This window comes from Sminthopsis crassicaudata, chromosome 5 (genome assembly GCF_048593235.1).
Source record: "Sminthopsis crassicaudata isolate SCR6 chromosome 5, ASM4859323v1, whole genome shotgun sequence".
Classification (NCBI taxonomy): Eukaryota; Metazoa; Chordata; class Mammalia; order Dasyuromorphia; family Dasyuridae; genus Sminthopsis; species Sminthopsis crassicaudata.
In genome coordinates, this window is record NC_133621.1 from 227,984,652 (window position 1) to 228,045,599 (window position 60,948).

The 60,948-nt window shown below is 38.6% G+C and overlaps 1 protein-coding gene and 1 pseudogene across 1 annotated transcript; one reads left to right on the forward strand and one right to left on the reverse strand.

Annotated features, from left to right (window-relative positions):
- Window positions 1-44,020: 44,020 nt before the first annotated feature.
- Window positions 44,021-44,118, reverse strand: LOC141545314 (U6 spliceosomal RNA; annotated as a pseudogene).
- Window positions 44,119-48,735: 4,617 nt separating this feature from the next.
- KRT8 (keratin 8) lies at window positions 48,736-57,457 on the forward strand. Its single transcript, XM_074270290.1, has 9 exons — window positions 48,736-49,193; window positions 52,342-52,550; window positions 53,051-53,111; window positions 53,785-53,880; window positions 54,306-54,470; window positions 55,012-55,137; window positions 55,882-56,102; window positions 56,266-56,327; window positions 57,084-57,457. Exons 1-9 carry the CDS (start codon window positions 48,843-48,845, stop codon window positions 57,257-57,259), a joined length of 1,467 nt encoding a protein of 488 aa, XP_074126391.1. The 5' UTR covers window positions 48,736-48,842; the 3' UTR covers window positions 57,260-57,457.
- The last annotated feature ends 3,491 nt before the right edge of the window (window positions 57,458-60,948 follow it).

A 60,948-nucleotide genomic window follows, 5' to 3' on the forward strand; every position in this document is an offset into this window, starting at 1 on the left:
GAAATCCTAGGAATGAGGTAAGGTAGATGGAAATGTTACTGGGCTGCTGGGGACCCCGTATTTCAGGTTATCCAGGAAATGCTGGGTAGTTACACAACTGAGTCACAATTGAGTGCTTGTTTGCTCTCCCCAGACTCTGAACTCAACACGGGGTAGTGGAAAGTGCTGGATTTGGAATCCTGGAATATAGCTTTGGGTAAGTTATTTCATTTCTCTGGGCCTCAGTTTCCTCATCTATAAAATGGGGAGGTTGAAAGATCCTACTAGGTAATAAGACCCCTTTCAGCTCTCCATGTCTTTCCTATTCCCTAAAGAGCATGAGCTGGTAGAGGATAGACTCTGATGGAAGAAGGGAAGATGCTGGTGGCAGCTGGAAGGGTATTCAGGGGAAAGAAGCCACAGAGAGTGATTGCAATGAAAAGGACATACAAAAGAGCTTGCAAATAAGTGTCCAGTCTTTTGCATTAGCAACAAAGTACCAGCTGCAGGCTAGCAAAGCTAAGCTTTTTTTTCTTACCTTACCTGGGAACAGATATTGTCTCCTTATCTTAGGACTAGTTATTGGTATAGCATACAATATAGTTGTAAATGTACTGTCTTAGTGCTATACATTGCTTTATGTATTCAGCTTGTCCTCTCCAGCGAGGCTGTAATTTCCTTCTTCAGAATGAGTTGTCTGGGTTGAGATTTAGATCACAACTGAGACCTGTCCGTGTTGTGACCAACTTGTTTCAGGATTCCAGCCTCAGTTTCTCTAGCTATAAAATGTGAGTGAAAACATTGATAATCTCCAAACCCTGCAGAATTTTTGTGAGAAAAGCCCTTTGTAAATCTTAAAGAATTACAGAAATGTGAGCTATTATAGTGGGTGTTCAACAAATATTTGTTGGTTCACTCATTCATTACCTATCTATTTGGTCAATAAACATTTACTGAGAACTTGCTATGCACAGTGAATACAAAGGTAAGTCAGACAATGTGTCTGACCTCTTAAGAGCTCACAGTATAGTTGAGGAGAGAGGGGATATACACAGGCACTTAATATATAAGGTGGAATGTGATTCTTAATAAATTCTTTATCTAACGATTTGTGCAATGCTTAAATGCTTTACAAAATATTTTCCCCACATGCTTTCTCTGAGGCCAGGAGTGAATATGTTATTAATCCCCATTTTGCCGAGAAAACTAAGGCTCAAGAGAGTTAAACTAAATTACTCAAGGTTAAACTTTAGAGTCAAGGTTCAAACCCAAGTTTCTCCACTCCTGGCTCAGGACTCTTTTCACTCTGCCATCCTGAAGAGGGAGGAGGCACATTTAGTTGGATCACTTAAGCAAAGCTTCATGGAATTGGTAGTATTTAAGTTAGTTGATTGGCCACAAGTCCTCTCCCACAAGAAGGACAGGGCCATAGTCTTTGGTTTTATATCACTTACCCAAAGTATCCAGTCATATAAAGCAGATTCAGCCTTACCCTGACTAGCACAGCGCTCAATGTTTAGCAGAGGTCTTGTTACGGCAGACCTAAAAATTAGTGTGTGTTGGTTTAATTGATTTTAATGTGGGAGAGTTTACAATGGCTCTCCTGTTTCAAGGAACACAACTAGTCTCTTACCTTTCAAGACAAAGAAGTCCTTGAGCCTAGGCTATCATAAAGAACCAACTACCAAAATGGGCAAATCGGAAGTAGACTCTTCTTCCTGGTGGGAATCCCTTTTGAGCCTCCTTTTTTCTACATGGATGTCTTGTAAATATATTAAGCTCATTATGTCCAGAACACAACTTATCTTTTTCCCCTAAATCCCCCTTCCCTCTCATCTTTTTTATTTTATTTTATCTCTCACTCCCATATTCAATCTATGGCCAATGCCTATTGATTTCATTTTTGCCATATCTCTTCAATATGAGTACATCACCTTTACTCTGCTACTGCTATGCCCTCATTACCTCATGCCTAGACTATTTCAATTGTCTGCTGGGGGGTCTGCCTGGCTTAGATGGCTCCCTACTCTAGTCCCATTCTCCATTTAATCAGCAAAGAGATTGTCCAGGTTTGATCATATCAACTCCTATTCAGTAAACTCCAGGGAGTTCCGGGATCAAATACAAAATACTCTGTTTAGCCTTCAGATTTCTTTATCTCCTAGCCCCCACCACTTTTCTAGTCTTTTTGCACCTTATTCTCCAACATGTTCTCTTTGATCTAGTGACACTGGCCCCCTGGCTCTTTCACAAAACAAGAAACTCCATATTTCTGCTCTAGGAATTTTCTCTGACTCTTCTTCCTGAATGGAACACTCCTTCCTTTGTCTTCTGACCTCCTGAGGTTTCTTTTAAGTCCCAAATAAAATTTTCCCTTCTACAAGAGAGTAAATTACTCTTCTAATCTCTCTTAATTCTAGTGCTTTCCTTCTTTGAATTATTTCCTATGTATCTGCATAAAACTTGCTTTGTATCTATTTGTTTGCACTTTGTCTTCCCTATTAAACTGTAAACTTCTTGAGCCAGGGATTGTATATTGCCTCTTTTTCTATCCCCAGCATTTAGCTCAGGGCCTGGCACACAATAAAGGCTTAATAAATGTTGCTTCATTGAATTATACTTTGTCCAAATAATAAACAAAATAAAACACCTTATGAATCACCTCATCCAAATTCCTGATTTTTAAAAAGTACATTAATTTTTATTCTGAACTTAAACATTAAACATTAACCAATGTCTATACATAGAACACAGAAATGAGAATTATTAATTAAATTGAAAATCTCTATAATACTCACTTTTAATTTTACTTCTTTTTTAATAGTTACTTAAAAAAAAAAAAGGTATGTAATGAATTTTACTTTTTTTTTTTAAACTGTCCTGCCTGTCTGTGTTTCTTTCTGTTTTCTTCTGTACATTAAAAAAATGTTTAAATGACTCTTTTTGGGGGGCATTATTGCTGCTACTCCCTTAAATTTTCTACTCCCAAGTGAAATGTAAAGGATATGTTTTTTTAATTCCCAAAACAAACTTTTAATCCCCAAAACAAAAGTCTAGCCAAGACTATAGACCCACATGATGGCCATAGACAAAAATGTATGTCTTCTTTTTCATCCTGGATCTATCAACTTGTAGTCAGGAGATGAGTAATATGCTTTATCATAGTTTCCCTGGAGATGTAGTTGGTCATTGAGTTCTAGCTTTTTCTTTACAGTGTTGTTGCCCATTTAAAAATTGTTCTCCTGGCACTGCTTCCCTCCTTCCCTCCTTCCCTCCCTCCCTCCCTCCCTCCCTCCCTCCCTCCTTCCTTCCTTCTTTCCTTCCTTCCTTCCTTCCTTCCTTCCTTCCTTCCTTCCTTCCTTCCTTCCTTCCTTCCTTCCTTCCTTCCTTCCTTCCTTCCTTCCTTCCTTCCTTCCTTCCTTCCTTCCTTCCTTCCTTCCTTCCTCCCTCCCTCCCTTCCTTCCTCCCTTCCTCCCTCCCTTCCTTCCTTCTTTCCTTCCTTCTTTCCTTCCTTCCTTCCATTCTCCTTTTCTTTTCTGGCCTTTTTTCTGTCTTTCCCCATTTCTTTCATTTTTCCCCCTTCATTTTTTTTCTCTTTCTCTTTCTTTTTCTTTCTTTCTTTCTTTCTTTTTTTTTTTTTTTTTTTTTTTTTGGCTAGGCAATTGGGGTTAAGTGATTTGCCCAAGGTCCCGGGCTAAATGTCTTAAGTCACAGGTCCTCCTGTCTGGTGCTCTATTCTCCGAGCCATCTAGCTACCTCCTGCATTTCTTTTTTTATTTTAATCACTTTCCCTGCTTCAGAATCAGGCTATTTGTTTATCTCACCATTTATCCTCTCTCTTAAGGGCCCCTCAGTTCCCCTCCAGGCCTTCATTTTTCAGATGAAGAAGCTGAGTCATAGAGGCACACAGGTAATAAGCCTCAGGTCTGAGATTTAGAACCTGCATTTCCTGTATCACTAGACCTGTGTTGTCGCCACTGTATTGTACTGACTGATTTTGAGGGTCATTTAAGGGAGTCTTTAAATGCGAAACACAGACTAAAGGAAACCAAACTCTGAGTCAATTTCCAATTCAGGGTCAAATTGGTGTTTATATTCAAACAACTATCCTGGGCTCCAATATCTATAACCCTGGCAAGTTTTTTTGATGCTGTCCCAGCACTCTCTATTTAAAGATTACTGTGCCCATTCCAAGGGACAGCTAGATGGGACAGTGGGTTAGAGTGCAGGGCCAGAATCAGGAAAACCTGAATTCAAATCTGACCTTAGACTCTTACTAGCTGTTTGACCCTGGGCAAGTTACTTATCTTTATTTACCTCAATTTCCTCATCTGTCAAATGAGAATGGAATGGCAAACCACTCCAATATCTCTGGCAAGGAAACCTCCCCCACCCCTCAAGGAGTCCCGGTGAGTCAGACTGGACTGAAATGACTATGCAACAAGAGCATAGGCCTAGTCCTTCCCCCAAGTTTCCCAGGCCTTCTTTGGGAACTGTTTGAGATTGTTGCTGGGTGGGATAGGTCAAAGAGGAGAGAGGGGTGAGCCAGACTTTATCTCCAATGTCTGCATTCCTGACCTGCTAGAACAGTGACACAGGAAGCCTTTCTGCACACTCATCCAACCTCTGAAAATTGGTCCCTAAGCTCCTGTGCGATTCAGGCTCATTTTTACCCTTGAGAGAATTTAGAGGGAGCCAGAAAAGATATAGACTCTGAGTCTTAGCAACATTCAGGTGGAATTGGGGGAGGTGGAAGATGAGGGGAAAGGAGTAGGAATTAATCTGAGATTTGTCCTGAGAGGAAAGGGATGGGGCAGAACTTCTACAGGCACCTCTTCAAAGGTGTACTGCCCACAGGGGCACTTCTTCAATGCCATTTCTTCAGGGAGATTTGATATATTCACCCTCCAGGGAAGCTGGATGCGAAGATATTTATGCTCCTCAAAAGGGAACAAACACCAATTCTCTGAGAGAGAATAGACAAATAAATCCCTTATGAAGGACTGACACAGACTCCTTTCCTCAGACCCCTAGATCAGCCTGGAGAGGTCCACACAGACAGCATCCCCACCATAGTACCCCAAGAGTTGGCTACAAAAACCTTTCTACCACACCCTGTCAAACAGACTTCTCTGGTGGGATCCAAGCACACAGCTACTTCCAGAATGTTTGAATACACAGTTTCCAGCGCAAAAAGTTTCTGTGGCTAAAGAGGCCTGGACATATTGATACATTAAGTGCAACTTGGGATAGAATACTGGGCTTGGAGCTAAGGAGACCTGAATTCAAATTTGACATTTATTACTTGTATGATCATTTAACTTTTGTCTGCCTTAGTTCTTCAGCTGTAAAATAGAAATAACACAAACCTTCCCCGGGTTTTTGTGAAGATCAAATGAAACATTATTTGTAAAGAGCTTAATACAGTTCCTTGCACATAGTTGACACTTAATAAATGCTTGTTCCCTTCCTCTTTTCCCCTTCTCCACCAAGATACTCAGACACCCAGATACCCCATAGAAGGGATAGACATACAGACTTCATAGAGGTAACATCATGAGATCAAGGTTAGGGTAGGGCAGCTGAATAACATAACTTTCCTAAATTCCCAGGTCCCAGCTGAGAGGGGTACAGGGTACTGTCTCAGAAGTGACCCTGATAAGGGATGGACTTCCATGAAATTTGGAACTCTTCCCAGACCCCCCCCTTTTTTTTTTCAATTCCTCCATGAAATCTCATTCTTAAGGGCCAAGGTAAAAGTCTGAGGGTATCTAACTAACTTTGGTTTCCAAGTGTCCAGGAGTGAGGGGAGTGGGGGGAAAAAGGAATTATGAAGGATTAGGAGATTTATGGCTTTGAATTTAATAAAATTTTTAATTTAATAAAAATTAAAAAAAATAAAATTTTAATTTAATAAAATTTTTCCCTTAATTCTTTATCATTACCTGGAGGTCCTACGCATTTATAAAGGCTTGGTGGTTGGAAAGAATTCTAAAATGGAAATTTATTAAAGAGGATTCAGCACATAGAGGAAAGTGAAGAGGAATGACTGATTGGAAGAATTTGGAGAAAAAATTTGCCTTCTGGGAGGCAGAAGGATGAAGGAGACTACATTTTTAACTCTTTCCTCATGCACCATTCTGTGAATCAGTTACCCAGGTTTTTGGATTTTGATTTTGATGTGGATATCATGCCTTTTTTTTTTTTTTTTTTTTTTTAATCCCAGCTGAAATGCTCAAGTGTCATAGGCCAGGATGAAAAGGAGCAATTCTTGGTTGAAGAAAGCTCAGGGCTGATGGGTGCGTAGAAGGGAAGGAAAGAAGGGTAAGGGGATAGAAGGCTGAAGGATAATGAGAGCCAGAGAAGTGGTGAGTCTGGGAAGCATGAGGTTAAAGGAGAGAAGGAGTTTGTTTTGTTTTGAGGATAGACCGCCTAAAGACAGAGAAATTGAAAAGAAAGGAGTAGAGCATCAGAAAAACATTTTAGAAAGCACACAGAGAAGAGCAGAAGGAAATTCAGAAGGGGACATAGACAAATGGAACAGTATTAATCCTACTGCGTTAAAATTAATAGACATGTAGTCTTTTAACCAAGGGGCTGGAATACAGCTGGGATGGAAGTCTAGGATGGGGCACACCTCAACCAACACATTCTAATCCAAGGATCCTAAATTTTAATTCCTTCTTTTCTCTGATCTTGAAGGAAATGGAGAGCAAAGATCTTGTGAAGAATGGGAGTTGAGTAGTGTGCTCAGAAGATATGACTGCTTTGTGATAATGAATGAGATAAACTGCAACCTTGCTGTAGTGTGAAGTTAAATCAAACTGCCATTGTGACCCCACTCCTCTAACAGTCTGCATGCAGCGAATCAGAGGAAAAGAAGAGAGATGGAGAGAGAGAGATGAGGAGAGAAAGAGTGAGAGACAAGGAAAGAGAGAAGGGAATGAGAGAAAAAAGGAAGGAGAAAGAGATACCTAGAGGGACACACACAGAGACAGATAGAGACAGAGACAGAAGGAGAGAGAGAGAATAGGAGAGAGAAAGGAAGATGGGGAGAGAGAGAGAGACAAAGAAGAGGAGAAAGAAGAGAAGAGAGCTTCTGAATTTGTGGAATCAGAGTTGAATGCTAGTACTGCTGTTGTTACCTCCACTGCAGTTGCTACAATGGCAACTAGTATGCAGAATTACCTGAACACACAGTTGAAAAGCCTGTATCTGGCTTCTCCTGCTGGAAACTACTAGTGATGAAACTTCCTTCTCTCCTCCAGGGAGAATATATTTTCCTTATCTGACTTCACATGACTAGTCTCTGGAATCCATTATTTTAAAAAAAAAAAATTGCAGTTATTCTAATTATGTGGTATTGTTTCATTTGTTTAAGAACAGTTGAGAGGGAGATTGCATTACTCACATAAAGATGGAGATTATTAGGGTTCTTGGTGCTAAAAATGATCCAAAGAAATTTTAATAAAGATACCATATAAATAAAAATAATACAGTTGTTCCTTTGACACTGCTGATAATCCTCTCCTTAATACTCTCTCCTCAAGTTTTTGGGACACCACTTTCTCCCAGTTTTCTTACCTAACTAATCTGAGTGCTCCTTCTCTGTCTCTTTTGCTAGATCCTCCTTCACTTCACCCCCTCTAATTGCTACATTGGACGATCTCATCAGCTCCTATGGATTTAATCACCAACTAGATGCTGATGATTCTCAAATCTATCTTTCCTGACCCAACTCTCTTCTGACTTCCAGTTTTGCAGCTCCAAGTTGCCATTCAGACATTTCAAATTGGGTATGCAGTACAAATCAAAATTATATCCCCTAAATCCTCCTCAATTCTTCTCTTCCACTTAACCTTAGAAGACAATGGTATCCTCTCTGTTTCACAGGCTTGCCAGTGAGTCATCCTGGACTCACTATTTCTCTTTTTTATTTTATTTTATTATTATAGCTTTTTATTCACAAAACATATTCATGGGTAAGTTTTCAACATTGAACCTTGAAAAACCTGTTCCAACTTTTCCCCTCCTTCCCCCCACTCCCTCCCCTAGATGGTAGGTAGTACAATACATATCAAATATGTTAAAATCTTTGTTAAATCTAATATATGTATACATATTTATACAGTTATCTTGCTGCACAAGAAAAATCGGATCTAGAAAGAAAGGAAAAAACCTGCAAAAATGCAAGCAAACAATAATAGAAAGAGTAGAAATGCTATGTCGTGGGTATAGCTAATTTTCTTCTTTACTGAACAATTGGAACTGGTTTGAATCAACTCATTGTTGAAGAGAGCTATGTCTGTCAGAATTGATCATCATATATTCTTGTTGCCGTGTATAATGATCTCCTGGATCTGCTTATTTCCCTTAGCATCAATTCATGTAAGTCTCTCCAGGCCGCTCTCAAATCATCCTGATGGTCACTTACAGAACAATAATATTCCATAATATTCATATACCACAAGTTATTCAGCCATTCTCCAATTGATAGACATCCACTCAATTTCCAGTTTCTGGCCAATCCCAGAAAAGGCTGCCACAAACATTACTGCACATACCTGTCCCTTGCCCTTCTTTAAAATCTCTTTGGGATATAAACCTAGTAGTAACACTGCTGGATTAAAGGGTATGCACAGTTTGCTGTTCTCACTATTTCTCCCACCTCTTATACAATGTGTTGCCAAAGTCTGTCAATCTCACCTTTACAACATCTTTCAAATACATCCCCTTCTCTCTGATCCTGCCCTGTGTAGTGCAGGATCCCATCACCTCATACCTGGACCCAATAGCTAGTGGGTCAATCTGCCTCAAGTCTCTCCCCACTCCAGTTCATCCTTCATTCTGCTACTAAAGGGATTTTGTTAAAGCTAAGGTCTAATCACGTTTCTCTCCTATTCAAAAAATTCTAGTGGCTCCCTATTGCCTCTAGGATAAATACAAAATGCTTCATTTGAATATTTAAAATCCTTGATAATCTACTGCCCTTCCCCACCCCCCACCCCCACCCCGCTCAGCTTTTCCAGTCTTATACCTTGCTCTCCAGCCTGTACTCTTTGATCTAGAGACACAGGCCTCCTGGCTGTTCCAAAAGATAATTCATCTCTCATTTCTGGACATCTTCTCTTGACAGTGCACCACTGCCTATCTCCCTCCCACTGATCTCCCTGGCTTCCTTTAAGTCCCAGCCTTCTACAGGAAGGTAAATTCCTTCTTAATTCCAATGCTTTCCCTCTATTAATGATACATTTATCTTGTACATAGCTCCCAAAAGTTTGGGGGCCAGCTAAAAGGAGTAGTTACTTTTCCTCTTCAGCTAAACAAATTCCATACCCATAATCAGTGTTATATACTTTTAAAAGTTTAAGTAATAGAACTTTGGGTTTCATCTACTCTTTTTTAAAAAACAGAAATATTTATATTTGTCAAATTCATAATAAGAGAAAAGAAAGAAATTAATGGGAAAGCTGATAAGAAGAGTGTTTGTAGGCAAGAGAATACCTGATGGTAACTAGATAGGTTGGGAAGAAAGAAAGAGCTGGGCTTGGGGAGGTGTAGAGTGCCATGCAATCTCTTCTAAGTTTGAGTCCCAGAAGCCAGGGAGTTTCCCATTTGCTATTCAAGCTGGCCATGGCTTGTAACTTCTTCCTGAGTCTCAGTCTGATGCTGCCCATACTGGTAATCCCCCTAGGATCTGGCTTGTTGCCTAGCCTTCCAGAAACTTGCTGTTCCTCTGGAGGCCCCTGTGAATTGTTTTGGCAGAATGGTATATTTTTTCCCTTGGGGGATTGTTCTGTACACAAAGGAAGAGGTAGGGTTGCAGAAGTAGGAGGAAAGGAGGAGACCTAGGCTGAGCTTTTGGCTTCCCACTTCTGAGCTGGGGGATGAGCAGAAACCTGGATGCAATGGATACCATAGAATGTTAATAGATTTCTGGAGCAAGAAGATGCTGCTCCCTAATAGCAGCATAATTCCATCCTCCTTCCCTCTGCCTCCAACTCTCCCTCCAGGAGGATGTCTCCTAAATATTCTGGCCTTAGAGTCATAGAACTTTAGGGTTGAAGGTACCTCAGAAATTATCTAATCCAATTTGAAGACCTCCAATGATGGGAAAAGCCTTCTGTAAATCTCTTTCAGATTTAACCCTTTTCAGATCTTATATTGCCAAAGTTTGTAAAGGGTGTGAAGCTCTGGGTGGCCTCATTTGTATATGAAAAGCTCAGGAGGGGCTCTGAGCAGCTGGAGATGATGAGCTTGCCCTGTAGAGTTTAAAAATTGAGGAAACCACAGTTCTTTGGGTGGCTATTAGGAAAATACATTTAGCCTGCTGAGCTACAAATCTTGAAAGTGATTTGGATAGTCTTTATAAATTAGGGTGACATTTTTTAATCATGGCACTCCTGAGAACCTCATATCAGAAAGTTGTCAAAAGAAGTGTATAAAACTGAGAACATTTGTTCTTTATTTTTGTTTGTTTTTATTTATTTTTAGATTATATACATTTTCTTTTTTTAGAAAAAAAAATGAGAAAGAAAACAAAATGCAAGTAAACAACAACAAAAAAAGTGAAAATACTATGTTGTGATCCACACTCATATGAATCAGGCTAGGAGAGAAAAATCAGAACAATAGGGGAAAACCATGAGCAAGAAAAAAAAAAGAAGAAATAAGGTGAAAATAATGTGCATTGATTCACATTCAGTTTCCATAGGTCTCTCTCTGGGGAAGACTGTTTCCTTCTAAAGTTTATTGAGATTGCCTTGGATCAATGAATTGCTGAGGAGATAGTTGATCTTTACATAATCTTATTGTTGCTTATTGTACAATGTTTCTTGCTTCATTCAGCATCAGTTCAGGTAAGTCTTGCCAGGCTTTTCTAAAATCAACCTGTTTCATATATCATAACTTATTCAGCCATTCCCCAATTGATAGACATTTACTCATTTTCCAAGAGAGAATAGAATGTTTAGTAAATGTCTGTCAAACTGAATATTTCAGCTAAGCTAGAAGCTGGAGGTAGCAGAGACTATAGCCAGCAAACCAGTGGGACCTTATGAGCTATAGTTTGAAGAGTATGGACCCACTGAGTATATTGAGTTTGAGGGAGTTGCTTCAAGGTGAATCCAGTTTGCAAGTGACCATTACATTCTACTTGGGCAGGACACAATGTGCAATGAAGAAAGGTGTTGGATTTGGAATAGAGGCCCCAGGTTCAAATTTGGGCTTTGACACTTTAAAAAAATTTATTTTATGTTACATTCATTATGTATATTCATTTTTAACATTTCCAGATGAGTCATGTTGGGGAAGAAAAATCAGAATTGTAAAGGGCAGAAACTCTTAAGACTCAGTATGATTGATTTAATCCTAAAACAAGGTATTAACTAAGTAGAATTAAGATAATGATTCTCTAGTTTACATGTATTTAGTATAGTTCTACAAGTTGGCACCTATTCTACAAGATTGATGATTATTCTACTGAAACAAAGGCTGGTCTCCAGACCTGCAGAAAGCTAACCAGCACATTACATTTTTGGTGCCCAAACATGGACTAAGAACCTTACATCTGTGACCTGGAAATAGGGTGAGTACAAAAATAGACTAGCAGGAAACTTTGTTAAGGGCTAAACTAGTGTTTCACCTGAAATGGGACAAATGCTTAGAAAAGAGCCTTCCCCACCCTAAGGGAAGTTGTAGAAAGTCAGACTAATAAAAAACCAAGGTTTGATTGTAACTTGAGAGTAGATTGGTGGACTCTTAGAAACGTTAGAGTACACATTTCCTTGGTTCTCTAAGGAAGAAGAATTAGAGCCAGACAAGTAGAAACCAGTAGGAGAGCAACTAAATGAATATTACAATGATAATAGTCCTGATTCAATTCCTAAAGAAACATTCTATACATATAACTTAATAAAATTGGCTTTAAGGAATTATATAAGTATTAGAATAAGGAAAAAGAAGGCCTGAGGGGTAGTATAAACTACTTGAAAACTGACCTGCCAATGCATAGAAAGGGATCACATAAACAAAATACTGTTTCACAAAAAATACTGTTCATACAAATTAATAACTAAAGGTTAAATAACTGGAGAAATAAATAATTGCTCATGGATATAATAAAACTGATAATACTACCTAAATTAATTTATTTATTCAATGCCATACCAAACTAACAGAATTACTTCGGAAAGCTAGAAAAAAAAAAAAAAAAGGAAATTCATTGGAAGAATAAAAGGTCAAGAATATCAAAGGAATCAATCAAAAAGAATGTAGAGGAAGGGGACTTAGCAGTATCAGATCTCAAACTATGCTACAAAGCTGTAATTATGTGTTGATAGGTTTTATTGGCAGATAGTTGGGCAATATAGCTCCTAATAATTTCTTTTATTTCATTTTTATTGGTTGTGAATTCCTCTTTACATTTTTGATACTGATAATTTGTTTTTTTATTGTTTGTTTTAAACAGCTCCTAGTTTTTTTAATTTTAAAATTATTATAAGCTTTTTATTTACAAAACTCTCTAAGAAAGAAAGCTTTGGTAGGTCCATCCTTTAGTACCAACTTGTCAAGATCTTCCTGCATCCTGGTTCTGTTACTCCCTCTTGGATGTATGGGATGTTCTTTATCAGATTTAAACTGTCTTCCTTTTGGTGTCCTATAAATCTGTTTCTGAGTAGAATCAATCTTCTTTATAGAGTCATTCTCTCCTTGGACCTGTTTCTACTTCTGGTTATCCTCCTCCCAACATTCCTCACCCTCTACTATCCTCTTTCTTATGGAGCTCTCTTTCCCCTCCAAAGACTTTATGGCTTCTACCATTTCCCTTCCTTCCTTCCTTTCCCAGGCACTAGGAGGCAATTTTCCTAGGAAAAAGAATAAACCTGTTTCTTTGTTAATAAAATGGATGGTTACTAATTTACCCAGCACATTCAGGTTAAGAAAAGACTTCTTTTTATTTTTATTTTATAATTATAAATTTTTTGACAGTATATATGCATGAGTAATTTTTTTTTTTATAACATTATCCCTTGTATTCATTTTTCCAAATTTTCCCCTCCCTCCCTCTACTCCCTCCCCTAGATGACAGGCAATCCCAAACATTTTACATATGTTACAATATAACCTAGACACAATATATGTGTGTAAATCCCATTTTCTTGTTGCACATTAAGTATTAGATTCCGAAGGTGTAAGTATCCTGGGTAGATAGACAGTAGTGCTAACAATTTACATTCACTTCCCAGTGTTCCTTCTCTGGGTGTAGTTGTTTCTATCCATCATTGATCAACTGGAAGTGAGTTGGATCTTCTTTATCCACTTCCATCAGAATACATCTTCATACAACATTGAAGTGTACAGCGATCTTATGGTTCTATACATTTTACTCAGCATCAGTTCATGCAAGTCTCTCCAAGCCTCTCTGTATTCCTCCTGCTGGTCATTTATTACAGAGCAATGATATTCCATAACCTTCATATACCATAATTTACCCAACCTTTCTCCAATTGATGGACATCCATTCATCTTCCAGTTTCTAGCCACTATGAAAAGAGCTGCCACAAACATTTTGGCACATACAGGTCCCTTTCCCCTTCTCAGTATTTCTTTGGGATATAAGCCCAATAGCAGCAATGCTGGATCAAAGGGTATGCACAGTTTGATAACTTTTTTGGCATAGTTCCAAATTGCTCTCCAGAATGGCCGTATTCTTTCACAACTCCACCAACAATGTATTAGTGTCCCAGTTTTCCCACATCCCTCCAACATTCATCATTATTTGTTCCTGTCATCTTAGCCAATCTGACAGGTGTGTAGTGGTATCTCAGAGTTGTCTTAATTTGCATTTCTCTGATCAGTAGTGATTTGGAACATTCTTTCATATGAGTGGATATAATTTCAATTTCATCATCTGAGAATTGTCTGTTCATATCCTTTGACCATTTATCAATTGGAGAATGGTTTGATTTCTTATAAATTAGGGTCAGTTCTCTATATATTTTGGAAATGAGACCTTTATCAGAACCTTTAACTGTAAAAATATTTTCCCAATTTGTTACTTCCCTTCTAATCTTGTTTGCATTAGTATTGTTTGTACAGAAACTTTTTAGTTTGATGTAATCAAAATCTTCTATTTTGTGATCAATAATGATCTCTAGTTCTCCTCTGGTCATAAATTCCTTCCTCCTCCACAGGTCTGAGAGGTAGACTATTCTCTGTTCCTCTAATCTATTTATTATCTCCCTCTTTATGCCTAAATCATGGACCCATTTTGATCTTATCTTGGTATATGGTGTTAAGTATGGATCCATATCTAATTTCTGCCATACTAATTTCCAGTTTTCCCAACAGTTTTTTTCAAATAATGAATTTTTATCCCTAATGTTGGTATATTTGGGTTTGTCAAAGACTAGATTGCTATAGATGTACCCTTTTTTGTCCTTTGTACCTAATCTGTTCCACTGATCTACTGGTCTATTTCTTAGCCAATACCAAATGGTTTTGGTGACTGTTGCTATATAATATAGCTTTAGATCAGGTACACCTAGACCACCTTCATCTGACTTTTTTTTCATTACTTTCCTTGCAATTCTCGACCTTTTATTCTTCCATATGAATTTTGTTGTTATTTTTTCTAGGTCATTAAAATAGTTTCTTGGGAGTCTGATTGGTATAGCACTAAATAAATAGATTAGTTTGGGGAATATTGTCATCTTTATTATATTCGCTCGGCCTATCCAAGAGCACTGAATGTTTTTCCAATTATTTAAATCTGACTTTATTTTTGTGGCAAGTGTTTCGTAATTTTTCTCATATAATTCCTGACTATACTTTGGTAGATGGATTCCCAAATATTTTATACTCTCAACATTTGTTTGGAATGGAATTTCTTTTTGTATCTCTTGCTGTTGCATTTTGTTGGTGATATGTAAAAATACTGAGGATTTATGTGGATTTATTTTGTATCCTGAAACTTTGCTAAAATTCTGAATTATTTCTAATAACTTTTTAGCAGAGTCTTTGGGGTGTGTAGTAATGGTTATAGTAGGCAACCTTGTTTCACTCCTGATCTTACTGGGAAAGGTTCCAGTTTATCTCTATTGCATGCATATTATGCTTACTGACAGTAGTAAATATATACTTCCGATTATTCTAAGGAATAGTCCATTTATTCCTATACTCTCAAGTGTTTTTAGTAAGAATAGATGTTGGATTTTATCAAATGCTTTTTCTGCATCTATTGAGATGATCATATGGTTTTTATTAGCTTGATTATTAATATAGTCAATTATACTAATAGTTTTCCTAATATTAAACCAGCCCTGAATTCCTGGTATAAATCCTCTTGATCATAGTGTATTATCCTGGGGATGATTTTCTGAATTCTTTTTGCTAATATCTTATTTAAAATTTTAGCATCAATATTCATTAAGGAAATTGGTCTATAGTTAAGAAAAGACTTCTGTCAGAGGTTGTGGCTAGAGTGTTTGTTCAATCAGTTCTGGTCTATTTCTTGACATCAAAAATATTATTATTATTATTATTTTAACACAAAGGGAGAAAGGGAAAATTTAAATTTAAAAATGGAGTAGTTTAGCTTATTTATACCTAGAATATACTTCCTGGGACTGTGTGTCACTGGAAATTTCTCCCCTATTATAGGAGAGAGGGATATCCCAATACTCTGCTATTTGATTATATTTGCTTTATCTGAGAAAAGCTATTGTCCACAATCCTAACTCCTTTGTTTGAGGGTTTGCATCCAGTTTCTTCCTTAGTTGGAGACATTCTCCTTTTTGTTTCTGTCCAGCCATTTCTCTTGACTTTACCAACTGGAAGATTATGACTCAGCCGACCTCTCTTTATCCAACTAGCTTTACTTATACAATCCCAGAATGACAGAGCTAGAAAAGCACCTTAAAAAGATCATCTAATTTAATTTGCTCCTTTTTATAGATGAGAAATTGAATCCCAGAGACAATATGTGACTTTGAAAGGAAAAAGGCATGATGATGAGGGTATCAGGGAGAAATATCAGGAATAATGAGAATAGCAGCATATTATAATATGGTTGTATTTGGAATTTGGATGCTGGGGTTCAAATTCTGTTTTAGACATGACTTCCTAGCTGTGTGACAGATGAGTAAAGCATTTTGCCTCTTAGACCCTCTTTTTCTGACTTAGTTCTTCTCAGCAGTTCAGTGATCCAAGGCAGTCCCAATAAACTGTGGATGAAAAACTCCATCTAAATCCTATGCTATGTTCACTTTTTCCTTTTTTTTCTCTTGTGATTTCCTCCTTTTATTATGATTTTTGTCTCCCAACGTGATTCATAAGGAAATGTGTTTTTAAAAAAGAATGTACATGTATAATCAGAAAAACAAAAAAGAACCTCTGTTTCCTTGCTTGAAAAATGGTCATAATAATCCTTATAATTACAAATCCTAGTAAGCAGACTTAAAGAGGTCATAGGGTCATGGATTTAAATCTAAAGACCTTAGAGGTCATTTAATTCATTCATCTAATTAATTAATTCTATGGATGCAGATGCAGACTCCAAATTCAGACCTCTTTGAATAGCCATCCTGACTATGACAGAGTGCCTCTTAAACCTTCACCAGCCCTCCCCTTTGCCCCTTTCTTCCTTGCCATTCCTTCAGCACTAATAAACTCTGTACTTGCATCTGTGCTTGTACTCTGTCTGGTCTTCATGTGTGATACTGGGAGTTTTCCAAAGGCGGGCTTCATGGTGTCTCCATTTGGCTCTCAGGCTAGTTTCCTGAACAAGGGCTTTGTCTACAAGGGGATGCCTGGTTCAATAAGAGAGGACCAGCCTGGTCCCAGGATTTGAGGGTTCCTTCATTTCTCCCTCAATTTTTCTTCTTGCTCATGCTCTCATGTTGCCATAGTTGCCCCTTATTTCAAGAGAAATATGGAAACAAAAATACACAAAGCAAGTTATATGCTGGATAACTAGAAAATAATTAAAACTGGAGGAAGCATTAGAATTAAGAGAAGTTAGAGAAGGATTCCTGCAGAAGGTTGGATTTTAATTGACACTTAAAAATGCAAGGGAGATCAGTAGACAAAGCAGAAGAGGGTAAGAGTTCCAGGCATGCAGGACAGCCAGATAAAACTTCCAGAGCTGAGAGATGGAATATTTTGTTCTTGTAGCAGCCAGATTGAGGACATGTTGGGGAGTAAGATGTAAGAAGACCAGATAGCTAGGAGGAGACTAGTTTATGAAGGATCTGTTGCAGTAATCAAGGTATGAGGTAATTCTGCACTAGAGCAGAAGCAGCATGAGAAGAGAAGGAAGGTATTTAGAAGATGTTGCAGAGATAAAACTGACAGGCGCTGGCAACAGCTTGGATATGGAAGGTAGGGAGGAATGTGGTGAGAGATAGTGAGCAATCCAGTATGACTCCTAGATTGGGAACTTGAGGGACGGAGGATGGTATTGCCCTTTACAGTAAGAGGTAGGAAGAAAAAATTATAAGAGCTCTGCTTTGGACGTTTAGAATTTTAAAATTTCTAAAAGGCAGCTGAAGATGTAAGACTGGAGGTCAGCAGAATGTTTGAGGCAAGAAGATAGTTTTGACATCATCAGAGATAGGAAATCCATGGGAGCTGATGAAATCACCAAGGCGAAGTAATATAGAGGGAGAATAGAAGAAGGCCCTAGACAGAACTCTGGCCTGTGATTAGAGGGCATGATCTGGAAGAAAATCCTGAAAAGGAGAATAAGAAAGGGTGGATTAAATAAGTAAAAAGGAAACCAGGTGAACAGTATCCCAAAGACCTAGAAATTAACAAGAAAGAGAGAATGATCAGTGATGTTGAAAGCTAAAAATGAAGACTTGAGAAAAAACCATTGTATTTGACAACTAAGAGACCATTAGAAACTTCTCAAAGGGCAAGTTTCCATGAAATAACAAGGTTGGAGACCTATTTGATAAAGATTAAGAAAAGAGAGAGAGAAAGAAGAGAAGTAGAGATACCCATTGCAGATAATCTTTTTTGAGGAGTTTGGCTACAAAGGACAGAAGAGAACTAGAATGATAGCTGGGATGGAAGGATCAAGGAAGAGTTTTTTCAGGATAAGGGCATAGCATATTGGTAAGCAGTATGAAATAGACCAGGAAGAAGGAAAAGAGAAGTGAAAGAATAGAGATGACAGAGGGGACAGTCTGTTGGAGGAGATGAAATGGAAAGTGATCACTTGAGTAAGGAAAGAGGTTAGCCTTGGCAAGGAATAAGGCCACTTTATCATGTGAAATGGGTGAAGGAGGAGAGAAGGGCAGAAAGCACCTGAATTTGGGGGTAAGAAAGAGAAGAGAAGAGAAGAGAAGAGAAGAGAAGAGAAGAGAAGAGAAGAGAAGAGAAGAGAAGAGAAGAGAAGAGAGAGCGCATGGCAAATGGCCTTAGTTTTTTATTCTGTAAAATATGAGTCAAGGACAGAGAGAAAGAGAGAGACAGAGACAGACAGACAGAGAGAGAGAGAGAGAGAGAGAGAGAGAGAGAGAGAGAGAGAGAGAGAGAGAGAGAGAGAGAGAGAGAGAGAATGCAATGGGAAGTTTGAGGAAAGATGAAAAATTTTGGAATAATAGATATGGAAAACCGGATAGTGAGTTGATAAAGAAGGCATAGTAGGTTAGCCTAGCAGCAGTGAGGGCCCAGTTGAGATCATGAAACATAAATATGTAGTAGTAGATTCTGTCAGAACAGTTGTGTGACTTTCTCCACCAAAGCTAATATTTGGCTGGGCATAATCAATGATATGATAAGGAGGCTAAGAATTTAAAAGAGAGAAACAGTATAGAGTTGAATTGGTTCATCAAGATGGAAAGAAGAGAGTAGTTTATATAAGGGAATTGTCTTTGGAGAGAATTGAAGGGGTAAAGGGTTGAAGGTCACTGGATAAAGAGAAGGATTAGGTAAGAAAAGGCCAGGGGAATTCGATTATGGCCAGGCCAATAGATTATGGTCAGATAAGGAAATTTCTAAATTCTTGACCATGGAGATGGTACATTTGTAGGTGATGCATATGCAAAAATGTTTGTAGAAGCCCTTTTCATAGTGAAGAAACTGGAAACTGAATGGATGCCTATCAGTTGGAGAATGGCTGAATAAGTTATGGCATATGAATGTTATGGAATATTATTGTTCTATGAGAAATGATCAGCAGATAATTTGAGAGACTTACATGAACTGATGCTGAGTGAAATGAGCAGAACCAGACCAGTTGTACACGGCAACATCAATATTATACGATGATCAATTCTGATGGATGTGGTTCTTTCCAACATTGAAATAACTGAGGCCAATTCCAATGATCTTGTGATGAAGAGAGCCATCTACACCCAGAGAGAGAACTGTGGGAACTGAGCGTGGATCACAACATAACATTCTCACTCTTTTTATTGTTGTTCACTTACATTTTGTTTTCTTTCTTTCCTTTTTGATCTGATTTTTCTTGGGCAGCAAGATATATTTATACAATTATCTTGCTTTATGTATATTGGATTTAAGATATATTTTAACATATATAACAAAAAAGATAATTCAAGATTGTGATCTTGAACTTCTGTAAATTATTATTTTTAACAAAAAAAATTTGTTGGTGGTGGAAAGATCAAGGGCATGAACATCTTGTGTGGTTGAAGTAGGATGGAAGAGTAGCTCATGACAAATGAGTAGGTTGAAGAACAGAGCAGTTAAGATATTTGAGAGAGAATTTATATGTATGTTGAAGTCCCCTAATATGAAGGTATGAGTTAAGGAGGAGAGAAAAATTGTAAGCCTGAATTAAATTTATTGCAGAAGAAAAGGGGATGAACTGGGAATCTGTAGACAACAGCTACCAGAATTTTGAGTGGGTAGTAGAGATGAATATATGAACCTCAAAGGAAGAAAAGATACCAAAAAGGGGAAAACATGGAAATGGCTATGGGGAATAAGGAGTATGTCAAAGCAGTCTCTCCCATATCCTTTTTTAGGATTTGGTTTTTGTTGTTGTTGCTTTAATAGTCTTGAAAGAAATGGGAAGAAAAGAGAAAGATCAAAGGTAGGTCATTTCTTCTTAAAGATTCATTGATTAATGGCTCTTCCCTATCAGAAATCAAAAAGGCCATTATTCATCTTCCTAAAATACCCTACTCCTTCTGGGCTTGAGAGACCCTCTTTTTCTGGAAGGGAACAAACAGAAGGAGGAACTGATTGTCTCAAACAGAAATGTGGTCACAATGAGCTTTCCAAACAAATATAGAGCTCTTCCTAAAAATATTTGGTACCTGTAGTCAAGCTTGCATTGCCCCTTTGTAAATATATATTTTAAAATAATAATAGCTTGTTTTTCAAAATACATGCAAAGATAGTTTTCAACATTCACCCTTGCAAAAAGTGTTCCAAATTTTTCTCCCTCCATCCCTTGGACAAAAAGTAATCCAATATAGGTTAAACATATGCAAATATGTAAATCCAATATAGACATATGTATTTATACAATTATTTTGCTGTATAAGAAGAAATTATATCAAAAAGGGAAAAAATGAGAAAGAAAATAAAATTCAGGCAAACAACAACAAAAGAAGTAAAAATGCTATGTTGTGATTCACGCTCAGTTCCCACAGTTTTCTTCCTGGGTGTAGATGGCTCTAATCATCATGAGATAATTGGAATTAGCCTGAATAGTGTCATTGTTGAGAAGAGCCACATCCATCAGAATTGATCATTGTATAATCTTGCCATTGCCATGTACAATGAAATACTGGTTCCACTCATTTCTCTTTGTATCAGTTCATATAAATCTTTCCAGGCTTCTCTAAAATCATTCTGCTGATCATTTCTTATAGAACAATAATATTCCATAACATTCATATACCGTAATTTATTCAGCCATTCTCCAACTGATAGGTATCCACTCAGTTTCTTTTTTCCAGTTTCTTGCCACTTCAAAAAGGGCTGCCATAAACATTTTTGCACATTTGGATCCCTTTCCCTCCTTTATGATCTCCTTAGGATACAAGTCCAGTAGAAATATTGCTGGATCAAAGAATATGCACAATTTGATAGCCCTTTGGGCATAGTTCCAAATTGTTCTCCAAAATGGTTGGATCAGTTCATAACTCCACCAACAATATATTAGTGTTCAAGTTTTCCCATATCAACATTCATCCTTATCTTTTCCTGTCATTTTAGCCAATCTGAGAGGTATGTAGTACTAAGTTGTCTTAATCTGTATTTCCCTGATCAATAATGTTTTAGAGCACCTTTTCATATGACTAGAAATGGTTTTTATTTCTCATCTGAAAATTGCCTGTTCATATTTTTTACCATTTATCAATTGGAGAATAGCTTGAATTCTTACAAATTTGAGTCAGTTCTCTATTTTACAAATTAGACTTTTATTAGAATCCTTGAATATAAATATTTTCCTTAGTTTATTGCTTCCCTTCTAATTTTGTCTGCATTGATTTTGTTTGAACAAAACCTTTTTAATATAATCAGAATTATCCATTTTGCATTCAATAACATATTCAAGTTTTTAGGGTTCAGTATTCTATGGGATAAATATAATACAATTCTCTTTCTCTCCCTCTTTCTCTCTCTTTTACATACACCCACACATTTATTCATATTACCTCTACTCCTTAAAACCACCCAGTGAAACAGATTACTATTATTAGGTATTATCTCTTCAGATATTTAAAAAGCTGGGATATGGATGAGATAAGGTTTTTTGGTTTTTGTTTTTTCTGAGTCAATTGGGATTGATTTGCTCAGGATCATACATCCAAGAAGTATTCAGTGTGTGAGAACAGATTTGAATTCAGGTTCTCCAGACTTCAGGGTCGATGCTGTATCCATCGTGCCATCTAGCTATCCCCAAAGAGAGAGTTTTTTTTTTTTTTTTTTTACCTAATTGTCCTCTGGCCCTTTTGGACTCTGGGCTATAGAGTGGCAAATTTTGACTCAGTATGAGGAAGAACTTGGAGCTCTCTGAAAAAAATGGAAAAAATTAGCCATCTCAGCTTTAGGATTCCTTACTTAATTTGGTGGGAGAGAAAGCTGTCCAGGAGAGAGATGAATTAAATTCTGTGTGTGAGGGGTGGTGGTGGTAGGAAAAGTCTTTGAATAGTAAGGGAGCTAGGGACTATTGATGATGTCAGTATTTTCCTTTCCACAAAAGCTGCCAATTTAACTCCAGTTTCTCCCCCCTCTGCCTCCCTCCATGGACTCAGTTCTCATCAACCTGTCAGAAAAAGGAAGGGAACATCACAGGCAAACTTAGAATTTCTCAGGAACACAGAGCAAAGAGGGAAACTACTTTCACTTTTTTCCTTTCCTTCTTTCTCCTCCTATCCATCTGGGGAGCCAGAGTTTCTATTTGGGTGCTAGCTGCTAGTCTCTTGGAAAGACCTTATCAATGCTCTTCAAATTTATTAAGGGATTTTTAATAGTGAACCAAGGGGATGCATGGAAACCTTAGGGAGGAATTTCTGTTAGATCTCAGAAAGCTGACTGCTTAGATTGCAAGACCTAGGATTTAACTCCATAAGGGATGACCTCTAGTCTCAGGAGAGACATCTCTCATTCAGGAATTATGACTCTGTCCTGAGGAATGTTTAAGGGAATGGCACTTCCCCAGAAACAGTTATTAGCCCACCCCCAGAGATTTACCCTTTAGCCCTTCTTTTTCTGGGGGTCAAACGACCTGTGTGACTCATACATGTCCATCTCATTCCTCTACGTGAAGGGCTCCAACTCTGACTCAGTCCTGATTTCTGGGAACCCAAAGATAAGAATCAGGGGAAGATAAAGTTTATCAGAGCAAAATATGCTTTGTTTAACTTTACTCAGTAGTTTCCCCTCAGGCTGAAAGTATAGGCATTTCTCATTTGTCTCTGACTCTTCAGTCTCTCTTTAGGAATTCTTATTTGACCAGCTGAGTTATTTGATCTGAGAAGTATTTAGCACCCTCTAGTAGCTCCAGAGGTCATTGAGTCTGTTCTCGGATTTCTTTCTTTCTCTACAATAGGTCACTTTTTTGTTGTTGTTGTTAAGTAGGAAACTTAATTTTTAATACAAATTTTGCAACCAGAAATGCAGTTCCATAAGCATATACAACTAAAAATACAATCTCAACAAATTAAATCAGTTTCCAAATTAAAAATTGGTAACTGTTTTGTACTTCATATTTCCAGCTTTTTCCCCCCATAGTTATTTAGAAACACTTGTTTAGAAACACTGAGGTAATCAAAGTATTACTTATACTGATAAAAGCTACATTCACAGTAATGTAAATATTCCCACAAAAGAAAAAGATTTTTCATTTTTCGAAGTCTGGTCCATCAACAAGGAAACATTAACAAACATCAGCAAATAAATATTAAAAGAGCATATAGAAAAATGAAAACAGGCTATTTAGCTGTGGATACAAAACCTGCTTTCTTTTTTGTCTCTTCCGGTCTACGATCTAAAGGCCGCAATTGTAATCGATCCTTAAAATGGGTGATTTGTCATGCCGTACCACAGCTTGTGGCTTTGTGCCTGTACAAAAGCCATCTGAAATATTTTCTTGGGGCACAGATGAAAATGGGAACGTACATGAAACACAAAGCAAAAATCTGCTTTCTCTTTCTGGATCAAACTTATTCAAAGGCTACAGTTTCTTTCGCCACAGCTAGGTGGCACAATGGGTAAAGTTCTTGAACTGGAGTCAAGACCTGAGTTCAATTCCTCAGACATTTACTAGTTGTGTGACCCTGGGCAAGTCACTCAATCCTGTTTACTTCAGTTTCCCCACCTGTAAAATGGAAAAAAAAAAAAAAAAGGGCAATCTTTTCCAGTATCGGTGTCAAGAAAATCCTTAAATGGAGTCACAAAGAATCAGATGCAATTGAAACAGCTGAATGACAATACCATCATACCACAAAAGTCTCTTTTTCCCTTTAAATCTAAAGGCAAAGCATAATTGTTCTGGATGACTAAGGAAGATGAGATTCCACCCTACTGAAAATCACTTGTATTTTTGCCTAAGTAATAGTCACCTAAATATATTTTTGGAGTGTGAATAAAGATGGGAACATATACAAAGAATATGGTGTGAATCTGTTTTGATGCAATTAATTTGAAGGCAATAATATTCTTCTATGATCCTCAGGACACACATTCTTGTTCAAACACCACTTAGGAGTTAGAGCATCTGGTAGTATGGGGTCTTGAAAGCTTTCTATCTTGGTCCATTTACAAGATCTAAGTTGTTCAATGCTACAATGTTCTTGTGAAGTATAGAAGGGTTTGTTAGAGTAAGTAAGTTTCTCCAGTTGTTTGTAACTGTATTTGTTTTTTAAACTTTTGATGAGATTGGATATTATTATTTTTCCAGGACCTCTATGAACTCGTGGGGGTTGTAAAAAGATCTCCTTTTTTGTCTTTGCCCTCTGTTTACACTGAAAGCTGCTGATTGAAGTCATCATAGGCTTGATGCTCATAAAAAAATGTTATGTTCTATCCATGACCATTGCCTTTTAAAAACAATAATAGCTTTTTCCCCCCCAAAGTACATGTAAAGACAGTTTTCAACAAAACCTTATGTTCCAAATTTTTTCTCTCTTCCTTACTCCCAACCCCCTTCTCTAAAAAGCAAGTAATGCAATATAGATTAAACATGTACAATTTTTCTAAACATATTTCCACATTTATCACATTGCACAGAAAAATCAGGTCAGGGGGCAGCGAGGTGGCGCAGTGGATAGAGCACCAACCCTGAATTCAGGAGGACCCGAGTTCAAATGTGGTCTCAGACACTTAATACTTCCTAGATGTGTGACCCTGGGCAAGTCACTTAACCCCAGCCTCATAAAAAGGAAAAAAAAAAAAAGAAAGAAAAAAAAAGAAAAGAAAAATCAGGTCAAAGAGGAAGGAAATGAGAAAAAAGCAAGCAAACAACAACAAAAAAGGTGAAAATATTATATTGTGATCCACATTCAGTACCCACAGTACTCTTTCTGGATGTAAATTACTCTTTCCATCACAAATACAATTACAAATTGTAATTGGCCTGAATCATCTCCTTGAAAAGAGTCAAATCCATCAGATTTGATCATCACAAAATCTTGTTGTTGCTGTGTACAATGTTTTCTTGGTTCTACTCACTTCACTTAACATCAAGTCATGTAAGTCTCCCCAGGCCTCTCTGAAATCATCCCACTGATCGTTTCTTACAGAACAATAATATTCCATAACGTTCATATACCACAATTTACTCAGCCATTCCCCAAGTGATGGGCATCCACTCAATTTCCAGTTTCTTGCCAGAGACAAGCAGAGACACTGCTAGATCAAAAGATAGGCACAGTTTGATAACTTTTTGGGCATAGCTCCAATTTGTTCTCCAGAATGATTAGATCAGTTCACAACTTCACCAACAATGTATTAGTGTCTCACTTTTTCTACATCCCCTCCAAAATTTATTATTATCTTTTCTTGTCCCATGACCATTGCTAATAAATCAAAATCCTGTCCAGGGAGCCCTTTCTGGAAGTCATTGCGTGATCAAACACCATGAAGCAATTTAATTTTGTTTCAGGTTTTTTGCTACAGAAATTCATTTATGGTTAAAACTAACCATAATCTCAGTTACTCACTGATGGAAGTTCTACTTTCCCCTCAATGCTAAAGTGCAAACCTCATTCCCTCTTTCATCTTCCTTCTAGCTTCCAAGCAGGTCTGCATTTAAAAGAGGAAGAAATTCCTGAATAAGCCTTTGGAATCTTGGAGAATAGATTTTATGGCCAGGCCAGGGCTTAGTTGCACCTGGGACCTCCAAACCTGAAACCAGCTCATCAACCCCCACAAGCCTTTCTGGATTAGCTTCTCTTATCAGAGATTACTACTTTGGCTGGAGATAAAGTTTATTTATTGAAGCAGAGGGTCTGCATTCCTGACCTCCTGAGGCTCTCTGTTTCATGTCTTTAGTCATACTTCAAGGGAATTTCCCTACCTTCCCCCAAAGTAGGAGACAACATCTCCAAATATTGCAGGGAGGAATGAGATTCGCTATTACGTGGCTAAAATGAGGAAATGAGTTTTTTTTTTTTTTTTTTAAATATCACTAGTATTCTCTGATTTAGAACAAGAGCAATATAGGTTTGCACACAGAAGGAATGATTAAGGCAGACATTCAGCAATATTTACTCCATGGATGGAATTGGGCACCAGACATGAAAGGCATTAAGAAGACTAAAACCATCCCCCTTTAGGCAATGAATATTAAGGAAAGGAGTTCGTAAAAAAGAGAACAGAGGGTAGGAGAGTGGGAAAAAAGGGAGGGATTTGGTGACAGTTCATGCAAACAGAATTCTAAGCATCTCTATCAACAGAACTATGTCTTGGGCATTGGTGGGATCTAGAATCTAGAGAATCAGAAAAAGGAGAAAATAATCATCTATTCTCTGATATCTCTTACTCTATAACTCTTAGAATCTCAGTTTCAAAGGAGAATTCCAAGGTCAGGAAATAAGGGAAGGATAAAAAAAAGAATTGGCATTTAAGTGCCTACTCAGTGCTTTACAAATCTTATTTGATCCTCACAACCCTGGGAGATAGGTGCTAGTGTTATTTGCATATTACAGTTGGGGAAACTTATCTAGTCACGTTTACACCTGCCCCTCTGATAATGCTTTCTCATCCCATCCTACTTGATCTCTGAAGTTGAACAAAACAAGACCATCTTCCATCAGAGATGTCCATCAGAATGCTTGGGGACACTCGTGTTTCTCACCTTCACTTTTCCAAGCTGAACATCCCCACCTCTTCCAATAGAGCCTCTCCTGGCACCTTTTCCAAGTGCCCTCACCACCCTAGTCATCCATGCCATTTTCAAAGTGGGGATGGAGAAAGAGGCTATCAGACCTAGGGGTGTGGCCAGAACTTTACCAGGACCAGGAACATGATTTATTTATTTATTTTTGGCATTGGAATAGTTCTTAGAAGAACTTCCAGTGGAAAGATTCTTGTGTGTGTGTGTGTGTGTGTGTGTGTGTGTGTGTGTGTGTGTGTGTGTGTGTATTCTGGACCCCTTTAACAGTTCAGTAAAATTTTTAAATGTATGAAACAAAATAGCCAAGTTGACAAAGAAGTAGCTAGGTGGTACAGTGGATAGAGCACTGGACTTATGGTCAGAAAGACTCATCTTCCTCAGTTCAAATCTGGCCTCAGAGACCCTGGACATGTCACTTAACTCTGTTTGCTTCAGTTTCCTCAACTGAAAAATGAGCTGGAGAAGGAAATGGCAAACCACTCTGGTATCTTTTGTCAAGAAAACCTCAAATGGAATTACAAAAAGAACTGAACAAGATTACAAAGAACACCAATCATATTGAAATAGTTATGAAAATTTATAGGAAAATCCCCCACAAGATTCACAGATCCCTTAGATAAAATAACACGGGGTAGCAGTAGAGATTAGTGCAAAGAATGCAGGTTTGAATGCTTCCACTGTGACCTGGAAAGTCATCTCATCTAACTTAATTAAACCTCAGTTTCTTCAGATGTAAAATGAGAACAATACCTTATTTATTATTTATGATGACATTCTCTTTTTTCTCATTTAACTTTTTTGATTAAAGATTTTTATTTTCAAAACATATGCATAGATTATTTTCAACATTCAACCTTGCAAAATCTTGTGTTCCAAAATTTTTTCCCTCCTTTCCCTTAGACTGCGAGTAATCTATGTTAAATATATGCAGTTCTTCTATACATACTTCCACAATTATGTGATGACATTCTCAGAGCCACAGTCAGTGAGTGCTGAGGCAGGAGTTTCAAAGGTGGGAAAGGGAAGGTCAGCTTGAGGAGAGTGAGTGTGGCAAAGTGTTAGGGCCTTTTGAGAGGAGAAGAATGTCCTAGGTGAGATGAGAGGAGGTGTGGGGAGAGATCAGAAGCAAGGAGTGGGCTCTAGCAGGAAAGGATTGAAGAGAGAGTGCCAGTGAGAGAAAGTCTAGCAAACTGAAGAGAAGTAGTTTGGCTCCAGCAGTTATTTAAAGGTAAGAACAATCAGACCTCTGAGTTCCCCTTCTCTCTTCTCTCCCTCCGGAAGCTGCCACCAGCAATTCAGGCTGCCTTTATTGGCCCTAATCATCAATGGTCTCTGTGGCAACCTGGAAGGGGGAAGGAGGAGGAGATGACATGAGATGGCCTTGCAAAGAGCCAGGTCCCTGTGCACTGTCCCAGAACGTGCAAACACAAACACATACATACAGTCCTGTCTCCATGGAGATTAAACAACCAGGTGCACATTGGCCCCAGTCAGCCAGGCCCTACCCCCACTCTCATAGGAAGAAGGAAGGCCCTCTGAGGTTTCATTATCCAAGCAGTTTGTGGATTGTTCAGTCTCAGATTTTGGGTCAAAGCCTCAGTTTTCTAGCCTGGAATTGGGGAATTGGAAAAATGAAAGGGCTGGCAGATAAGCTCCTTCTTTTTTCGGTCTCTAACCAAGGAATATTTCCAATTAGGCTACTACTACTACCTTTAAAACACACACACATCCAAGCCTACTTGCCAGGGACCTCCTGCAGAGCCAGGAAATCTGTTAAGGATCCTAGGTGATCGGGGGCAATTTCAAGCCAACTCTAAGTTATTCATACACTCCTAGCACTGGAAAGACCTGTGAAATAGAGCTGAAAGGGACCTCAGCCATCATCTGTTCAATGCTCTCTTTTTTTTACTGGTGAGAAAACTGGAATCTTGGATAGTGAAATGACTAGCCCAACCAAGCTCATTTTTTCTAATTAAAGAACCAGGACTCAGCCTCCTTACTGTGTCTCAAACCAGATACTCCTTCTCACCAAGGTGGACCCATCTCCCCAGGCATCTTCACCAGCTGTTCCCATGCCTGGAAATCTCTCCCAGCCTGACTTCTCTGGTTTCCTTGAAGTCTCAGAAAATCCATCTTCTACAAGAAGCCTTATCTCATATATATATATATATATATATATATATATCATATTCATTTACACATACATATATCTATGTAGATGCTATTATTATGGATATATATGTGTATGTTTATGCAAACATACATATATATGTATGGATAGATTTATAGCTATCTTTTTATCTATTTATAATTGTTTATATGTTGTCTCTTCCATTAGACTGTAAGCTCTTAGAGGACAAGGACTGGTTTCCCCCCCCTTTTCTTTGTATTTCCAGTGTTGAAAACAATCCCCGGCACACTATTGCTGTTCAATTGTGTCCACTCTCCACGACCCCATTTGTGATTTTTCCCTGGCAAAGATACTTGGAGTGGTTTGTCATTTTCCTCTCCAGTTCATTTGACAGTTGAGGAAATGGAGGCCAATGGAGTTAAATGACTTGGCCAGAGTCACACAACTAATAAGTATCTGATGCCAGCTGTGAACTCCTGGATACTGGGATGGGAACGAGGAAGATTCCTCTAGGTTCAGGAAGATCTCAATCTGCTTTGTGCTACATGTAGCCAGTGGGTAGGATGTTTGACCCCTCTGTCTTACATCATGCTGCCTCTAATTATAGACTATCACATATAATTACCAATGTTCAAATAATCAAGAGTTTACTTATAAGGCAGTGTCCCAACTGGTTGATATTACTTGGGGGAAGGGATGGAAAGATAAGAGATGGGGATTGAGAAGGGGTTGTGCCATCTATCACAGGGCAGGGTACATTTGCCTGTTTAGTTCCTGGGCATTAGGATTTGCACATTCACACTTTGCATGGTAAAGATTTTTTTAAATTTTTTTAAAATTTTGGCTTTTTCTTACCTATGTTCAATTCTTTGCATTCCATTCTGCTTCTGGCCCCTTCTCTCCTTTCTTACTCCTCCCTTCTCCCCAACACATAAACACAGTATTTTTTTAAAATGCCTAGCACAAGATGGTACTGTACTTATCAAGAGCATAATAAATGTTTGTTGGATGAATGAATAAAGACTGTACCTAGGCAGTTATTCAGGATACATGGAGAGATAAGCTCTGTCAGAGAGTTTACAGTCTAGATAGAAAGACTGTATAATACCCATGAAAAATTAAATCACCAGGGTAGATAATATAACACCCTCCCAGATCTCTGTGTTTCTGATGAAGTTCCCAATCTTTATAGCTTGAATAGATTCTTTAGCTCCAGATCTCAGTTCCCTTTCTCCTTTTCTTTTTTCTCCAAACTGAATCAGAACATTTTGAGGAATAAGAGACCTCACCTTTCCCTTATCAGAAACTGTCCTAACCCTAATCACATTCTGGGTGGTTTCCAGTTTACTTGTATTCATTTCCTCTTCTTTTTGATGGTAAACTCCTTGAGAACAGGGACATAATTGGCTCTATCTAAACTTAGTGCCTGGCACTATGCTAAAGAAGTTGTTGACTTCTACTTTCCCCTCCTAACCTCCACTTCCTCCCCAAATCTCATTATCCTGCAAGAGTTGGTACTTCATATCCCTCTCTCTCTTTGTATCAGTCTCCCTAATCAAGAACACTCTCTGCTTGGAGGGCACCCGGAAGAGCTTTTCCCCAAACCTCAACTTAAGGAAGACTCCCAGGCCTGCAACCCACTCTACTTCATTTCCCACTCTACTTCACTCCTTTGGACGTCTCTGACATGTCTCTGACTGGGGACCTTTCTCTCCCTTCCCTCTTTACAAATTCCTTTTACATATTACCTCCCTTATTAGACTGTCAAGCTGGTTGAGAGCAGGGACTGTCTTTCTACTTCATATTTATATCTCAATTCCTTAGTATAGTTCTTGGCATAGTAAGTGCTCAATAAATGTTTATTGACCGAATTAGAATTTGAATAATACAAAAACTGTCATGGAGCAGCATACAGTGGAGAGTGCTATAGAAATTCAGAAAAGGGAAGACCAGTTCCAGACATTGGAATTTCAATCACTTAATCAGTAAACATTTATTAAGTGCCAGTTATGTACCAGACACTGGGGATCAAAGATAGTGTGTGCTATGGATACAAAGTCAAAGAAATAATAAAACAGTCCCTATCCTCAAGGAGCTTATATTCTATTGGGAAGAGACAATATTTGTTTAAAAAAAATATTTAAATTAATTACAGGTTAATTTTTTTTGGGGGGGAGGAGATTATAGAGAAGGAAAGGTTTCATCTATTAAAGTGTTGCTCTAACAGAATTTTGAAGGAAGCAAAAAAATGACTTAGAAAGCCAATAACTGAGGGTGTTAAGTTGTAGTGTTTTGGCACCTTCCTAGTGGTGCAGTGATAGCAGTGACTTGGTTATTATTTCTACATTGGGACAGATGTCAAGAGGCCTTGATGGCTAGGTCCTGGTGTCCAGGCTGGATGAGGATATCACTGTGTCTGGCTTAGAGCTTTAGTTGAACTTGCTCTGCTTCAAAAACCACTGGCAGTTTTGCCCCAGGGAAGCTCCCTGCCCTCACCAGCCTCAAAGCTAACTAGGCCAAGGCCACATAACTATTGATTGTCCCAGCCAAAATGCCAAGCCTGGCTCCCTGAATCCAAACCCGGTGTTCATACTACTCATTTCCCTCCCAGGCCTGTGGAGGAAAAAACCCAAACAAACAAAAAAGAAAAACCAAGCAAAAACTGTAAAGCAAATAGACAAGAACAATGATTTCTGTTAGAAAAAGAGAACAGAAGGGTCCAAAGCCTGCTCCTGTCCATACACTTCTCATAGCAGACCCTTCGCTTAATCCCACGTAGAAATTACCATTTTTTCTACCTCTGTTCTGATTTCTTTAAATCTGTGACTAATTTCTCTCCCTCAGCTCAGTAAAGATATTGGGGAGATAGAGCAAATAGAGCGTTGAAGCTAAAGTCTAGCAACAGCTTCTCTTACCAATTCATCCCATCTCCACCCATTTATAGACACACCCTACCTCCCTAGGAATCGCAATTATTTTTATGGAGGGTTGTAGTTTTCTTTCTAATCCTTGATCCCTAGAGAATTTATAGTCTTAAGCTTTGATATGATCCCTTTGATCTAGGACTTTTTTCTAGAAAAGTAATTTTCATCTATAGCTATTTTCCCCCTTTCCCTTTCTTTCTCTACTTACTCACCTTTATACATCACTGCTCTCCCTCCCATCCCCTCAAGAGGAGAGAGAGACAGAGACAGAGAGAGACAGAGTAGGAGACAAGAGGAGAAGAAAAAGAAGAAAAAAAGAGAAGAAAGAAGAGGAAGAGGAAGTCCCTAAAGGGATTTAGAGTTTTTTGGACCAGCTGAAAAAAGTGGCTAAGGTCTCTCTCTCTCTTCCTCCTTCCCTCCCTCCCTCCTTCTGTCTCTCTCTGTCTCTGTCTCTTTCCTCTTCTCCCTTTCCCTGTCCCTCTCCCCTTCCCTCCCTTTCTCCCTGTCCCTCTCATTCCTTCTTCCTCCCTGTCTCTTTCTTTTCCTCCCTCTCTTTCCCTTTCTTTCCCCTCCCTCTCCCTCCCCTCCTCCTTCCCTCCTTCCCTTTCTCTGTCTTTGTCTCTCTCCCCTCCTTCTGTCTCCCCTCCCTTCTTCCCTCCCCCCTTTCCTCCTTCCCTCTATTTTGGAGCAAGTTTAAAAACTTCCTCCATTACTTTTAGGGGTGGGGGTGGGAGAGTAAGCAGGTGTTGGTGTCAGAGACAAGGGGACAGTGGAGGGGGAGGGCAAAGGGATTGGACAAAACAGAGGCCAGGGGGAAGGCATTCTCTCTAGAGATAAGGTGGTATCAGGGCCTCAGGGACAAGGGTGATTACTATTGTTTCCACCCCTTCCCTTTAGAAAGGGTCAGAGCAAACATTTGTCCCCTTCCCAAGGGCTTTAATTCTCTTATTTTTCAAATCCAGATTGCCTAGGACTTCAAAGTCCAGACCCATTCCCACCCCCCAGCCAAAGATACATTCCTGGTCCTACAGACAGAAGATTTTGGGAAGGACTCCTAATTGTCCAGGGACCTGCAGGGTTCCCAGTTGTAGGGTGAGGGAAACCTTTCAGATGTTTCCCCTTTTTGAAGGACTGGCCCCAAGTAAAACTATGCAGCAAGATAATTTAGTCTCATCTTTCACCCCGGCCTATCTCTTCTCCCTCATTCCCAACAATTCCCATTTATCCAAAGCTATCCCAACCCCCATCAACATTGAATAGTTCCTGTCTAGTCCCATTTTCTTGATTGCTGTGAACCTCTGGTGATTGCTAATCTGAGAGACTGATCTCGAGTTGGCATATGAGTGGGTCCTTCCCATGCATTAACTGTGGTCAACAACTTAGCCCCATTTAAATAGTGACTTTATCAGTGCTTTAATTAGCAATTAAGTAAAATGTTGCTTGGAATTTTAGGTCCAGTAGATGAGAGAGTCCAGATGGGCCTCTGTGAACTTTTGAACTAGCCTCCTACTTGGTCTTACTGTCTCCATTCTTCCCCTTAAGTAATACTTTTCAAAAAATTCTTTTTATTATGAATTTAACAAACAAACATCATAATGTATGAACAACAGAAAAAAAAGCTTCAAGTTTCTATTATGTAGTTCTGTTTTTTAAAAAAAAGTTTACATTAAATCGAGCACAATCTACAAAACTGTCTTTGTGATCCTATTCTCTTTTATATATTTTTAAGGGTTTCTTTGATGTTCTTTGCTTTTCTTTTGAATCTCCAATTATCCCTTTACAAAGAGAAGTCTATTCATATAACTAATAAGTATAAATCATGAAAAACAAATACATACATTGTTACTGAAAATGTATGTCTCCTTCTGCATCCCTCATCCATCACCACTCAGCTAAGAGATAAGAAACATGCTTTTTAATATAGCCTTTAGAAGTCCTGATTGGTTATTGTACTAATTAGGATACTTAAGTTTTTCAAAGTTGTTTTCCCTTCCATGACTATGGTTATTGTATAAATTATTCTCCTGGTTCTGCCCATTTCTCCTGCTATGAATTTGTTCATGACATCTTCCCAGCTTTATATGAACTTCTTTCTTTTATCACTTCTTATGGCCTTTCTTCAACTGATGGATATCTCCTTCTTTTCCAGTTCTTTGATATACATCTTTGATGTTGCTGCGCTAAATATTTTTTTCTAATCCATTTTTTAAACAGCTGCCAATAATCTTTCTAAGTCATAGGTCTAAGCAACCATGTTACTCCCCTCCTCAAAAACTTTCTATGGCACTCTAATGCTTCCAGGGTAAAATACAAAATCATTAGTGAAACATTCAAAGACATCTGTGTTCTCATTGGTGTGGATATTTTTTTTTCCCAGTGATATACAATTTATCCATACCTGGACCTTCAGGATGACTCTTACATGTTCTTTAATAAGTTTGCCGCAAGGGGGTTCATCTAATATGGTTGGGGCTTTCTTTGATATCTTGCAGATACCAGTAGAAATAGAAGTTGTTTACTGTTCAAGACAGGTGACTAGTACATCTTTTTTGAAAACACATTTCTCTAATGATAGATAGGTAGATAAAGCATTCTTTAAGCAATTATTATACACCAAGCACTATGCAAAGCATACATCCAAGCAAGTAAAACTTAAGTCCACATTCTCAAGAAGCTTAGATTTTAGCCAGAGAAGATAAAAGCTGGAAAGAAGCCTGAGCAGTTGTAGTTTTATAGGTAATTATTCCTCCTCCCCCCAAAAAAGTATGCATGACACACTTTTCAGTCTAATCTGCATTATCAACATTTTCCCTATCACTTTCTTAAGTAATAAATCAAGTCCTGATTTGTAGCTGTTTCTGAGACATAAATGCTCAAAGTGAAAATTTAATAATCAAAAATTTCAAAATTTGCTATGAATGGGCTCTAGCATATCCCTGAGAAGGTCTGATTGGAACAAGTTAAGTCAAAGTCTCAGAGGCAGAGTCCAAGGTTCTGAATGGAAAAGATGGAGATGATAGGGTAAATGGCTTGTGTGGAAATGTTTAGGGAGTGATAAAATCTTTTGTTCTAGGTCTTGTTAGTTTATTTCTTCTATGTTAAAGCCTGTTCCCACCCACTTTGTGCTCCTTCATATTCTTTGGGTGATTTTCATGTTGAATTCTTCAAAGAATGCTTTGTTCCATAATCCACAGAATCATACAACTGCATATTGGTATTATTGAAGAAGTGACCTTTGTTTTTAGAAGAAGTTTTATTATTTCTAAGAAAGAATCTAGACCACTCTCCTCTTCCTCCTGTTTATTGTTGTGACTCTCTAATCCATTATACACTTTTCCCAAAATATGTTTTGTATAATGTGAATGTATGTATATCTTCTATGTATAAATATGTTGGATAGTGGAAAATTATATATCTTAGACAAATAGTGCAAATGGATAAGCTAATTACAGAATGTTATATATTTTTATACTAATATGTATTACTTACTAAAATATTAGGCTGTATATATATACATATATATATATATATATATATATATATATATATATATACACATATGTAAACCAGTAGACAAGCTCTATAGATTTCCCATTTAACTGCAAGACATAATATGGGTTTTTCTTATATACATGGTTAGACCAATATCTTCTTAGAAGATTTTCTTACAAAGAATACATATTCTATATATATTTTATGTGTAACTGTTTTATTTCCCCCCTCCCCATTAGTATGTAAGCTCCTTGGCAGGGAATGCTTTTGTCTTTGTATCTTTAGCTCTTAAACTCAGAGTGCTTGGCACATAGTAAGTGCCTATTAAATAGCTGGCTGACTAATAGATTTATCTTATCCAGGAGACATTTATTAATTTAATTTATTAAGTGACATTTATTAATTTATAAACATTTATTAAATGGTTATCATCTGCTACACATTGTAATGGGCTTATAAAAAAGGCAAAACATCATCCCTTTCTTGAGGTGCTCTGATGGAGGAGACAATATGTAAACAACTATGTAGAAACAAGATATATAAAGGAATAATTGGAGATAAATCATCAGAGGGAAGATCTAGCATCAAGAAAGAATGAAAAGGGCTTCTGATAGAAGATAGGAAGCCCAAGAAGCCAGCAAGAGGAGATGAGGAGGGAATGAGTACCAGGCATGAGGTTCAGCCAGTGAAAGTGTTCAGAGTGGGGAGACAGTGTCTTATGGGAAGAATACCACTGAATTAATTAAGAATAGATGAAGGAGAGTAAATTATATGAAGCTAGGAAAGGTGACATTATGAAAAACTTGAAAATCAAGCACAACGTTTTATTTCTTTTAAATTCAAGGTGATCGAGATCCACTGGCATTTATTTGTAGTGTTCTGGGAATTGATGTAACCAGGAGGCGTGATTCTCAAATAAAGGCACCATCTATATAGAATCCCTCTTCAACTTGGAATCTGCCCTGGATTTTTTTCCATGACAGTGGTAAAAACCTTTGACTAACATGCAGCAACTTATTTTATGTCTTGCCTGATATGTCCCATCAGCATACTCTAATCCTGAAAGACAAAGTAACTATAAAAAAAAGTTGGAAAATCAATTTTCCTAATTATGTTTTGTTTTTTTATTAAAAAAATTTAAAATACTTGCTCCACAAATGAAATGAAATAAGGAAAATCATGTGCAATGGCTAAATATGATATGCTTGGTCTTATTTCAAATGAAAAAGAACAACTAAGTCTGTAAGTTGAAATAAATATCTAAACCTGAAATTCTTATGTTTGGTAATAAATATTTAAAAACCATGTGGTCTGTTCTATATATTCAAGAAGTCCTAATACACCAGGGGAGTGCATCTTCCAGATTATTGGAAGATAATTTTTAAAAAGAAGTTTTCCTCTTCTAAATCAAATGGCTTCAACAACAACAACCACCACCACCACCATCAATGAGCACAAGAGGCTCTTGTATACCTTTTGGCCAATTATGTCATGGTAAAGATGTGATTTACTGTGAGATGTTGCTTCTGCAAATCTGCCTGTTGTATTTAAGGCATGTCCGTTATGAAAAATTGAATGTGATGGAATATTGTTACACCGTAAGAAATTATGAAAGGGGCTGATTCCTAGGAATATGTAAATTAATGGATGCAGAGGGAAATGATGAGAGTTTATTCAGTGATTATAACATTATAAAGGAAATCATTTGAAAGACTTATGAACTCTCATTAATAAAATGATTATCCATGACTCCAGAGGATAAAGTTGAGAGGCACAAAATAAGATATACCATTTTGGGGGACATGTCCAATATATGTATATGTTTTACATTATATACTAAGTTGTTACAAGGGAGATTTTATTTATTTCTTTATTTTGGAGGGGGAAAAAAGGAGAGAAAATGTTGTCTGGTGATATTGATACAAAAGCAAAGGACAGAAGAGAAGTAACAATGAAAGTCACAAGAGAAAGAAGATCAGAGCAGATTTTGGACTTTTACTGAATGTAACTGAAAACAACAAGACTTTGCCCACTAAAAACCCAAGCAAAACACAATGAGATTTATGGTTTCTCTTTTTCATATATGCAATTGTTCATATTTGTTGGTGTTTGGATTTTAAGAAAGAAAGAAAAAAGGGGGGAAAGCTCTTATTACTATCACTTCCTTATTTATATCTCTGTCAAGGATGCTCATGAAATATGCTTATATTATCGTTACAAAATTTTTATGTAGATGAAGAAGGTATACTAGTCAGTTATGTATTGATGTTCTCATTCACCTTAAAGTCAGAGTTTTTGGCATCCCTTTGCTATCCCAAATGTTTGCCCCTGCTGGATTGTTCTTGGGCCTTTTTCTCCTGTCCACTCTGCTCCCAAAGGTTCATGGCTTGCTGCTTCAGCATAATTTCTCTGGGTATTCTATCTCTGCTTTTCCATTAAGAGTCAATATATTTTAAAAAGTATTTCAATGAACAAAAATCCACTTTCTCTTTCTCTCACCTGCCATCCCCTTCCCATTGAAAAAATAAGAAAAAGGGACTACTAAGTGACGCAGTGCATAGAACACCAGCCTTGAATTCAGGAGAACCCGAGTTCAAATCTGATCTGACACTTAACACTTCCTAGCTGTGTGACCCTTAACTCCAGCCTCAGAAAAAAAAAAAAGAAAGAAAAGAAAAAAAGTACAAACAACAACCTAGTTACAAATGTGCATAGTCAAACATTCTCATATCAGCCATGTAAAAAAGAAGTCTCTATCTGCCCCCCACCATTCCTCACCTGTCTCTCTATTAGAAGATGGCTTGCATGAGAGAAAAAAATAATTTGAAATGAACTTCAAAAGTTTTTCAGAAATTGTGTGTTTAACACTACAGAAAATAAAAGTACTATGTGTTTCAAAAGTCTTAGTATAGACTTAAGCATTAATAGCTTCAGAAATATAAATGTTTAAAACTTACAAAAGCAATACTTGAGTGATTCGTTATTTAGTTTTTAAAAGTTTTAATATTTCTGAACTGGCCCAAAGTAAAATTAGCATAACTAGCAGAATGTTACATGATAACAATATATGTGATACAATAATATTGTGTGATGATCAATTGTGAATGACTTATTTATCTCTTCTCAGAAATATAATGATCCAATTAAATGTGGAAATGTGTTTAGAATAATTGCATGTGTTTAACCTATATTGGATTACTTGCAGTCTAAGGGAGAGGGGAGGTTGGGAGGGAGGGAGAAAAATATGGAACACTAGGTTTTACAAGGGTGAATGTTGAAAACTATCTTTACATGCATTTTGAGAAATCAAAAGTTAGTCTTAAAAAATATGATCCAAGACAATTCCAAAGAATTCATGATGAAAAATGCTTTCCAACTCCACAGAAAGAATAATAGAGTTTGAATGCAGATCAAAGCATACTATTTTTCAGTGTGTGTTTGTGTGTATGGGTGTGTGTATAAGGCATGGTTGGGGGATGGGTCTATGTTTCTATGACTAATATGGAAATGTTTTGCATGAATGCAGGAGTATAATCTGTATCAAATTGCTGGCCTTAAGGGGAGAAAGGGTGAAAGAGAATTTGGAACTAAAAATTTTTAAAAACTCCCCTGAATATTAAAAATTGTTTTTCTGTGTAATTCAAAGAAAATTAAAAGATTAAAAAGTATTCATAATTCTCATTAAAATTCAATATTACCAACATTTTGTGCTATATCACAGTTGATTTTCAAACTTTGTAAAACGTTTATCCACTGTTGCTCAGTAACTGAAAAGATCAAATTTGAAATCAAGACTTTATGATGGTCCAAAGAATGAGATTTTGTGAAAGTTTCAATGACCCTCTTTGAGGGCGTGAAGTAGGCACCTGGGCACTTGGGTTGTTTTTGCAGGTTCTCCCTGGCATCATTACCAAATAAATCTCTTCCTGAGAACTTTCTATTGGAACAAAGATTTCAAATGAAAAGGAAAAAGAAAAAAAAAAAGCAGCTTAGCAGAATTAACACATCTAACTAGTCTGACAGAATGTAAGATATTTCACACCTATAATCCCCTACCTCTGTAATGAAGGGAAGAATGTACCCTTTCTCAGCTCTTCTACAGGGTCAAATCTGGTCACTATAATTACTTCATATTCATAGTCTTAAAAATTTTTTTTTAACTCAAAATTTTATTTTATTGTTTTAAATAATTTTTTTCTCAATTACATGTAAAATAGTATACAACATTCATTTTTGTTAGACTCTATATTCCTTTTTTTTCCCCCCTGAGGCTGGGGTTAAGTGACTTGCCCAGGGTCACACAGCTAAGAGGAGTTAAGTATCTAAGGTCAGACTTGAATTCAGGTCCTCCTGAATTCAGGGCTGGTGCTCTATCCACTGCGCCACCTAGCTGCCCCTAGACTTTATATTCCAAATCTTTCTCCCTCCCTTGCTTACCTCCTCTCTCCCAAAGACAGCACACAATCTCATATGGGTTAAATATGTGCAAACCTTTTAAATATATTTTCATATTTGTCATGTTGTGCAAGAAAAATCCGACCAAAAGGGGAAAAAACATGAGAAAGAAAACAAACTTTTTTGTTTGAAGGATGTTTCAATCCATATTCAGTCTCTATAGTTCTCTTTCTGAATGCTACTGGCATTCTCCATCCCAAGTCTATTGGAATTTCTTTGAATCACTTCATTGTTGAAAAGAGTAAATTCTATCATTATTGATCATCATATAATATTATTACTGTGTATAGTGTTCTCTTGATTGTATTCACTTCACTCAGCAAGAGTTCATATAAGCCTTTCCAGGCTTTTCTGAAACTAGCCTACTCATCATTTCTCATAGAACAATAATATTCTATAAGATTTATATTCCATATATATACCATAACTTATTCAGCCATTCTCCAACTTGGGCATCCACTCAGTTTCCAGTTCCTTACCATCATAAAAAGGACTGCTACAAACATTTTTGCATATATAGATCATTTTCCCTCTTTTATTATCAAATTCTTTTTATACTTTTGTACATTTTGTATGCATTTATATTTTGTAGTTGTGTATATTGTTTGCCTGAAGCTATACTTTAGACTTCTCACATTTCTCTGAATTCTTCCTATTTGTTGTGAAATAGGAATCCATGACATGAATGTACAACAATTTTTTTAAGCCATTCCCGGATCAAAGGACATCTGCTATGAATCCCTATTAACAAACAGCTTTTAGAATTAAAATAACAACAACAATGATAACTTTTATACAGTGCTTTAAGCTTTACAAACTGCTTTAAAAATATTATCTCCTTTTATCCTCACAATAACCCTGAGACATGGGTGCAATTATTATTCTCATTTTAGAAATGAGGAATTTGACCTCGCCCAGAGTCATATAGCTAATAAGTGTCTTAAGTTAGGGCTTTCCCAGCTCCATATGTTGTGTATAATATTCCCTGAAACTAGTGTCAAACTCAAATAGAAATGGGCTTTCCAAGGGAACACACTAACATAGAAAACTACAAATTAAAATCATTTCATTTGGATTTTTGTTTATTGTGATAACCATTTTCTAATTATATTTTAATCTGGACTGGCCACTGATTTGACACAGCTGCACTGAGCCACCTAGATTTAGGAGGAACCTTAGAGATAGTTTAATATAAATCTTTTTCACTTTGTAAATGAAGAAACTGAGGTCAAGAGAGTTGAAATAATTTTTGGTAATCTTTGGTAATCAAAGTAATTCCTAATTTCTAGTTGGTTCAATTTTTGGTTTCTTATATTCTGCTGATCAAGAATTAAAAAACATAGATGGCGTTTTCAGAGAAGCAGATTTAGGTTAGACATGAAGACAAATGTGCTAATAATTGGAGTTGTCCAGAAGTGGAATGGACTGCTTAATGGGGTAATGAGGTCCCCATCTCTGCAGGTCTGTAATGGCTGTCTGACCATTTGTCAGTGAATATTTCATGGCCCTGATAAAATTTAAGTAATGCTCTTCACTGTATGTAAGATAAAGTACAAATTCTTCAACCTGGCATTTAAAGACCTTTACTCTTTTTTGGGGTGTCAAAAATTAGAAATGGAGGGGATGTCTATGAATTAGGGAATGGCTGAACAAATTGTGATATATACTTGTGATGGAATACTACTGTGCTATAAGAAATGATGAGCAGATGGAAAATCAAAGAAAAAGCATCAAAGAAACCTGGGAAGATTTGTATGAACTGATACAAAGTGAAGTGAGCAGAAGCAGGAGAACATTGTACACAGTTACAAACATATTGTGTTGATGATCAGCTGTAAATGACTCAGCTGTCCTCAGCAATACAGTGACTCAAGTCCTTTGCAAGAAGGACTTAGAAGGAAAAATGCTATCCATTCCCAGAGAAAGAACTCTGATGATGATCTGAAAGATGGAGTCTGAATGCAGATTGAAGCATACCTTTTAAAACTTTATCTTTCTTGGTTTTTTTTGTTTGTTTGTTTTTGTTTTGTTTTTTTTTTTTTTTTTTTTTTTTTTTTTTTTTTTTTTGGCAGGGAGAGGGGTATTGAAATCTGTGTTTTCTTTCGCAACATGGCTAATATGGAAATATGTTTTGCATGATTGCACATGTATTAATCTATATCAAATTTCTTTTTCTCCACCCTCCTCAAATTTTCCTAGAGTACTTTTTCTACTTCATAGCATAATTCTTTTGTGTACATATCAAAACCCCCATTTGACTATACACTCCTAAAAGATGTGTGACATTTTTCTCTTTGTCTCCCAGCTTGGTGCCTTTCAGATAGGAAGCACCCAGTACAAATTGAATGCTATACCGGGGTCTCCTGGTCAATAATAGATGGCACAGAGAACTCTTTCAATTCTGAGATACTATAATTCTGTGGCTCAATAAGTAGCCAGATCAACCTATTTTATGGAAAAGAAAACTGAAGTAACTTTTTTTTTGGTAGAAAACACAATTAAACTCAGGTCTCTTGCCTCCACAATCCAGTGTCTACAATCTGAACTAAGGAGGTGTGCATAAAATTATGGGAAGAAGACAGTTTAGGGAGTAGACAGGAAGAAGACAATATTTCAGGCATGTAATACAAGATGGGAAGGAGTAAGAGATGGAAGGGGAATATGGAAGGCTTTAACTAGGTATACTGGAATAGTGCATGGGGTTCTAGGTTGGCACAAGGGGCAGGAGATCATCTCAACTGCAGAAATTCCTTTTGTATGAAGGCTTTCCTGAATGATTGATAGAATGGTGGTCCTTATTGGAGATTTTTTCTTTTCCTTCCTCAGTTAAATATGATTCCTCTTCCAATCTTCCATCTCCGTAACTCCTTCCAATCCTTTGCTTGTATGTATGTATGGAACAAAGATTTCAAATGAAAAGGAAAAAGGAAAAAAAAAAGCAGCTTAGCAGAATTAACAATCCAACTAGTCTGACAGAATGTAAGATATTTCACACCTATAATCCCCTATTTCTGTAAAGAGGGGAAGAATGCACCCTTTCTCAGCTCTTCTACAGGGCCAAACCTGGTCACTATAATTACCCCATATCATATTCTTAAAAAAAAAAAAAAAAAAAAAAAAAAAAGTCCTGTCTGCCTTTTCTTCAGTCTACAAGTATTCATTAAAAACTTGCCTATTTTAGAGGTAGCTAGGTGGTGGAGTGACTGAGTACTGGCCCTATAGTCAGGAGAATCTGAGTTCAAATTCCACCTCAGACATCTGACACTTACTAGGGGCAAGTCACTTAACCCTGATTGCCTCGAAAGGAAAAAATAAATTGCTATATATTAGGCACTGGGAATTCAAATTTGACCAGTTCTATGGAAATACAGAATAAAACCTCTCTTTATTATCATTATTTGATTAAGTTTAATGAGTACATAAGGTCCTGATAAAGGAGTTAAGGTAAAACTAGCAAAAATTCTCAAAGAGTTAACAGACTACTGTTTTCTTCTTATTAAAGCTTTTTATTTGCAAAACATATGCATAGGTAATTTTTCCAACATTGACTCATGCATAACCTTTTATTCCAAATGTTCCCTTCCTTCCCTCCCTTCCTCACCTCCTCCCCTAGCTGGCAGATAGTCCAATACATGTTAAATATGTTGAAATACATGTTAGATCCAATATATGTATACATATTTAAAGTTATCTTGTTTTACAAGAAAAATCAGATCAAGAAGGAAGAAAAAGAAGAACTGAGAAAGAAAATAAAATGCAAGCAAATAACAACAGAGAGAGTGAGAATGCTATGTTGTGATCCACACTGCGTTCCCATGGTTCCCTTTCTGGATGTAGATGGCTTTCTTCATCACTGAACAAGTGGAATTGTCTTGAATCATCTCAGTGTTGAAGACAGCCACGACAGACTACTGTTTTCAAAAGAAAATAATCAATCAATCAACATTTATCAGTTCTCTGCTATGTGCCAGGCATTGTGTTAAGTGTTAAGGATACAAAAAGAAGTAAAAAGACAATCTCTGCTCTTTAGGAGTTTACAATCTCCTAGAGATAACATTGGAATAAATATATACAAAGTAAACTATATACAGGAAGTATTTAACAGAAGTAATTAACAGAAGGAAGGTAGTAGAAGTAGGAGGAATTTGGAAAAGAGCTTCCTGAGGAAGGTGAGATTTTAGTTGTGACTTACAGGAAACCAGGACACTCAATAGTAATATGGAATGCTCCGGGAATTTGCTTGTCATCCTGTTATGCTAATCTTTTCTGTATTATTCCAATTTTAGCATATGTGCTGTCAATTTGAGAAGAAGCCATATAGTAGAGTCTCTCTGAGTAGAACGGTCCTCTGAGGCAGAAAGCTCTGGCTTTGAGTCCTGCCTTGGGCACATAGCGAATGTACCACATTGGGAGAGTCATTCCATTTTTCATACCTTTGGTTCCAGTCCGAATTGTTTAAAAAAAAAAAAAAAAAGTGAGTTTCCTCACTGGTAGTTGCATTGTTGGAAAGAATTAACAGTTATGGAACTGAGGAAGAACTTTTATGAGGAAAAGTAGCAACTTGAGCAAATCTTGAAGGAATCTTGAAGGAAATCTAATTAGTCAATTAACAATCATTTTATTAAGTGCTTTTGGTGCACTGATCCCGAGGATACAAAGAAAATTGCTAGGTCTGGAATCAGGAAGACCTGACTTCAAATCTGGCCTTAGACACTTATTAGTTGTGTGATCCTGGGCAAGTTACTTTATCTTGTTGCTTCAGTTTCCCTAAAATGAGACTAATATTAGCCACACTTACCCTCCCAGGGTTGTTGTGAGGCTCAAATGATATAATATAAAGCACTTAATACAGTGCCTGGTGCATAGGAAGCTCTAGATAAACGTTATCCTCATCATTATGTCTGGTGTAAATAACTGGATGTACATATGATATAGAGAGAGCTGGGAGGGGATTTTAGAGGGGAGGCCTCCTGGAGCAGTTGGGATTTCATCAGATTGATTCCAAGAGGTCTGGAGGGAGAACGTGGCAGATATGGGAGATGGCTCAGATAAGGAGTTAAAGTGCCATGGAGGGACATTCCTGTCATGGGACAGAGACTATGCAAAATCCTAAACCTGGAGAATGGAATGAAAGGTTAGGGAATATCTAATGCATCTGACTGGCTGGAGAGAACAGAGTGTGTGAGTATGTCAAGAGAAGGAATGTAATAATTATGAATGCAAATTGTCAAGAGTTTTAAATGATTACCTGGACGCCTTGAGCAATGCTTCTGAGGTGTTCCAGAGCTCCCAAGGCTTTGGGGCTGAGCTTATCACGCTGTACTCCCTCCCCCACCTCACTATTTTCCAAGTTCCCCAGGGAAGAAGGTTCTCCTTTGATTCCAGAAAACAATCAGGGAAGTCTTTTTCTGTCGTCAATCATTTCATAATATTTTCCCTTTTGTTCTGATGCTCTTCTCAGACTTAGCCTGCCCAGCTCAGCCCAGCCCACAGAGACCAAGAGAGACCCTTAAAAGGAGCTATCCATCTACTTGTCTGACTTTCCCTAACTCTGCCCTCCTTTTAAGTCCATATTGGAGGATCTCCTATTTCTCCACCACCCTCTTCCCCGGGGTCTTTCATGTACTACGGTCTTTCTCCCATTCAAAACCAAATGCTGCCCTTTCTGTGGGGCTCCTTACTTCTATGGGCCTCAGCTTCCTCATCTGAAAAATGAGGGTCTCTAAGAAGTGGGTGGCTCTAAGCATCAAGTTTTGAGCCTGGAGACAGAAGACTGAGTTCAAATCCAACCTGAGACTCCGACTAGCTTACTTTCCTCAGCTGTAAAATGGGGATCACAACAACTATCTTACAGGGTTGTTAAGAGGATCAAGTGTGATACTAGCACAGAGACTGGCATATAGTACTACATAAATTATAATTCCCTTTCTCCTCTCAAGTCCCTTCTAGCTTCTAGGGTGATTTTGGCACCTAGACTTTGCCACCTCTGCCTGAATGACTTTATTGTTGTGAGCCTCAGTTTCCCCATCTGTATAATGAAGGGTTTGAATTAAATGGTCTGGAAGGTCTCTTTGGGCTCAAAATCTATGATCCTATGATGATCTTTATGATCCAGGTGACTCCAAAACTTTCATCAAGAACACATCCTCTGCTCCTACAACAGTGTTTGGAGTCAGGAAGAAGAGGGGATGGGAATAGTAGGAGAAATAGGGTGTGAGGGACACTGAAAGGAAATTTGGTTGAAGGACTGGGGAGGGGTAACTGCTTTTTGACTTTCAAGAAATTTATATTCAAGTGAGACACAATATGCAAACACATGCAAATAAATATGTTCTATTCTCCTGCTTCGCTCTGCAGACTATGAGGCTTCATTTCCTAGTTAAGGGGGCAAAGACTTGAAAGTGACCCAGGATCAGCCCTTCACTGGATTCCTCATGTTCTAATTATGTAGTTCTTCTCTCCTCCCCACTCAATCCACCATTAAGTGTGTTCTCTGTGTGTGTGTGTGTGTGTGTATGTGTGCGCGCATGGGTGCATGAGTGTGTATTTGTGAGTGTATGTGTGTTTTAGCTATGGAGAATCAAATTCAGGTGTTTGAACTCCCAAATGGGGTTTGGCAATAAGCAGGATGAGGAAACTGGATTTCCCATAGAAGCCTTCTTCCCCAATCTCATTTTCTCTTTAGAAATCTACAATTTCTGTAGATTGCAATATGGGAGAAGGGGGGAAGTGGTTAACTGTCCCTGGAGTTCCAGACTACAGCCTCTCTCTCTTTCTTCCCACCCACACAGCTGCCCTACCTGTCTGACCAGCTCCCTTTTACTTCCGGCTTCTTCTTGCCCAGACCTGGCCCAATGCCTACCCCCCTCCTCCTCTCAGTAGGGATGGAAAAAAGAGTATTCTCACTCCTCTGTTGGACTGGGTGTGGGTGTATAAAACATATTCAGCACTCTCACTTGGGAGGGACCCAGGAATTTGTGGGGCCAAGTGAATGAATTTCCAGCTTAAAGTGGTCATAACTGGATGGTTTGACTCTTTTAGAGAGGTTGAAGCAGGACTCTTTCTCGGAGGGATCTGGGTCAGGACTCCGGAAGAGAGTGGCCTTATTGTCTGGGTGCCTGGGGGAGGCGTCTATGTTGCCCAGCCAAAAAGGACCAAAGTACAAAGTGGACTAATGTTGAGAAGTCCTGAGTTCTAATCCCCATTCTGCCTTCAACAGCTGTGTGACCTTGAATTTATTTTATTCATCTGTAAAATGAATTTGATCTAGATCATTTTCTAACGGAGAATTGTCCTGGCTTCAGTCTATACTTCTGTAGTTACTTTTATGAAACTGAGCCTCACCCAGTAGTTAATGGCTTCTAGAATTCTTACCCTAAGGAATCAAACCTCTTGCCCTTCTCCACCTCAGCCCAGCCCAACCTAACCCCATTCAACCCAGCCCCGGGGAGCCAAGCCCTTTGCCATCCCCATTAGCAGGTGCCTGTCCTGCTCCAACTTGTCTAGGTGACTCACTCCTGATAATGAGCTCTGGGAGACAGGTGTAAGAAGCTTCTCCGGTCAGAACTGGGATCTGAGAAAACAGCAGGGGAGAAAGTAAGAAGCTTGGGACTCTTTGGCATTCTGCCGTGTCCTTGACTTAGTCCTGTCTCTGAGGTATGGGGATGAATCCTCGAGGAAGTATAAGTGACAAGCTCCCCACGCCTTAGAAAGAAGCTCCTGCCCTTCTTTCAGGGGTGACTCCTACCCCTGTCTCTTGCCTCAGTGCTGACTGAGCTCCCTCTCCCTCGGCCTGCCAAGTCCCCTTTGTCTCACATTCTCTGTTTAAGCCTTTCTTTAATTATCTGGGCCCCAGGAACAGAGGTAAGATCTGAGGAAAAAAGGAATTCTTTGTCTTTTTGGATCTTATCTTATCTTTCAAATAAAGGAGAAACAATGGTATCACTGATGAGGTAAGGGGTACTTGACTTCAAACAGTAGCCTAGTTCTGAAACTCTTCTACTCTGCTTTCTAGTTGGGTGACACTGGATGAGTGTGAATACCTAAATGTCTGACACAGCTGCCTGGTTTACTCCCCATTCACAACAATAGTATATTATACGGAAAAAAGCAGTGGAATTAGAAATTAATTTTACCGTTCACTACCTGTGAGAATAAGAACAAGTCATTTCCCCTCACTGTGACTCAGTTTCTTCACTTATAAAAGGAGGGGATTGGATTCAATGGCCACTAAAGTCTAATTCACATCTAATTCTATGATCCTGATTTCTTGTTCCATAAAATCCATCCTTTAACCTCAACCTATGAAAAGAAGAGGATGAAGGGAGAAGGGAGAAAGGGAAAGAAAATGAGAAATTTTCTTCCGCTTGCTGTCTTGGGGGAGAAAGGGAATAGAAGCTTTTGCAAAAGTGAATGTTGAAAACTTTCTTTGCAAGTAGTTGGAAAAATAAAATACTATTAGAAATAAAGAAAGAAAAAGAGAGAAAGGGGAGAGGGAGAGAGGGCTCCTTCCTCTTTATGCTTTCTTGATTATTTTAGAGTGAGAATGATGCTTAGAATTCTGTGGGAGACAGTATGGTATATGGACAGGATACATGACTTAAGACACTGCTTGGTCACTGGTTACTTGTGTACCCTTGGACAAATCTCTTTCACCGATCTGGAGCTTGACATGGCTTCTAGGGTCATTTTTCACTGTAAGAGGTTCTGATTCTTCTTTTTCTGAATTCCCAGGATGTCTGGGGGGTACAATTCGGCCCCCTGCGGCCCCTTGCCGGGCCCCACAGTCTGGCTCTCTGCTGCCCCCACCTGAGTCCTACCCGAGGAGGTAGGTGTCGGGTTAAGTTCAGCCCCTCTAGGACCTCAGCCACTCAGGTGCAACTCCTTCTCTAGTCTCCTCCCTCCGCCCCCCTTTCCCTCCCCGAGGCAGGGTAGGAGCGGTATAAAGGTAGCCGCTTTGGGAGTGTTCCTTCCACCTTGTGTTAGAACCGCTCTCCTCTTCCTACTCTTCGTACTTGCTCTTCTCGTCCTCACCATGTCCATCAGGTCGACCACTCACAGGACCATCAAGGTCTCTTCCTCCGGCCCCCGGAGTTTTAGCAGCCGCTCCTACTCCAGCGGCCCCAGCTCCCGCATCAGCACATCCTCCTTCTCTCGAGTGGGGAGCAGCAGTAGCTTCCGATCGGGCTTGGGGCTCGGGACAGGCATGGGTGTGGGCTTCGGTAGCGGCAGCAGTGGGGTCGGCGGGATCACCGCGGTCTCGGTCAATCAGAACCTCCTGAGCCCCCTGAAGCTGGAGCTGGACCCCAACATCCAGGCCGTGAGGACCCAGGAGAAGGAGCAGATCAAGACCCTCAACAACAAGTTTGCCTCCTTCATCGATAAGGTGAGTTTGGGGGAGCTCAGCCCGGGCCATTATAGATATGTATAAACTTGACGCCCTGGAAGCATGTTATGGAAGCACCCAGGACTCCCAGTTGGAGGTATATTCCTCTGGGGCCGGCTGCCGAATACCAGATGGGACGGGTACCTGCACCCCAAGAGCTACTCTCTTCACCAGGTGCGCCTCTCTTTTTAGCTTCTCCCCACTCCTCTGATGGACACTCCGTTTCCCGAACTTCCTTTAGTGGTGGACACTGCCCGATAATCTTGGCAGAACACTACGCTCCCTCCCCCTCCCCTGGCACTGCCCTCACCTCCAGATGAGTCACTGATCTAGTGTTCTTAGGTTGGGGGAGGGGAAAGGTGTTTATGGAGGCGGAGGGGAAGGGGGAATTCCGCTGACCTGACCACTGGGAGAGGAATTTGCATGGTTTTGGATCTTTTGTGTTGTTGCCCCTAGTTCCTCTGGGAGTCCCTAAACTACTGATAACTCTCAGACCCAAGGCTCAAGAACGGGGCTGATTATCTTAATTTTGGGCCACAGGGCTGTCCCACGGCTATAAAGTGAGAGGAAACCTAGAAAGGAGTGGCAAAACCTCTATAATGCTTAACCCCCCAGCTGGGAACTAACTTTCCCGGAAGATTCCTATGCAAAGTTTCTTGCAGGTGTGTGTGTGTGATTAGTAGGATTTTAGTAGGTGGCAGAAACCAATTCAATTAAATCAGTCTTTACTGAGAACATAGAACGCAGTCCTAAAAAGCTCCTAAAAAGTATAGTTTCTTTGTCTTAATCCTCTGTTCTAAGTGGGGTCTTTTTCCTCTTCAGTCTTATGTTTAGAGTTAGTATTTTAGATTTTAGAAATTTAGATTTCAAGGATTTTAGAAATCTAAATTCCAGTTCCTTCATTTTATAGATAAAAAAACTGAACATCTTAATTTGTTTGAGGTGACTTTTTCTAAGTCAAGACCCAAGTATTGGGAGCAGATGTCTCTGACTCAACACTACAGCTTTATCCTAGTCTGTGTCACTGTGGCCCTCTGTGGGGTTACTGCCCCTCCTCAGATAGCCCATGAAGAAAGAGCCACACCCTGAATTTCCACTTGGCAATGAGCCCAAATAGGGTGTGGGCAACCCCCTATCCTACATCCGGGATTCAAAGTCTAGGGGTGGGCCAGACATATTTGATTTTAGTGCTCATTAATTTCCAAAGTTTATGGCGTTGTGATAAAAATCTAAGCCAATAACTCTTCCTTTTGTTCTTTCTCTGTACCTTCCCCACCCCTCATCCCAACCATTGAGTTTGGACCCCAATCTATTCCATCTTCCTTCCCTAATTTCAGGACAGATTTTTGTCAGTCTCAGGGGTCCCCACGCTCTGAGAGTTTGTGAATTAGTATTTTCCCTTCTTACTTTTCTGGGTGGCATTGTGGAAAAAGGAGGTGTGTTTGTGTGTGTGTGTGTGTATGTGTAAGGTTGGGCTGGATTATAAAGCCTTCAAGAACTAATAATTCTATTTTTGTAGAGCCCATCCTGTCCCATATGAATTTATAAAATTATGAAATTATAGTTAAGGTATGAGAAATCGCCTTAGCTAGTTGCTGTCTCTCTGGTAGGTGGGGGGAAAACAAACTTCTAGAAAGCCTGTGGTACCTTAACCCACATACCTGGTTCATCAAACCTTCCCAGTGACACTGACCTTTTCTATCTCTTATCTTCCTTTAAAACTACAGTTGGAGAATTGGAAAGTAATGAGTTAGAAGAGTAACTCATAACCTCTTCTGACCAGCTCCATGTCCCAATGTCTCATTTTTCACCTGTTCTCTAGGAATTAATACTTTATAATCTGTCTTGATTTGCCTAAAGCATTAAAATATCCTGCCTTTGGGTTTAAAGACACATTTAGGAGCAGAAAAGAGAAGTTTTACTCTTGCACTGAGTAATCACCAACTGGAATTAGAGGTTCCTGGATTTTTTGAAATTCAAGAAATGTTTAATTGAACAGCCCCTTTTATTAAATGGGCAAGATGCAAAGTTTAGATAAGAGGAGAAACTAGCTTACCATCTAGTTGTGCAACATGCCTAACACTTAGCTACAATATATAATAATATGCAGCAAAGTGAATACAGAGTACTGTGACTTCCTTAATTAAGCTTTTGAAGGGAAGAAGAATCAGCAGGAAGTACTTTTAAATCAACTAATATCTTTATTTTATTTATTATTTATTTTTCCTAAGTAATTGGAGTTAAGTGACTTGCCCAGGATCATTCAGCTGATAAGTATTAAGTCAGCAGATTTGAACTCAGATCCTCAATCTCGCCCCTAATAATCTCTTTATTTTATAGAAAATTGAATAGCAAGCCCCAAATCACATAAGGGAGTCATATTTTGAACCCAGGCCTCTGACTCCAAATCTAGTATTCTTTCTACTACACTATGTAGGATGCCATTCCTACATGAGAGATAGAGGACAGGCTGGTATTAAATGACAAGGCTAATATTGGAAGGGGGTCATAGATATTATTCTTATTTTAAAGATGAGGAAAACTAATTTACACAAGATTTTACTTGCTCTGCTAGCTAGTGACTGACTCAGGATTAGAGTCAAAATATCTTCATTTCACTTTTACTTGCTCATCTCAGAATAATCGAGAGTTCACTCTTTGAGTGTTGGCAGCTTGACAACCCTAGAATGTTGTCACTTGCCTTTTCCCTTTCATCTTTCTAGCCTTAGAACAGATAGAAAAAACAGTCCCAGGATAATATACTAAATGGCCCATCAGTCCCTAATTTAGCTGCTTAAAAGTAAAAAATAATTGTCAAAATAAATGTCAAAAATAATTGATAATTTTTATTTTTACATTACTTCCTTCACTTCTAAATAGATCCCTCCCTCCTCAACCTTCCTTATCCTTTACAACAGAAAATAAGAAAGGAAGGAAGGAGAAAGAAAGGAAGCAAGAAAGAGCAAAGAAAGAAAGAAAAAGCAGTTCAGCATACTTAACCATTATATCTACTGAGTCTGACAGTATTTGGAGAGTGGAATGGGATGAGGGTGAATATTCCCTCAGGGGGCAATTGGTTTTCTCTGACTTTACTTGATCTCTTGCTCCTAGTGATTGTGGTCTGAACCTCTTCTCATTCCCCACCCAGGTGCGCTTCCTAGAACAGCAGAATAAGATGCTGGAGACCAAATGGAGTCTCCTGCAGCAGCAGAAGACTTCTCGGAGCAACATGGACAGCATGTTTGAGAGTTATATTGCTAACCTTCGAAGGCAGCTGGACTCCCTGGGACAGGAGAAACTGAAGCTTGAAGTGGAATTGGGCAACATGCAGGGCCTTGTGGAAGACTTCAAAAACAAGTGAGAACTAGGAAGGAGACACTTATTTGAAGCTCCCTACATTCTATGTCCCCACGTGCACTGTCCAGGAATTTGGAATTGGGCAAAATTTTTCACAAATATTTTTGGGCAAAATTCTCCCACAAGAGGTCATTTGGGTTTCTGGACTTCTATTCTGAGCTTCCATGGTACTCTGTTCTCTTTCACCAGTTCCCCTAAAGAGTCTTATCTAACATTTCTCTTCTGCATGCAGCCTGACCCACCTCAACTATCTTATTCCCTATCTCCCCCCCCCTTTTTTTTTTTTTTTTTTTCTTGGAAGAATACTCCCTACGCCTGGTTCTAATCTGATTGGTGATCAGTTATGGAGGTGATTCAGAGAGGATTATGGGACAGAGGGACAAATGACCTTTTCAACCCTTTCTTCATTATGAATGCAACTAGTTCTCTCTCCCCTGGATTTCAGTTCAGTTTTCTACTCTAGTTTGCCACTTCTGTAACTATACTCTTTCTCCCAACAGGTATGAGGAAGAGATCAATAAGCGGACAGAAATGGAAAATGACTTTGTTCTCATTAAGAAGGTGAGAGGGATGGCTGTGGGATAAAAGTATGAGTCTATGCGTACACACACACACACACACACACACACACACACACACACACATATATATGAGGCCTTTAGAGGGGTGTCTTCCTATCACCTTATGCTTCTCACAGAGGGCTTCATACAGAGGAAGAAGGGAGGCTGGGGTAATAAAGGGCAGAAAAGAAAGACACTCATAGTCTATATACCCCAGTGCCAAGAGTTATTAGAGATAGAAGGTCTCAATTGGGCCTCTCAAGGGAGGAGAGGACTAGGTCCTGTACTACAGGATCTACTAGACTGATAAAGGAGATAAGACATGTATCCATCCATCCATCATCCACTCATGAGCATTTACTAATTCATTCAACAAGTTTTTGAAGGTCTATTAGCTCTTTAATTGGTGGTGGTGGTGGTGGGGATGAGAAAGCACACATGGGGAAGAGGCCACAGATCTTAGTTGGGAGGAGAGGTAGGTAGAGAAGGCTTCCTGCAAAGAGTGTGCTGGAGGAAAGGTATTCATCATTAAATAGAAAGAAGGGTGGGACCGGGGAAGGGTCAGGATAGCTTATTGTTCTTAATGAAACCTGATGGCTGATGGTGGGATAAGGAATCTCTGGCTGTATGTAAATGGTTCTGGGGTTAGTGACACAGGCTCCCCTCCCTTCCAGGATGTAGATGAAGCCTATATGAACAAGGTAGAACTGGAGTCCCGTCTGGAAGGCCTGACTGATGAGATTAACTTCCTCAGGAAGCTATATGAAGAAGTAAGTGATTGGGTACTGGTGGGGAGGGTGTGTCTGTTGGATGAGAATCCCCTTAGGAGCCAGCCATACTCTTCCCACTTCATCCCCCACTCTTCCACCTCCAACTCCCAAGCATATGTCTATAGATGAAAAATATTGAAAAGGGTGGCCTTTTTTCCCTTAGGTCTTTCAGATTCCTGCCTGGTTTCTTTTGATATCCATCTTCTAATCTAAACCTTTCAAATATAGCCCATTCCCTCTGGAAGGACTCTTTCTGTCCCATATTTAACAACTATTCCTCTCTCTTGACTTGACTCTCTTGAGATCCCTCTCCCTTTCCTAAAGCCTTGTAAGAATGTGTCCTGTGAGACATTCTTCTATATAACAGAAATTCTGGAGTGGTCCTGGAAGGAGAATGTTGACAGCCATCTTATTCTTCACATTAGGAAATACGAGAATTGCAGTCCCAGATTTCAGACACCTCTGTGGTCCTGTCTATGGACAATAGCCGCTCCCTGGATCTGGATGGCATTATTGCTGAGGTCCGAGCCCAATATGAGGATATTGCCAACCGCAGCCGGGCTGAGGCTGAGAGCATGTATCAGATCAAGGTGAGTAAAGGGAAAGACATTGAGGGAAGGGAAACTTTCTATTCTATGTCCAACAGCCAGGATAGCTTCTAAAAGAGCTGCTTTTCTCCATGTAGTGAAGAGTGCTAGTTTCAAATCTTTCTCTGATAGTTATAAACTGTATGACTCCAAGGTCAGTCACTTCCTCTCTGTGGACCTCAGTTTCCTCAACTATTAAATGAAGAAAATAATCCTTGCACAGTCTATCATATGGGTTGTTGTGGGACAAGATATTTGTAAGCCTTAAAACACTGCAGAAATGTGAGTTGCTTCTTATTGCTATTTAAACCTACTCCTACAGTAAGGGTTAGTCAGTAAATGTCTAAATGCTACTATGTGCTAGGTATTGTGCTAAGCACAAATATTAACTTACTTGCAAACAGAAAGTATTCACAGAGAGAAGGTACTTGGAATGAAATAAGGCCAGAAGAGTTAGATTTAAGAGTGAGCCAGGGAAGTCAAGGGTCTCTGGGACTTGTGAAGCTGTAAAGGGCAGCCTTTCTTATCCCTTTTTCTCCCTTAGTATGAAGAACTACAGACTCTGGCTGGGAAACATGGAGATGACCTTCGCCACACCAAGACAGAGATCGCTGAGATGACCAGGAATATCAACAGGCTTCAGGCTGAGATTGAGGGACTCAAAGGCCAGGTGAGTGGCTGGTAGAGAGTTTGCAACCACTTCTCTCATCTACAATTTCCAACTTTTGGAGTTGGAGAAGGGCTGTCAGAGATAGATAGATGTGAATAAGAGATGGGTGGGCAATGGAAATCCAGATGGAGGAGGAGATAGAGAACTTCTAAGCCTGATTGAGGAGGCTGTCCAAACAACTGAACGGTAGTGCTAAAGCAGTGAGGAAAGGATTGAGTTTGGGAGAATTGATTTTAAAAAACAAAAGCTTCTTGGAGGATGGAAAACAATAGATGAGGTCATACAAGAAGAGCAAGTAGTTCTCTCATTTTGAGAATCTTCAAGTTAAAGGGGAGATTGGAAATTGGAGTTGGAGTGATTCAGTAAGTCTTGGGACATGATTAGGATCAGAAAGGACATTGGGACAATTAAATTAGTATGGGTTAAAGTGATGAGGGAAGGGATCAAACTTTTAAAATCTTTTCACCTTCCAGAATTCTCATTTTGGGTGGTGGAGGGGATGGAGGGGAGGCATTTATTAAAAATCTACTGTGGGCTCAGACAATGCAATAAACTTTTTACAAATATTATCTTACTTGAGGGGGAAACCAGTAGTCCAGTGGAAAGATTTCTTTGCACAGATTTCAGTGGCTCACTTGGCCCTATTAGATGGGGACAGGTGATGGGAGGAGAAGTTGAGAGAGGGAGAAGTGTTGTTGGCAGAGTTCCTGACCCCGCTTAACTCACCAATTTGGGTTTCCACAGAGGGCCTCCCTTGAAGCCGCCATCACTGATGCTGAGCAGCGTGGGGAACTCGCTATCAAAGATGCCCAGGCCAAGCTGGCTGAGCTGGAAAATGCCCTGCAGAGAGCCAAACAAGACATGGCCCGCCAGCTTCGTGAATACCAGGAGCTGATGAATGTCAAGTTGGCCCTGGACATTGAGATTGCCACCTACAGGAAGCTGCTGGAGGGCGAGGAGAGCAGGTAAACATGGGAACTAGCCATGGGGAAGACACGTAACTCATAACTCCATCTGAATGATATTAGTCCTTTGGACGTAAGGGAGGGAGGATTTCTCATGGAAGAAAGTCAATAGAGAAGTGACCAAGTATCCCTCAATGCTAACCTTATCTATTTTTTTGGACAGACTCGAGTCTGGGATGCAGAACCTGAGTATTCACACCAAGACCACCAGTAGAGACTACTCATGTAAGTGTGTAGGAAGAAGTGGTTTGTGGGTGCAAAGATGTACAATGGAATGCTTCTCTAGGATGAGACATGTTGAATGTAGGGGAAACTCTCAAAAGCTCTAGAATTCAAGGGTTTGATTTTCAACTCAACTTCAGGAGGTTGTTGTGAGCTCTAATACCCACAATCCTTTCTCCCCAACTCAGAGCCCTCTCCTCTATACCTACTTATTCCATCTTAGCCTTTGTCAAAGCAGTCAAGTCAATATTCCAAGTACTGGGATAAATGTTGGGGATATAAAGCAAGGTAAAGTGGTTCTTTCCCTCTAGGAACTTATAAAATAATTGTCCAGGGAATTCTGACACTTTCAGGGTTGAGGATGGGAATCGGAAGAAGCCAAACCATCAAACTAACAAATATTTATTAAGGGTAATTGGTTATTATTATTTAAACCCATTCTTTCAGTAAGAGTGAGTCAATCAATAAACATTTATTAAGTTCTTACTATGTGCTAGATACTGCACTAAGCCATGGGAATCCAAGGAAATCTCAGGAGACAGGAGTCCTGCCTCTGGTTAGTTATCAGTCTAATGGAAATGAAATGGTACTTGGTATATAGTAGTAAGTCGAGAACTAGTGTTGAACAGATGACATCAGTGGGGCAGTACAGGAATGGAGAAGACTCTAGAGGGTTGGAAAGGAGTGTGAGATGTGGATCTGGGAAAAGGGAGTGAGATTGTGTTAACAATACAGTAATTTGGTCATCTTCTTTTTCAGCTGGGTTCAGCTCTGGCTACGGAAGTCTCACCAGCCCTAGCCTCAGCTATGGGCTAAGTTCCTACCAGTCCCCTTCTGGTTCTTACAGCCGAGTCAGTAAGGCTGTGGTGGTAAAGAAGATTGAGACTCGAGATGGAAAACTGGTGTCTGAGTCATCAGATGTTCTGCCCAAATAAGAAGTCATCTTAGATCTTCAAAGGCCACCCCTTCCAAATGTACTCCTATACAAAAGAAGATGGGGTCGGGGAGAGATTGAAGAGACCTGCACGATAAATCCCAGGCTTTACTTTTTATTCTACCTTGACTTGGTTCCTTGCTTTTGCCTTGAAAAAAATTGTGTTTTCAGAAATAAAAACCAATTTATTTCAATTTAATCCATGCTGCTTCTTTTTTTGGGAGTGAAGGTAGTGGAGGAAAAGGTACTTTATTTTATAAGCCTGTTTGCCTCCGTTTCCTCTTCTGTAAAATGAGCTGGAGAAGGAAATGGCAAATACCCCAAATGGAGTCATGAAAACTCAGGCACAATTTAAGCACCTGAACTACATTCCTTCAAATACTATATAAATGCTATTTTTATTATTAGATATTTGGGTGGGTTCCTACTTTATATAAGTCACCACCTAGGGATGATAATTACTGAAGCATAGGATGTAAGAGCTAGATGGGTTTGGTTTTTTTTTTTGGTGGGGGGTTTGCTGAGGCAATTGGGGTTAAATGACTTTCCCAAGATCATACAGATAGAAAGTGTTATGCGTCTTGAGTTCCGATTTGAATTCGGGTCCTCCTGATTTCAAGGTTAATGCTCTATAAACTAAACCACCTAGCTAACCCACTAGATGGATTAATTCAGCCAACATTTTTCTTTTGATGTAGAAACTGAAGTCCAAAGAGAGAGGTGAAGTAATTTAATCAATGTCATTTGGCTAAGATGTCACTAAGCTTTCATTCACATCCAGACCTTGATACTAATTACAGTATTCTTTCCACAATTGTAATCATAATGGTAATAGAGGTACCCCAACCCAAGTAGGATGAGGAAGGAGGAAGGATGCCATAAACAGGCTTAAGTGACTTTCCCAGAGTCATATAGTAAATGCCTCAGGCCAGATTTGAACTCAAAAAGTTTTATTAACACTCTGCCTAGCATTCTATCCATTTCACCACCCAGCTGCTGTAAGGATTATGAAGCACTTTATATATGTAATATCATTTGATTACAATTTTGTAAAGTAGATGCTATCATCCCTATTTTATACAAGAGAAAACTGAGACTGAAAGATTAAGGAATTTGCCCAAAGGTATGAAGCTAATATACATAAGTCAGGATTTGGAGTTTAGGGTTTTCCTAACTTCAGTCAGTGTTTTATACACTGTACTAAAAAGCTGCATTCCCACATAAGTTGTAAGTCTTCAGTGGAGTTGCTCATTTCTGGAGGTCATTCAGTTTCTTTGGGAGTCTTCCTTCTAGAGTGAATCAGTGATCTGGTTCTCTTGAGATGTTTAAACATCATTGCTCTTGGTATGGGAAAATGGTGCTACTATTTTGATTATATCAGATTAAAAAGGTTTTGCACAAACCAAACCAATACAGCCAAGATTATGAGGAGATTAAAAAAAAAAAAAAAAACTTGGGAATTTTTTTAAAAACAGCAAGTGTCTCTGATAAAGGCTTAATTTCTCAAATATATAGAGAATTGAGTCAAATTTATAAGGATTCAAAGTCATTCCCCAATTGATAAATAGTCAAGTAATATGAACAGGTAGTTTTCAGATTAAGAAATCAAAGCTATTCATAGTGATATGAAAAATGATCCAAGACAGTATTGATTAGAGAAATGCAAATTAAAACAATTTTGAGATGGCACCTCACAGCTATCAGAATGGCTAATATAACTGGAAAGGAAAATGATAAATGTGGGAAAGGATGTGGTAAAATTGTTACACTAATGCATTGTTGATGGAGTTGTGAACTGATCCAACCATTCTGGATAGAAGTTTATAATTATAGCTAAAGGACTATAAATCTGTGTGTACCTTTTGATCCAATAATACCACTGCTAGGTCTGTGCCTCAAACAAATACAAAAAAAAAAAAAAAAAAAAAAAAAGGAGAACCTACATGTATAAAAATATTTATAGTGGATGTTTAAGTGGTGACAAAGAATTAGAAATTAGGAGGATACCATCAATTGAGAAATGACTGAGAAAAGTGTGGTATGTGATTAAGATGGAATACTGGACTGGATAATTTTAGAAAAACCTAGAAAGACATAAACTAATGCAAAACAAAGTGAACAGAACCAGAACATCGTACATAGTAACCAATATTGTATGATGATCAACTGTAAATGACTTTGCCATTCTCAGCAATACAAAAATCCAAGACAATTCCAAAGGACTTATGATGAAAACTGCTATCCATCTCCAGAGAAAAAACTGATGGAGTCTGAATGTAGGCCAAAGCATACTATTTCTTTCTTTCTCCTTTTTTGTTAGTTTTTTTTCATAACACGGCTATTATGGAATTGTGTTTTGCATGACTGTAGGTAGTTTATATATTCTATATAAATTGCTTTCCACCTGAGGAGAGAATTGGGAACTCAAAATTAACAACAAAAATTTAAAAAATGAAGGTTGAAATTTGTTTTTACATATAATTAGAAGAAAAGATAACATTTTAAAAAATGGTGCTACTGAGTCATCTCATGAGGTCATAAAATCCTAGAGTTTTCTCCTCTCTGGGGTGGAAATCATTTGCATGCTATACTGTCTTTCTCACTGGGCTCTTTTGTGAGCAGCAGACAATCTTTTTTTCCATCTCATTTCTTTGTAAATCAGCTGGCACCGGTTCAGACTCTTCCTAGCAGAGTCTTCCTACAAAGCTGTCTGACCCCCTTTGGGGACTGAACTTATGACCCTGACCTCCTTAGTCCCATGCTCTAACCACCTGAGCTATTCGGGCATTACAGAGCCTGGGAAAGGGGCTGGATATCTAGAAAGATGGATCTAGTGTCACTTAACAGGACAGTGATTCTCTAACCACTCAATCATAACCCACAAAGCTATTCACCCTCCTTTCTCGCCATTTACATTGGTTGGATTGTACACTCTTTGTACCCTCTATATGGAGATTGTTTGAACTGTTTACTTTTCTGTGTGTTTATCTTATGTATATCTCCACCTCCAACTTCTCCTCATATCTTCCATCTCCTATTTCTAATTACCAGTTGCCTATCCCACTGGGATGTCTTGCTGGCAAGTCAAATTAAATATGTCAAAAACAGAACTCATCTTGCCCTTTAAACTCCTCCTCCCTCTCTCTTCTCTTTCTGTGGATGGCACCACCATTATCCGACTCTCCCCTTCACCTCACCAGGCTCTTCAGCTGGGGAGAACCATATTCACTTGTCTTCTTACTTCTCCTGGACTCTCTACAGCCAATGAGTTGCCAAGTTTTATTAGTATCTTACACTTGGCCCATCCTACTCCCAAACCAACCAGAGGCTGTCATCTTATCTGGCCTGGTAAGAACATCCCCTTTAGCCTGAATAAGCTTGTTTCCACCCCATTTTAAGAAATGGATGCCCTTTTAAAAAATTACATTTACTTCATAATTCCCCTCCCCTTTCCTTTTTGAACCCTTGTTTGTAACAAAGAAAAACTTTAACAAAACTGATTACACATTATATTTAACATACTCTACCTGTAGTCACCCAGCTCCTAAAAGGAAGGGCATATATTTTACAGAATGCTGTCTGGAACCAAGATTGCTGTCTTGAGTTTTGCTGCCTTTTAATCTTTCATATTCATCGTGTGGTGTATTTGTGCATATGTGTGTGTGTGTGTACATATATATATATATATAT

Coding starts and splice junctions, on each gene's coding strand:
- KRT8 (XM_074270290.1), top strand. CDS start 48,843: ATGTCCATCAGGTCGACCACTCACAGGACCATCAAGGTCTCTTCCTCC. Junction 53,112..53,784: donor ACTTTGTTCTCATTAAGAAG/GTGAGAGGGATG, acceptor CCTCCCTTCCAG/GATGTAGATGAAGCCTATAT. Junction 56,103..56,265: donor CTGGAGGGCGAGGAGAGCAG/GTAAACATGGGA, acceptor TTTTTTGGACAG/ACTCGAGTCTGGGATGCAGA.